This window comes from Cupressus sempervirens, chromosome 5 (genome assembly GCF_028749045.1).
Source record: "Cupressus sempervirens isolate cs-2001-9-10 chromosome 5, ASM2874904v1, whole genome shotgun sequence".
Lineage (NCBI taxonomy): Eukaryota > Viridiplantae > Streptophyta > Pinopsida > Cupressales > Cupressaceae > Cupressus > Cupressus sempervirens.
In genome coordinates this window covers 69,140,232-69,209,107 of record NC_143122.1, presented here as the reverse complement: position 1 = coordinate 69,209,107, position 68,876 = coordinate 69,140,232, and the positions used below count along the sequence as shown (strand labels likewise).

General features: G+C 31.5%; 1 pseudogene; it reads left to right on the top strand.

Moving 5' to 3' along the window:
- Positions 1–10,502: 10,502 nt before the first annotated feature.
- On the top strand, positions 10,503–35,071 carry LOC149554588 (cyclin-dependent kinase F-1-like; annotated as a pseudogene).
- The last annotated feature ends 33,805 nt before the right edge of the window (positions 35,072–68,876 follow it).

Genomic DNA, 68,876 nt, shown 5'->3' with positions numbered 1-68,876 from the left:
AGCTCCATGGAATTCTTGATTTAAAATTCTAATTTCTCCTACAATTTAGATACACTCCTCTGTAATGCACTTAGATGAAACATGAATCTTAAGCGATAGACATCTATTACAACACTTCAATGTCTAATACAAATTTCCAAGAAAATTAAATGGTCTCTATCAGAGAGAGCGATGAATGAGGAAATGAAACCTTTGCCCAAGAAATGCAATGAAATTTGTTGCAGAGCTAAATAATACTCTTCACTCATCATTTTTAGAGGCACTGGTTATTAATAAAATTTAATCTATTGTTCCATCTGCTCTCCTTTTGATGTTTTAATGTTTGTCATTACATTTTGACTGCATGCATTATTATCAATTACATTTACAATGAACATATTTAAAAATAATTATAAAATATATGACTCTTAAATGAATGTCAATTTTTTTAAAAGTGGCAAAAATTAACATTGATGAATGCTTCCACTGTAGGAAGCCTCTCCGTTTGATGAATAAACACATACATAATCATATAAGAAAATGCATAAGTACAACTAACAATATGAAAGCGCATCTAATGAATAAAATCCACTACACATGTCACAATGTATGTAGAAATAGATACAAGTATATCAATATAAAATACAATATCCTGATATACATAGATACATAAAATGAATAGAAGTCTTCAACATAAGAGGAAGAATGATAATTGTACCACTATATCAAGGAGCATCCAACATCTATCAATCTGAGGGGGACCCAAATGTTAAGAATACGCTACTTCCTGACTGTATGGTCACCTGATTAGGCTCCCACTTCCACTATGCAAGAGAGATAATGTATAATCCACACATAGATAATCAAATCATAAAATAATCTTAGGCAAGGAATCTTAAAAAATAAAACTACCTTGAGGGTAACACAAACTACTCAAGAAGTAGAGATAATCAAAATTGAAAGGACACTCATTCCAATACTAACATCTCATACCAAGTCAACATACAAATACCAAGACCAAAAATATACAACAAACCCAAAATCAATGTCAAGTGTCACAAGCACAATGACCAACAAATAAAAATTATCATCAATAAAAGCAAACTACCAATCACTAACTCTAACAATAAAAACACCACTTATATGAATAACTGATCATTCATAAATAAAAGTCAACTGTCACCAATAAATGACATCTAACCAATGAGTAGCAACTCACAATAAATGCACCATCAAAAGTAATATCCAACAAGTACACCACTAGAGGAAAATATTAAAAAAATCATGAAGGAGACTTGGGCTACATAATATGAAGTGTCATCACATGAGCCAACTCTAAGGTTACCTTGATAGTCTCTCAAGACCTTGATCCCCTAGTACCTCTATGCAGAACAAGGATACCCTCTTGTGAAGATGAGGAAACTAGTCATACCTTTCAAGGTATCATCTCCATCTCATCCTTATTCTATACAAGCACTCAAGGCATGATCGAAGAAAAATCTCTAACTTATCTTTTTAATGTTTCTCAAGGAAAAGGCTAGGCAATATATTTTATCACTTGTTACACAACTTATAATGAGTTACCCTAGTAGCCAATTTGAGCCTTGACCCCCATTGCAAGTCACTTCTATAGACATGCACCTAGACTACCTTCCCAAAAATCACAAACCAAAATAATGTCTCATACCACAAGAATAATATTGATCAAATTTGGTTCTTTAAGAGGCAACCCAAAAAAATAGCATTGGTTCTCAAAACCCAACTTCTCATAAATTTTCAATAGTATAAAGGTCATAAAACATAAATCTCCATTCAAATCATAAAATTTATCATGAAATCTAGTCAAATAATCATGAAAGAAATCTTAAAAATGCCTATAGTGCACAACCTACCTTGACCAACTAAACAACCCACAAAGGAAAACTATCAAGAAAATAAACATCACAAGACTATAAATAGAATATTAGAAAACACATAGTTTTTAGCCACATGATTTAATTCCACCAATTTCTCTTGTTTAGTTTGGGTGATAATGATGTGTTTAGAAATAATTTAAGAATATATATGTTAATATAAATTGTTACACTAATATACTTATTTAAAACAATAAGTATTTAAATATTCAGTCTTTCATGCATATAAAATATCATGCAATATTATCATGTCATTAATTTAAATAATCTTAAATCATAAATGATTTAATTAGTAATATCAATATATATTATTATATTTAAATATTGATATTAATTTCAATTTCTAAAATATTAATATGACTTCTATTTAAGTCTAATATTAATATTTACTTTTCCTTTAATTCATAATGCAACTAGAGATAAAATTATAAATTTAATTTAATTATTTATAATTTCTCTCATAAAGTTAAATAGTTATTAACTAAATGATTACAAAGTGAACTCTCCCACAACTCTTAAACTATAATAAAATAATAAATATCTATTTATTAAGTTTTTTATTGCATTAATAAATATTAAATTATTTATATGCAACTAAGAGTTTAATTAGACATAAATAATCACTAATACTAACATCCACTTTAACTAAATGAGTAGTATAAATTTAATTAATAATATTTTTTTTTAAAAAATATTTTTAAAATAAAAATAAACATGCAATTAATATTTTTGTATGTCTTTGATCTCTCAAGTCATGCAACCATACTAGTTTTTTTTTCTATTTTTAGCATGTCTATTTTCACATGCATGCATAGGTTTAGCTACAACATGTTTTCCTCTCAGTTAATATTTTTCCTTTTTCCAATAAATTTTACAATTAAATTATTTTAGATATAAGAATAATAATTATTTATATTTAAAAAACTCATGAATAATCTCATGGTTCTAATGACAAATTTAAAGTTGAAATCCTAACTGTTCAATTTATTATTTTCTTTCAATTTCCAATAATCAAAATTTTTGTTATATTAGAAAGGGGTTTATAAGAATACAGTCACAATAATTTTTCACAATTTTTCTATAATTTTCTTTAGTTAAGTTTTCTTGATTAACAAATTTTCATTTTTCAAAATCTATAAAATAATTCTTTATTCAACAATCAATAGAGTAAATTAATAAGCAGTATGCAAACACTTAGGAAGACACAAAGTAGACAAATTTTTCAATAAAATCATAAAATGAATTTTCAAACCCCACCTCAAAACCACAACTAAAATCTGAGATTATTTGTGAATGCATACAAATAACAACTCCTTTGATGCAATTTTAATTTTTTCTTCCCAAAACTAGTGTAATTGTAAAATGAGCTCTAGATCTTTGATAAAGAGTTCTCTCCTAAAATGGGGCTCTGATTATGTAATCACAAGAGGGTACTCATTGATCAATTATTGTTTATTACTTTATTACCTTTTACCTTTTCATGCACAACTCTTTTAAATATTTAATTAAAAAATATCTTGATTTAAATAATAAGCTTTCTCTCTATAATTAATTTTTGAAGTGTTTTTAAAAATATATTTATTAATTTAATTCATAACAATATTTAGATTTTATTATTAAAATAAAACTCTTAAATAATTATCATTAAATTAAATAAATATAACTACGCCACAATTAGAACTATAACTTTATTTTTAAATTTTATTTTTTTATATTTTATTTTCCTCTAGTTTATTGATTAGTGTAAGGACTAATTAAAGCGTAGTTTTTTATTTAAATTAATAATAATAATCAAAGCTCATTGTTTAGATGCAACGCTAATTTAATTATTATTAAATAAATAATAATAAAGCAATATGTAATATGTAATATTTTAATTATCTCTTTTTGTCCAACTTCTCAAATTAAATCTTTTAAATTGAAGTACATATTTAATTAATTAACATCATCATATTCTAATTTCTCTTTAACCAATTTTCTAACATTAGACTTCTAAATTTAGATTAATACTTTTAAACTAAAACACATATTTAATTAGGTTTTTAATCAATTAAATATTCTCAAACTTTAATATTTTATTTTTAATCAAAATAATATTTATTAATTCTCAATATTATATGATTAACCAAAATATTATAATTAAATCATTTACCAAATAAATCACACAGCGAAATCCACATAAAAGCAACATTACCAACATAGACCAAAACTCAAAATTGAACAACACAGAAAAAGGTAAACTCATAGGTTTTAAAAAGAGTAGAAAGTTAGTTATGAGTCCTCCTTGCAAGAAAAGTATTTAGGCTATGGCTGGGATTGGATCTAAACATTATCTCCTATTCTTACCATTGAGTTATTATGATAAGGCATGCTCATTTTCGCAATTCATAGAAATTGATGCCCAATACCTACAATCCTACATAAACTCTGAGCATATATATATATATAAGCTAAACAGACAATGGAAGGGAGTGGTACATCATGTAAATTCTAACTAGTAGGTGACTATGACTCTCCTTTAACCACATCAAACACAATAAACAAAAAGATAAAATAGACACACACACCATACACATGCAAGTATGGGGTAAGCACCATAATAATTATAAGTCAAACATCAAATGATCAGATCAAATAATGCATCATTATGAATATGAAGTAATCATCATTAAAGCATCATTAATGCACTAGTAACCGTAATAATTAAACAAAACATGAAATATAGTCAACTAAGTAATTATTGTTGATATATCTCTAGTCCAAGTTATGAAATAATATCTTTGAAACTAACACATCCATGAAATAGGCATAAAAGAGTTTAATAAATATATCAAAAAAATAAACTATGGGTGGGCACTACATCCACCCTCCATAGAATTAGGCTTACTCTTAGAAGCCTACTATAATGACTAGGGTAACTAAAAGTAAAAGAATAGTATCTACCATATCAAATAGAATGACCATTTAAGAAACTAATATAGATAAGTTAACTATGTGTACACTTTCAGTCTCTTATAGCAATACGATTCTAGTTTAATAATAAACTGAAAACCATATTGATCTAACATTAATCTTTTTAATAAATACTGAAATAGATCTCCTAAAACACTCCAAACAATAGATCAACATCTCTCTGTCTATCAGAAAACATAAAATTTATAATGCATACAAATAAATCAAAAGTCAAGAAAAAAAATAATGTTACTAGCTTCCAAGTTTCATTTTCAAAAGTTTTACTCCTAATTTTTTTTGTTCAAACTGTTTAGGTTCAAGTTTTATGTTGATAAATAATTATTGTTTAAATCATGTTTCAAGTTTAACTACTTGCTAACTAATGGCATAGAATATGCCCAGTGTTTCCAAAATCTCGGGCTCTAATACGAGATGTAATGCCCTACTTGAGAACTCAAAAAAAATAAACGTAATATGTTACAAAGTTTATTAAACTATTTTTTTTTAAAGTTTAAACAACATCAAAGTAACAATAATGGTGAAGAAATATACACATACACATAAAATAAACATAAAAAATTACAAATACAATTTCAATTTCTCAATGGTTCCTTCACGTTGAGTCACATTTAAGAAAATTTTATTAATAAGTTTAAGTCTCAATCACAATGTCTATAATCATAAAATGAACAAACACATACATAATCATAAAAGAAAATGCATAAGTACAACTAACAATATGAAAGCACATCTAATGAATACCATCTATTGCACATGTCACAAGGTATGTAAAAATAGATACAAACACATTAATATACCCTACAATATCTCATAGGATCTCAAAACACATGATACATGGATATATAAAATGAATAGAAATCTTCAAGATAAGAGGGAAAATGATAATGGTACCACTATATCAAGGAAAATTCAACATCTATTAATTTGAGGGGGACTCAAATGGTAAGAATACACTACCTCTCAATTGCATGGTCACCTAATGAGGCTCCCAATCCCACCATGCAGGAGAGATAATGTATATTCCACACATAGATAATCAAATCATAAAATAAGCCTAGAAAAAGAATCTTGAAAGCCAAAACTACCTCAAGGGTAACACAAACTACTCAAGAAGAAGAGATAAAAAAAAAAGACACTCATTCTAATACTAATATCTCATACCAAGCCAACATACAAATACCAAGACCAAAAATATACAACCATCTCAAAATAAACGTCAAGTGTCATAAGCATAATGACCAACAAATAATAACTGTCATCAATAAAAGTAAACTACCAATCACTAACTCCAATAATAAAAACACCACTAATGAATAAATGATCATTCATTAATAAAATTCAACTATCAACAATAAACGACATCCAATCAATGAATAACAACTCATAATAAATGCACCATCAAAAGTAATATCCAAAAACTACACCACTAGAGAGAAATATTTAAAAAATCATGAAGGAGACTTAGACTACATACTATGGAGTGTCATCACATGAGTCAACTCTAAGGTTATTCTGGTAGTCTCTCAAGACCACAGCCGCCTAGTGACTCTATGTGGAACTAGGATACCCTCTCGTGAAAATGAGGAAACTAGTTATACCTCTCAAGGTATCATCTCCATCTCATCCTTAGTCAATAAAAACACTCAAGACAGGGACAAGGAAAAATTTCTAACCTATCTTTTCAATATATCTCAAGGAAAGGGCTAGGAAAGATATTTTAATTACTATGTTATCACTTGTTACACAATTTACAATGAGTTACCCTAGTAGCGACTTTGGGCCCCAGCTCCCATTTCAAGCCACTCCCATAAACATGCACCTAGACCACCTTCCCAATAATCACAAACCACAATAGTGTCCCATACCGTAAGAATAATATTGATCGAATTTGGTTCCTTTACAGGCAATCCAAAAGAATAGCATTAGCTCTCGAAATCCAAGTTCTCATAAATGCTCAATAGTATAAAGCTCATAAAATATAAATCTCAATACAAATCATAAAGTTCATCATGATATCAAGTTAAATAATCATGAAAGAAATCTCAAAAATGCCTCTAGTGCACATCCTAACTTGGGCAACAAAACAACCCACAAAGAAAAACTATCAAGAAAATAAACATCACAAGACTATAAATAGAATATTAGAAACTACATAGTTTTTAGTCACATGATTTAATTCAACCAATTTTTCTTATTTAGTTTGGGTCATAAGGATGTGTTTAGAAATAATTTATGAATATATATGTTAATATAAATTGTTATGCTTATAGACTTATTTAAAACAGTAAGTATTTAAATATACAATCTTTTTGAGTATATAAAATATCATGCAATATTATCATGTTATTAATTTAAATAATCTTAAATCATAACTGATTTAATTAATAGCCTAAATATATATATTATTATATTTAAATATTGATATTAGTTTTACTTTCTAAAATATTAACATGACTTCTATCTAAGTCTAAAATTTAATATTCATTTTTCTTCTAATTTATAATGCAACTAGAGGGGTAAAAGTACAAAGTTGTGTCACCTTTCAAGATGGCTTATTAGAATGATTAAATTTGAGTATTTCTATCTAAAAGTCAATTTTGTTAAAACATATGATCTAGATAAATTTATTCCAACTAAGTTATATATGGTTTCACACTTTTTCAATTAGAAATGTCTATTAAATGCATGCTTTATACTAGTTTGTATCCAATTACTAAAGCAATAAAATTATTTCAAAAAAATGACATTTCAATAACTCTTATTATTTTTTATGATATTTTTTCAATAACATATAAACACCATTTTATATAGCTCAGAGTCAAGAATATTCTCATATAGAGTTTATAGTGCTTTAGTTAGATGTAGTATATTATTATTAAAAAATTCTACAAGCACATATTTTAACACTCAAAAAGATATCAGTTTTGGGAAAGAAAAAAATATTAAATCATATTAAAAAAATAAAAATTATATGACATTCTAGAGGAAAGAGTCATCTTCTAGAATGTATAATTCTTTTCCTGATTAGAATAGATTTGTTTTTAAAAATGTGGTGGGAGATGAAAACTATTGATTTTAGGTGAGTTAAAATTTGAATCATTATAAAAGAGAAAATATAGGTCTAAAGCTGATTTTTGGTTTTTGATTGTTTTAGCAATATATGTTAACTATAACATAGTTTGAGATCAAAAGGAAATAATTTTATTTCCATATAGTTTTGTGGTGGGAACTAGACCCCTAATTTTTAGCATTTATTAGCAGCTAAAAAATTGTTTATAAGAATTAAGAAACTATATCAATTCTTATTCAAAATAATTTTTAAAACTTATAATAAAAAATTCATCCATTTCTACGAATTTCATTAGTTTATTTCATTTTCAAATTTAAAATAATAATGCCAATTTTATGTCATTGAAGATGGACAATTATACTTTTGTTAGCCTTTTGCTTTACAAAAGGGTGACATAGATTTGTGCTTTTACCCAGTCTAGATAAAATTATAAATTTAATTTAATTATTTATAATTTGTCTCATAAAGTCAAATAGTTATTAACTAAATGATTACAAAGTGAACTCTACTGCAACTCTTAAACTATAATAAAAAATAAAATTTATTTATTAACTTCCCTCTTGCATTAATAAATATTAAATTATTTGCATGCAACTAAGAGTTTAATTAGACTTAAATAATCACTAATACTAACATCCACTTTAACTAAATGAGTAGTATTAATTTAATTAACAATAATTATTTTTTAAATTTACTTTTAAATAAATAAATCTGAAAATTAAATTATTTTTTAATAAAATAAAAATTAACATGCAATTAGTATTTTCACATATCTTTGATCTCTCAAATCATGCAACCATACTATACTTAGTTTTTTTATTTCTATTTTTAGCATATTTGTTTTCACATGTATGCATAATTTTAGTTACAATATGTTTTCCTTTTAGTTAATCTTTCTCTTTTTTTCCAATAAATTTTACAATTAAATTATTTTAGATATAAGAATAATATTTATCTATATTTAGAAAGCTCAGGATAATCTCATGGTTCTAATGACAAATTTAAAGTTGAAACCGTAACTGTTTAATTTATTATTTTCTTCTAATTTTCAATAATCAAAATTTTTGTTATATTAGAAAGGGGTTTATGAGAATACAGTCACAATAATTTTCTACAACTTTTCTTTAATTTTTCTCAGTCAAGTTTTCTTGATTAATAAGTTTTTAGTTTTCAAAATCTACAAAATAATTCTTTATTCAACAATCAATACAATAAATTAATAAGCAATATGCAAACACTTAGGAAGACACAAAGTAGACAGATCTTTCAATAAAATTCTACATTGGGTTTTCAAACCCTACCTCAAAACTATTGTTAAAATCTGAGACAATCTATGAATGCATGCAAATCCAAAACCTCTGAAACTTTTAAAATCTCTTTTGATCCAATTCAGAATTTTGCTCCCCAAAACCTCTGTAATTGCAAAATGAGCTTTATATCTCTGATAAAGAGTTCTCCCCTAAGTTGGGGCTTTGATTGTGCAATCACGAGGGGAACTCATTGATTAATTATTATTTATTACTTTATTACCTTTTACCTTTTCATGCATAACTCTTTTAGATATTTAATTACAAAATATCTTAATTTAAATAATTAGCTCTCTCTTTAATTAATTTTTGAAGAGTTTTAATAATATATTTATTAATTTAAATAATAACATTATTTAGAATTTATTATTAAAATAAAACTCCTAAATAATTATCATTAAATTTAATAAATAAAACTACACCACAATTAGAACTATAACTTTATCTTTAAATTTCATTCTTTTATATTTTATTTTCCTCTAATTTATTAATTAGTGCAAGCACTAATTAAAGCGTACTTTGTTATTTAAATTAATAATAATAATCAAAGCTCATTGTTTAAATGTAACTCTAAGTTAATTAATATTAAATAAATAATTATAATAAAGAAATATTAAATCTATAATATTTTAATATTTTAATTATCTCTTTTTGTGTAACTTCTCAAATTAGACTTTTTAATTAAATCTTAACTAAATTACATATTTAATTTATTAATAATTAATTAAACATCATTATATTCTAATTTCTCTTTATCCAATTTTTTTTTAATTTAGACTTCTAAATTTAGAGTAATACTTTTAAATTAAACCACGCATTTAATTAGTTTTTTAATCAATTAAATATTAGATCATACTTTAATATTTTCTTTTTAATCAAATAATATTTAATAATTCACAATATTATATGATTAACTAAAATATTATTATTAAATCATTTACCAAATAAATCACATAGTGCAATCTACATAAAAGCAACATTACCGAAATAGACCAAAACTCAAAATCAAACAACACAAACAAAGATAAACTCATCAGTTTTAAAAAGGGTGGAAAGTTAGTTACGAGTCCTCCTTGTGAGAAAAATATTTAGGTTATGGTTGGGATTGGATCTAAACATTATCTCCTCATTCTTACCATTGAGTTATTGTGATAGGCATGCTCATCCTAGCAATTAAAGAAAGTTGATGTCTAGTACCTGCAATCCTGCATAAAATTTGAGCATGTACATGTGCATATATATATCTAAGCTAAACAGACAATGGCGGAGAGTGGTACATCACGTAGATTCCGACTAGCAGGTGACTATGACTCCCTCCTTAACCACATCAAATATAACAAATAGAAAGATAAAATAGACACATGCATCATACACATGCAAGTATGGGGTAAGCACCATAATAATTATAAGTCAAACATCAAATGCTCAGATAAAATAATGCATCATTACGAATATGAAGTAATCATCATTAAAGCATCATCTGACATTGCTATGAAAGAAATCACATTTATTAACTACAAATCATTAAAGTGTTATTAATGCATTAGAAACCATAATCATTAAATAACACATGAAATATAGTCAACTAAGTAATCATTTTTGATATATCCCTAGTCCAAGTTATGAAATAATATTCTTGAAACTAACACATCCATGAAATAGGCATAAAAGAGTTTAATAAATCTAACAAAAAAATAAATAATGGGTGGACATATAGTCTATATGCAAGAGTCAAAGTCTTCAATATTTTCTTGATAACCTCATCATCAGATTTAGATCCCCCACAAGTTTTAACACGTGCAACAGTTTCTTCTATTCTACCAAAATAACTGCTTACATATTCATCTTCCATAATTTTAGCATCTTAATATAGGCATATGCAATTTTGTAATGTATCCTTCTGAGCATGATCACCTCCTTAAAATGTAACTTGCAAAGAAATCCAAATTTCATGAGCTAATCTTAATGTTTTTACTAGAGTGAATTCAATTTTGCAAAGAGGCAATAATACCACTTCTAGAGATCATATTGAACTTGAATACATTGTTCTAATTTCCATCACAACCTTCAAGCTTGTCTTCTTAAATCAAATCCTTTTAATTCTTAGTAATCAATAAATAACCTAGACCCATGAATAGAAAATGTTTCTTCATCTTTTCCTTCTAACTGTCATAGTTAACTCCATCAAACTTCACACTTTCTTTCCTGAACTATGCCATATATATCCTTAAGATGTTAAGCTTTTCCTTCAAGGACCTAATGCTTTGATACTAATTATTAGAAATTAATTTTCATCAAGATAGCTAAGAGGAGGAGCATGGCATGAGGGGAGTGAATTAGTTATGCAATTAAAATAACTCTCAATATCCTTATTAATTGAAAAACATGTAAATAGTAGATGCAAAAACTATAGAAAAATCACCATAAATAATAACACCATATCTATTAACTAGGGAAAGCCTTGATCAGAAGGAAAACCCTCGTGGGGATAGTACCCACAAAATGATGTACTAATATATAAGTTCCTTGTTAGAGGATGGACCTCATTAGGAGTCAATAAAATACATCGAGTACATATCTATCCCTGGTAGGAGACTTTGAATCCCTATTAAGAGATTCCAACTATGTTAGGCGTTGTGCCAATCCTATTAGGAGTTGATTAGGAAGATCGTTGAACCTACTCTCTAAATAGCTTTTGTACCATCCTCGTTGAATAATACATTTGTACATCTACACTATCCAGCAACAAATTCTTTGCCAGATATAGTTCTTGGTCCTCTCATCGTGCGTCACTACACCAAATTTTTTTATGAGAAAAAGATATATTTTATCAGGTTCATTGGATCTCACATGTAGTTCAAGTTCAAATGTACTTGCATTAAAGAATATCTACTTTGGATCATTACAAGCAAAGAAAGCATCCTTCGATTATACTAAGTCCTAAAAAATATTATTTATTTGGCCTTGAGGCTTTCTCATTTTACAATAATAATAGGACCATCTTAAGATATTACAATTACATGCTACATGCCATCTTTACACTTTTTACAATTATAAACAAATTGTCAACTCATAGTCTTCATAACTCTTCATGCAATGCTCATCTAGATGTACACATTTGATGACAAGATGTTCATCATGCTTCTATCTTTGCCCAAGTTTTCATGACTAGATTCCATCTTTGTTAGGAAATACAATCCAAATAATAGTAAATGGTACATAGAAACTTTTTTTTCATATTATTTCATATGCATTCCTTGAACCTTACAAAACTAAACTCTATATGCTTATCTTCTAGTCTTCATAGAACAACCAGTATGTTGACATCAATGATCATCTCTATCATGAATACAACGCACAACCTATGAATCATGTCTCTAAAAATTCAAGGATACTTCCCCATAGGAATACCACCAATAGTCATGCTTATCAATTTACATTTTGTATAGTTGGTTGAAATATGGAGTTCTTTCTTAAAACTCTAGTATTGCTGATAAATAGAATAAACATGTCTCTTACTAGGTGAAATTGTAAGTGTTTTGGAAAGCTTTGCCTATCTTTAATTCTTATTATGAGTTTCTAAACTTTGTATAGGGTATCTTTGTTAAGATGTTATTTATTCATTATAATTGTTGAATTTAACCCATTTGATTTTTTTCTTATTATTGAAAAAACACTCTTAGTTGGATCTGAGTTGTTTAAGTCATTCAGATATAATATCAATCTCTTAGGACCATTTAATGAATAATAGGAGATATGACCATCATGCAAATGGAGTAAATTAATGATTAAATTTTTAGTCCTTATGTTGACTTGAAATGTTTTGTTGGGAAGAAATTGTACCATGTATTTCATGTGTTTATTTCATTTCATTTTGTGAGAATAATCATGAAAGGGTTCTTGTATTCATGATTAGTCACTTCTTTTTTTTCCTACTACATCCGTGATTATGTTCTACATTAGGCATATGTACTTGTAGTTGGTTTCATGGATGCACCACATCCATCCGATCCACTAGTTCTAAGACACTAGGTTTGACATGTAGGTCGACATTTTCTATGATGCCCATTGATGTATGACACTTTGGAATTATGTACGATGTATCTCTTTGTTGTAATGAAGTTTGACATACATGTTGACTTTCTAAATGCATTCTTTAATGGCATAGTCATGTGATGACATGATGGGTACATTAGCTTTGGTTGATACTTGTCTTATAAAATGTAGTTTTTAGTGTATCTTTTTAATTCACATATAGTTAAAAATTATTGGTGTAAGGTTATACAATTATTGGAATAATAGATTGAATATGTAGTTGATAATTGACTTTGACTTTCTGCAATTGATGGAAGTTTTCCTATGTGGCATTTGTACAAAGAGGAAAGTCTTTACATTTTTCCATGGCTCTGAATTCCTTCTCTATCTAAATGGTCATTATCCATAGATTTCTCAAATCTAACATTCATATTTCTTTGTCAATCATGCATATGTACTTTTATGGATGTAAATTCATCAATCTCTTAAATACCTTTTTCTTTCATTTTGATTTCTAAATGCTTCCATGATGTTTTAATTGGGATTTCAAGAAGCTCAAGATTTTGGTTTTCAAAATCTCTTCCAGTTTTGCCCACTCATATTTTGAGCAATCACAACCTTTCAAATCTATGTTGTTCATTTTTAATAGTTAACTACTCCATTTAATTATGTATGCTAATTTTTTCAGCATTCATAAAATTTAAGTGGATCATGATTTTGAATTTTCAGAGTTGAAAGGTATTTTTCTCAGTATTTACACTTTCCAAGTTATGGGTATTCATTTTAATAGTACTCATAATTAATTTGGCTATGTGCACTATATTTTAAGCACTCCAAATCTATTTGGTTATGAGTGTTCAAATAGTGAACATTTTTGTATATTTAAATCATGAATGCCTTTTTTTAACATTAAGAACCTATTGAATTGGGAATTTTAACATTTGAATCAACAAGACATAACTTAGAGAATTATTTATTTCTATTCATGAAAATAGTCTCATTTCGAAGATATAAACAAGGAGGTCAATTAAATTACTTAACATAATTTTAATTATTTATTAAATATTTAAAATTGAGCAAAATATTTTTATGAAGAAAAGGGAGCTCAAATTTTATAAACTTTGACCATACAAGGAACAAGTAAATAACACACATGCACACAAGTAATATATATCTCGTAGGTTTTGATTAATAATATCTTATTTCTCTAAATATTCAAATGATCCGTCACATCTAGTTGGTGCTCATGTAATGCCTCGCCAAGGGATCCAAAGAATTAACCTAGAATTTCACTAAGTTTGGTAGCATTTTTTTTTTTAACATGAAAGTAAATACCACATATAACTCATGCACCATAACGGAAGCAATAGAAATGTCCATCTAAAAGTAACCATAACATACACAACTAGTTACATTCTTTAAGATCCCTTAACGTTGAATTACATCCAAGTCAACTAACATTAATGAATCCATCCAGTACAACATCCACATGAAATAATAATGATAAGTCCAATGTTTATACATTACATTTCAAATGCTCAATCATCCACTGTACATGTCATAGGGTATGAAAAAGCTAAAAACAATATACATATGTAGAATAAGGTACATCATCCTATTCTAATCCATGATACATCAAAGTAAAGATAATCACATGACATACATGATACATCATCATAGAAGATATACATCCATCATAAAGATCAAACATAATAAACTAAGTGCAGGGTTCCTCTTGACCGTTAATAGCATCATTAGACCATCGTGGGCCCTAGCCATCCCTCCGTGCATAACATTCCAAACCACCAAAGAGATCATCAATATTAACATAGTAGGAATGTCACTCCTAACATATACTATATCATATGCAGGAAGTAAACTAACATGCAAATATAAGCATAAGATAACATCATCTAACATATGCTAATCATCAATGAAAGGATACATATCCACCATCATGAAGGACGCATCAGCCAGGATGTCTCAATGAATCTCAAATGATAAGAGTGGAAAAACACTACCACCCAACCACGTGGTACCTAAGTGGTCCGCTCCCACCGTGCTGAGGAGATAATCTCAAGTCCCAAACAGGCTATCCAAAACACATAACATAAATCTCTGCAAGTCCAAGAATCCTAAAAGTATACTAACTCAAAGGTTCCAAGCACAAAAATCAACATCTAATCCCATAGGTACACAAAGACATGTAGGAACCTACTATGCAAGCGGGAAAGTGTCATCGCATTTATCATGTACAAGTTACCCTAGTAGTTAGCTAAACTCCACGGGTCCATACTAATCTCACGAGGCCACTAGTATCCTCTCATACTGATGAGGCATACTATGGAATGCAAGGTCGCAACCATGCATTCTCACTACTCCCATCCTAGCCTGTACAAGCACTCAAGGCATGGGCGAGAACCAAAAAACTTATCTTTTTAGGTTTATTCAATTAGTATTAGGTGTGAATGTTATCACTTATTAATCCAACTTACAATGAGTTACCCTGGTAGCCTCTTAGGGCCCCGGCCCCCATTGCAAGCCACTTCTCAACACTACATACAGATATCCTACCCTAAGCTCATGGAATCATAAATCTCAAAATCACAAAAGATAATCCATAATAAAATCATCAAATATGCATAAAAGAATCAAATCTCCATGAGCAAATATCCATATAAAATCATGAACACAACAGCTCTCTATTGGCAACTGAAGTTTCACTGATAATCAAAAGTATCCAATGGTTCTCAATAACCAAAATATATCTCAATCGTACTGATCGAAGACTCCAAAATGGTTGAGTCAAAACATGTCACAACATGACATCATCAAGAATAAATCCATATTTCAGTCCCATCATGGCCACTAGAAAATAACTAAGGATAACTGATCGATGACCAAAAATGGTTAAGTCAAGTGTCTCATACATAAGAATCTTAACTATAACAATCAATAATTACAACCAATACATAGAGCATTCCATCACATAACCATGGTTGGGTTTATACAGATCGAGATTAAAACATCATCATGACATCACAATCACATAACCCCCAAGCCTCTGGTAAATGTCCTATACTCATCAACACTAGTCAACCCAAAACTCAAAACAATAGCATAAAGAATACCCAATGCAAACACATGTTTTGGTTTTGCTAAATTTACAACTTGAATTAAGTGTAGAGGTCTCAGTTTATGTTTCCAAGTTTGGAGAATGAATGGAGGAACATTTTATACATGTATTATTTTAGATGAATAAAAATTTCCCTTAAAATCCATCTTTCAATTATAATCTTTGTTTGAAAACGCCCCCCACCAAATTATTAATTAAATTGCATATTCTTTCTTTAATAATTAATATAATAACTCATCGTTATAAAAGATGAACCATTAATATATATATATATATATATATCTTTATCAAATAATAATAATTTAAATTTATAAATTAACATATTTAAATACTTACATACATACACATATATATATATTTATATTTAAATTTAAATATATATATACATATATATATATAAATATATATAATTGATGCATTTTATATAAAAAAATGAAATATAAAATCGAATTACAAAATTTTGGTTGATGTCATATTAAAACTTTAATCACATACTACTGTTTAATAACAGTCACCGTCGGCTATAAAAGCCGTGCGGCCACCATGCTTGTCGTCGCAGGCTTGTGACAGTAGTCGCAGTACCTGCGACCACACGTATGTTGTCGCTGCCCGACGTATAGGGTACAGGTCATATACTCGCCCAAAGACATGTTTAATATTGTTTTTCAATAGCATTTTAAAAATTATTTTCTCAGAGATGAATTGCGATGCGATTTTTAAAATATTTGCTCGCTATGAAATATATGTCATTCAACTTTTAATTAAATATATATGTATATATACATATGTATGTATATATATATAAGTATATATATGTGTGTGTATATATATATATATACACACACACACACAGATATATATATATATACATACAGAGTTTAATCAAATATCATAGCATATAGACACACACACACACACACATATATATATATATAATTGTATATATATATATACATATATATATATATGTATATATATATATATACTTATATATATGTGTATATATATATATATATGTATATATATATATGTATATATATATATGTATATATATATATGTATATATATACATATATCTCTGCAGATTTTTTAAAAAAAAAACATTTATATACACAAAATATAAATTCCAATTCTCAAAATTTTCCTATAATCCTTGATCTCAAACTTTCTCCATTAATTAATCTAATGGGTTTGACTATGAATCTAAACCCTAGCCCCGTGTTCTTTTCAAATCTATGAATATAAAATTCTCAAATAAATTTAACTACCCATATTGAGAATGCATACAATTAAAATAGGAAAATCCTCAAAAGACATATGGAAGACACAAAGAAGATATGGAATGCAAGATTTGGAAATAGCATAAGTAAAATCACAAGAATCTACCCGGATTCTGATGCTAATTTTCTCTTCCTCAGAAAACCCGCAAAGCAAGCTCCTCCCTTCTTCAGAGTTCTCAAGTCCTCCAATGCTCCAAATGCTCTCCACGCTATGTCTAAGCTTCTAGGAATGCCTGAATATAAAGAGCTCTCAGGAAACATCTAGAATGCTTCTAGAAACAGCTAGAAGGTGTCACCAACTAAGCATGGGTCTTTTCCAACCTTCTAGATGAGTCATAGGGTTGTAGACACCATGTGCTTAATTGATGCACTAATCCCCGTGTTGTTGACATATGAGAAATGAAAAGGTGCATTAATTCCCATACAAGCTTATAACTCCAATTTACTTTTTATATAATTTCTATTTAAATATTTATAACTTTCATTTTTTTTTTTTTTATAACTTTTATTATTATTATTTATTTATTACTTTATTATTATTATTATTTTTTATTATTATTAATTTCTAATTTTCTTTTATTTAATTCCTTTTTTCTCAATTAATTCTCATTTAATTAATTATAATCAAAATATCAAAGATCATGATATTTTATATTAATTTTCTCAAATAATTAATTTATTAATTAAATCTATTTATTAAGGCTTAATTAATAGAAAACTCACCATAGACCTCCAAGATAAAATATTAAAACTCATCATAGAACAATTCACACAAAATCAGTCTAAAGGGTTAAAAATCACGAATTATGTCATCTGACACATTCGGTGGGCAAAAGATCCAGATACTTGTCCTACCTTACTAGGACAATTGGTTTAAGGGTTTGGGATTTGGATTTGAGAATTTATCTCCCTTCTCTTATCATTGAGATAGTATAATAGGGTATGCTCATCCTGGCAAATTCAGGGAAGTCGATACCCAGTACCTGCAACCTGCAGAAAAACCATGCATGTACATACAATATATATAATGCTAAGCTAAACAGAAAATGGCAGGAAGTGGTGCATCGTGTAGATCCCAACTAAGTAGGTGACTACGACTCCCTTCCTTAACCATATTAGAAATGCCATACAATAAGAAAATACGCACACCATACACATGTAAGTATGGGGTAAGTATCCATAATAAAGCACATGAAATAATAAACCATCTAACTAATCATCAACAATAACTGAAAGCAATGTAATGGTTATCATGAATACATGAAATGTAAAGTCTAAATGATCTCATCATATATCCACTGAATCCATAACATAATGTCTGATAGTGTCAAAACAATACCACTAATCCTTCAACATAAAACTAGTCTATCATAGTCTAATAATAACAACAACAATGTCCAGAAAAGATGTGAACGAGGGTAGGCACTACATCCACCCCCCCTTGGATTAGGCTTACTCCTAGAAGCCTACAAACAAGTAGGGATATAACTCCCATAATCTAGCTGCATCCTCCCAAGTAGCTAAAGAATTTGACTCCTCAAATCCACACTAAGAGTCATGGATGATACCACATGTCTCCTGCGACTCAAAGCATCCACCATCACATTCTCCTTCCCCTGAATGTACTTAACCTCAAAATCATACTCGCATAGAAATTCCATCCATCACCTCTAGCGAGCATTCAAATTAGGCGGACTGAAAATGTACTGAAGACTACGATGATCACTATGTAGCTCAAATCTGTGCCCCAACAAGAAATATCTCCACCTTGTCAAAGCATGAACTACTGCTACTAACTCAAGATCATGCATAGGATAATTTAACTCATGATCCTTGAGCTTACATGATTCATATGCAATCACTCATCCATTCTGCATCAACACTGCCCCAATCCCTTCAAGAGAAGCATCTGTACACACCATGAAATCACCTTCTGGATTAGGTACGGCTAAAATTGGTGCACTGGTCAAAAGCTCCTTGAGCTTCTGGAAAGCTTCCTCACATTTCTCTATCCATACAAACTTCTTCCCTTTCCTTTGAAGAGAAGTGATAGAATGTGCTATCCTAGAGAAGTTCTGGACAAATCTATGATAATAACTAGCTAAACCCATGAAACTATGAATCTCTGACACATTAGTCGGTGTCAGCCAATCTATTATCACCTAAATCTTTGTAGGATCCACTAAAATACCATCGCCTAAAATAACATGTCCTAAATACTAAATCTCTGACTTGAAGAATTCACACTTAGTTGCATTGGCATAAAGCTAATTGTCTCTCAAACACTACAATACCAACCGTAGGTGTTCCTCATGCTCCTTCTGAGTCTTAGAATATATCAATATGTCATCAAGAAACACAAGTACAAACCTGTCCAGATAAGATCGGAACACACCATTCATCAAACTCATGAAAACTGATGGAGCATTAGTCAAGCCAAAAGGTACCACTGTGAACTCATAATGCCCATAGCGAGTTCAAAAAGCGGTCTTGTGAATATTTGCTTCCTTGATGCGAAGCTGGTGGTGTCCTGACTTAAGGTAAATCTTGGAGAATACTGTAGCTCCCTTGATCTGATCAAATAAGTCATCAATCCTGGGCAAAGGATACCTGTTCTTAATCGTCACCTTATTCAACTGTCTGTAGTCGATACAAAGGCGTAAAGAACTATCTTTCTTCTTCACAAAGAGCACTGGAGCTCCACATGGTGATACGCTAGGTTGAATGCTCCCTTTGGCCAGAAGTTCCTCAAGCTAAAGACGTAGCTCACCCAATTCCTATGTAGTCATGCGATAAGGAGCTTTAGAGATAGGCTCCGCTCTAGGAATCAGATCAATGCTAAAATCAATGTCCCTCTTTGGAGGCATGCCTGGAACCTCCCTTGGAAAGACATCTGTGTACTCCTGTAAAATCGGGTGATCTAAAGTCTTCCTCACAGGATCTTCCTCATCAAGATCATTTACCATAACAGAAAATATCTGACATCCCTTATGAAAACTTCGCTTCAATTGCATAGCAAAAATCATCTGCAGAGATATAGGCCTTGGTATCCCAACTATCTTCACTTCATTCCCTTGGTCATCTTGGCACATAATAGTCTTCTTCCTACAATCTATACTGGCTCTATGAGATCCAAGCCAGTCCATGCCTAAAACCACATCATAGGAACCAAGGGGTATGATTTGAAGATCCACTACAGTATCAAAGCTTCCTAAGCTAAGCTTGCACTTATGAACTACAGAATCTATGGAGACCTTAATGCCTGAGGCTAGTTCCACTTGCCAACCACGATCTTGCTTCACCGCATCCAGCTTACACTTAGAAACTATAGATGGTGAAATAAATGAATCTGTAGTGACGGAATCAAAAGATACTGAAAGAGATATACCTCTAATAGCACCTGTGGTTTCAACCACTGTTCCCTGATGATCTGCCTGACAGTGATCAACTGCTGCAAAAACTCTATGGGCTCTACCTGCATCACCAACTGTAGGCTCTGAAACTGTAGGTCTAGGTCCTGAAAACTGAGGTGCTCATTCTGGACACTGAGCTGCATAATGTCCAATCTGACCACATGAAAAAAATTCTATATTTTTGCCAGATCCTCTACCCATAGGTGGTACATTTGATTGCTGATGACTATTCCTGCTAACAAAAGACTGGCTACTCTGAGCTGGCTGATTGGGCTGATTTTGTTTATTGCATTGAGCATTGCAGTTGTTCTTGGAATTAGAACCTTTTCCACCACCTTGAGCCTAAGAATTTGATCCCTTCTATTGCTGTGTCTGTTGAGACCGTTGTTGATACTGTTTCCCCTTAGAAAACTTCTTGTTACCACCTGAATTGTAGTTGCCTTTAGATCTTGATGCTGTTGGCGCTCCTACAAAACCTCCTTGACCAAGGTTGACACTTTGCTCAACAAGGATTGCTCAATGTACCACATCCTTGAGGGTTTTTGGCTCAAACACCTTGACACCCCCAATTATACTGTTATTCAAACCCCTAATAAAAGGTTGTGTTAACTGAGTTGAATTTTCACTGAACCTTGAAAAAGACATGAGTTCATAAAACTTATGCTCATACTCAGTCACTGACATAGTGTACTGTCTGAGGTTATGAAATTCATCTGCCCTTTGCTGATTCCATTCCTCTGGTAGGAATCATTCACGAAAACTTTCCAAGAATAGTTCCCACATAACACTGCTCATATCGATTCCCAGCTTCTTCTCCTCAATTGTCCACCAAGTGGCCCAAAAATTCTCTAAATTAGTGATCACAAATCTTGCCTTAACATTGCTATCAAAATCTTGCATGGCAAAAATCCTGTCAAGGGAAATAAGCCATTGCTCGGCCACATAACCAGAACCTTGCCCATTGAAAGGCCTGACCTTGGATCTTGAAAGATCCTTCATCTGAGTGGACACAATAGACCTCTGATGATCCTTTCGAGGACTCCTAGACCTGGGTCTATGCTCTTGTTCTATTTGATGCACTTTGGGCTATTCTTGAACATGAGGTAGATGTTCTAGAATAGTCTGCATCATCTATCTCAAACCAACCTCTTCAAACTCAGCTTGGTCCTCTCTACAGCTCTCTTCCTGCTGCCTACTAGTGTGCTCTTCCCTGCTCTCTACATGAGCCAATCCCTCATGGGCATACTCATGGACACTGATAGCTTTGCCATGACCACGGCCTCTACCATGGCCTCTAACAGAAGACCTAGTCTCGAATACCATCCTATAGTAGTACAAAGTTCTATTAAAATCAAAGGCACATGTTTGCAATAGACTAAGTTCAATTCTATGTTTAGGTTTAAGTAAAATTTTCAGTTTTGAAACTAAGTGTTGAAGTATGAAAAATATACAAGTAACAGTTCAAGTTTTGTTTCAGTTCACCTAGTTTCAAGTTTGAAAAGATACACTTAATAGTTCAAGTTCCAGTTTGTTCCAAAATACCCAGAGCTCCCAATGTAGAAACTCGTGCTCTGATACCAAATATAATGCCCCACCAAGGGATCCAAAGAATTAACCTAATATTTCACTAAGTTTGGTAGCATTTTTTTTTTTAAACATGAAATTAAATACCACATATAACTCATGCACCATAACGGAAGCAATAGCAATGTCCATCTAAAAGTAAACATAACATACACAACTGGTTACATTCTTTAAGATCCCTTAATGTTGAATTACATCCAAGTCAACTAACATTAATGAATCCATCTAGTACAACATCCACATGAAATAATAATGATAAGTCCAATGTTTATACATTACATTTCAAATGCTCAATCATCCACTGTACATGTCACAGGGTATGAAAAAGCTAAAATGAATATACATATGTAGAATAAGGTACATCATCCTATTCTAATCCATGATACATCAAAGTAAAGATAATCACATGTTATACATGATACATCATCATAGAAGATATACATCCATCATAAAGATCAAACATAATAAACTAAGTGCACGGTTCCTCCCAACTGTTAATAGTATCATTAGACCATTGTGGGCCCTAGCCATCCCTCCATGCATAACATTCCAAATCACCGAAGAGATCATCGATATTAACATAGTAGGAATGTCACTCCTAACATATACTATATCATATGCAGGAAGTAAACTAACATGCAAATATAAGCATAAGATAACATTATCTAACATATGCTAATCATCAATGAAAGGATACATATCCACCATCATGAAGGACGCATCAGCCATGATGTCTCAATGAATCTCAAATGATAAGAGTGAAAAAACACTACCACCCAACCACGTGGTACCTAAGTGGTCCACACCTACCGTGCTGAGGAGATAATCTCAAGCCCTAAATAGGCTATCCAAAACACATAACATAAATCTCTGCAAGTCTAGGAATCCTAAAAGTATACTAACTCAAAGGTTCCAAGCACAAAAACCAACATCTAATCCCAGAGGCACACAAAGACATGTAGAAACCTATTATGCAAGTGGGAAAGTGTCATCGCATTTATCACGTACAAGTTACCCTAGCAGTTAGCTAAACTCCACGGGTCCATACTGATCTCATGCGGCCACTAGTATCCTCTCATACTGACGAGGCATACTATGGAATGCAAGGTCGTAACCATGTGTTCTCACTACTCTCATCCTAGCCTATACAAGCACTCAAGGCATGGGCGAGAACCAAAACACTTATCTTTTTAGGTTTATTCAGTTAGTATTAGGTGTGAATGTTATCACTTATTAATCCAACTTACAATGAGTTACCCTAGCAGCCTCTTAGGGCCCCCGCCCTCATTGCAAGCCACTTCCCGACACTACATACATATATCCTACCCTAAGCTCATGGAATCATAAATCTCAAAATCACAAAAGATAATCCATAATAAAATCATCAAATATGCATAAAAGCATCAAATCTCCATGAGCAAATATCCATAGAAAATCATGAACACAACAGCTCTCTATTGGCAACTAAAGTTTCACTAATAATGAAAAGTATCCAATGGTTCTCAATAACCAAAATATATCTCAATCATACTGATTGAAGACTCCAAAATGGTTGAGTCAAAACATGTCATAACATGACATCATCAAGAATAAATCCATATATCAGTCCCATCATGGCGACTAGACAATAACCAAGGATAACTGATCGATGACCAAAAATGGTTAAGCCAAGTGTCTCATACATAAGAATCTTAACTATAACAATCAGTAATTACAACCAATACATAGAGCATTCCATCACATAACCATGGTTGGGTTTATAAAGATCGAGATTAAAATATCATCATGACATCACAATCACATAAACCCCAAGCCTCTGGTAGACATCCTATATTGGTCAACACTAGTGAGCCCAAAACCCAAAACAATAGCATAAAGAATACCCAATGCAAACACATGTTTTGGTTTTGCTGAATTTACAACTTGAATTAAGTGTAGAGGTCTCAGTTTATGTTTCCAAGTTTGGAGAATGAATGGACGAACATTTTATACATGTATTATTTTAGATGAATAAAAGTTTCCCTTAAAATCCATCTTTCAATTATAGTCTTTGTTTGAAAACGGCCCCCACCAAATTATTAATTAAATTGCATATTCTTTCTTTAATAATTAATATAATAACTCATCGTTATAAAAGATGAACCTTTAATATATATATCTTTATCAAATAATAATAATTTAAATTTATTAATTAACATATTTACATACTTACATATATATATATATATATATATATATATATATATATATATATATATATATATATATACATATATATATATATAAATATATATAATTGATGCATTTTATATATAAAAATGAAATATAAAATTGAATTACAAAATTTCGGTTGATGTCATATTAAAACTTTAATCACATACTACTGTTTAATAATAGTCACTGTCGGCTATAAAAGCTGTGCGGCCACCATGCCTGCCATCGTAGGCCTGCGATCGCAGGTATGTTGTCGCTGCTCGACGTACAGGGTACGGGTCATATACCCACCCAAAGACATGTTTAATATTATTTTTCAATAGCATTTTTAAAACACTTTTCTCAAAGATGAATCGTGATGCAATTTTTAAAACATTCGCTCACTGCGAAATATATGTCATTCGACTTTTAATTAAATATATATGTATATATACATATGTATGTATGTATATATATGTATATGTGTGTGTGTGTGTGTGTGTGTGTGTGTGTGTGTGTGTGTGTGTGTGTAGAGTTTAATCAAATGTCACAGCTTATAGACACACACACACACATATATATGTCTACAGATTTTTAAAAAAAATAAACATTTATATACACAAAATATAAATTCCAATTCTCAAAATTTTCCTATAATCCTTGATCTCAAACTTTTTCCATTAATTAATCTAATGGGTTTGACTATGAATCTAAACCCTAGCCCCGTGTTCTTTTCAGATCTATGCATATAAAATTCTCAAATAAATTTAACTACCCATATTGAGAATGCATACAATTAAAATAGGAAAATCCTCAGAAGACATATGGAAGACACGAAGAAGATAGGGAATGCAAGATGTAGAAATAGCATAAGTAAAATCACAAGAATCTACCCGGATTCTGATGCTAATTCACTCTTCTTTAGAAAACTCGCAGAGCAAGCTCCTCCCTTCTTCAGAGTTCTCGAGTCCTCCAATGCTCCAAATGCTCTCCACGCTATGTCTAAGCTTCTAGGAATGCCTGAATATAAAGAGCTCTCAGGAAACATCTAGAATGCTTCTAGGAACAGCTAGAAGGTGTCACCAACTAAGCATGGGTCTTTTCCAACCTTCTAGATGAGTCATAGGGTTATAGACACCATGTGCTTAATTGATGCACTAACCCTCGTGTTGTTGACATATGAGAAATGAAAAGGTGCGTTAATTCCCATGCAAGCTTATAACTCCAATTTACTTTTTATATAATTTCTATTTAAATATTTTTAACTTTCATTTTAATTTTTTTATAGCTTTTTTTATTATTATTTATTTATTACTTTATTATTATTATTAATTTTAATTTCTAATTTTCTTTAATTTAATTCCTTTTTCCTCAATTAATTCTCATTTAATTAATTATAATCAAAATATCAAAGATCATGATATTTTATATTAATTTTCTCGAATAATTAATTTATTAATTAAATCTATTTATTAAGACTTAATTAATAGAAAATTCACCATAGACCTCCAAGATAAAATATGAAAACTCATCATAGAGCATTTCACACAAAATCAGTCTAAAGGGTTAAAAATCATGAATTATGTCATCTAACACATTCAGTGGGTAAAATATCCAGATACTTGTCCTACCTTACTAGGACAATTGGTTTAAGGGTTTGGGATTTGGACTTGAGAATTTATCTCCCTTCTCTTATCATTGAGATAGTATAATAGGGTACGCTCATCCTGGCAAATTCAGGGAAGTTAATACTCGGTACCTGCAACCTGTAGAAAAACCATGCATGTACGTACAATATATAATGCTAAGCTAAACAGACAATGGTAGGAAGTGGTGCATCGTGTAGATCCCAACTAAGCAGGTGACTACGACTCCCTTCCTTAACCATATCAGAAATGCCATACAATAAGAAAACACACACATGATACACATGCAAGTATGGGGTAAGTATCCATAATAAAGCACATGAAATAATAAACCATCTGACTAATCATCAACAATAACTGAAAGCAATGTAATGGTCATTTTGCATACATGAAATGTAAAGTCTAAATGATCTCATCATATATCCACTAAATCCATAACATAATGTCTGATAGTCTCAAAACAATACCACTAATCCTTCAACATAAAACTAGTCTATCATAGTCTAATAATAACAACAACAATGTCCAGAAAAGATGTGAACGAGGGTAGGCACTATAGCTCAAAAGATGAAACATTAAGACTCCAAAAGAAAATATCCATCTCAACAATATTCTAAATTCATTGTTTAGTCCTTGATAAAATATCACCTGATTTGATACACAATGAAGACCACAACCATTTTATAACAAGTGCCACATAGTGGCTTAGTACTTGCCTTACATAGTATTAGTTTTAATTTTGTATGCAAATTTAGTTATAATTTTATTATATATTTATTATATGTGTGAAATATATTAATGTTTGCTTTTATAATTTTTAATAAATATATTGAATGTTTTACAAACATGTTCTATATATAGTTTATTTTATACAATGATGTAGTAATGATGTACTTATGGAAATATGGTTCATGTGTAACCAAAATATTAACTCACATAACATTTACACATATAATCATTATAATATTAAATATAACAATTAAGACAACAATGTTTGTTATTCAATTTAGTTTTATAATATTTTATGTTAAAAAAATTACAATATAATATTAAAATTTTCGATTAAGGAAATAGAAAGAGCCATTTTAATAAATAAATTTTATATTCGTATTGGATGAATGAAAATAATATATTTATCAATTCTAATATTTAACAAATAAGTACTTTTGGTATTCAAATTCAAATTTTAATAAATAAAAATAAAATTATTCTAATTCATTCAAACACAATTTTAATCACTAATAAATAAAAATTGAGTGGAATAACACTCTTGTTATAAAGAATTAATGTCAAATTATTGATTTTTTTTATTAAAATATATAGTTTTCTATTGTAGAGATTTATATAGAATAATTCAAGTGTTAAAACAAAAGTTTAATCACTTTAAACAAATATATAATAAATGTACTCAAAATTAGGATAAGTGAAACCAATTTAAATATTTTATAACGAATCATATCTCACAAACTCACAATTCCTCATATAAGAGTCTAAATCATTCATCAATTAAAATTTAGAATATATATATATATATATATCATGACATGTATTTATTGAGAAACATAATATTTATATGAAAAATCAAATGCAATGAATTTTAATTGGTATAATAGAGCTTATTTAATAACTAGTTAATGTCTGTAATTCAAAATATGAAAGAATAGTACTTAGCCTACCTGCAAGTACTAATAAATTAGTTAAATATTCAAATATTTTGTCTTTTAGTCAATTCTTGACCCATATTTCATTAGAAGTGGTCCACATGAACTTATATGTGATCAACATACAATAGTCCACCAAACACTTGTTGCATCAAACAAATAACTACAATTAAAAAAAAATTAATCATAGAGATTGGCCTAAATTTAAACAAGATTGGCCTAAATTTAAGCAAGATTGTCCTAAATTTAAGCCCACCTACTCAACTAATACACCATATGCATCATTCATTATACAATCAAACAATCAACTATTGTTTTATTACAAAAATCTTTTTTTTTCCTTTGTTTCAATTAAAAATAATAATAATTATATTATAAATCAACAAAATTACAATTTCAAAAAAAATTTGAAATCCAAATACTTTGTGCTATTTGTACACAAATTTTATGAAACTAATATCCATCAAATGTTAGAAATCATCACAAAAATCACTACAACATGAAGGGGGGTTTTAAGACAATATTTGTGAAGTCAATTATCTTAACTAGAGACAAAACTAAAGTTGTATATTGTCATAAGTATTGTCTTTAAGTGAGTGTCTTAAACTATTGTCTTAAATTATTGTCTCATAAAGGCAATAAACAATAATAGCATTATCGTCTCTTCGAGACAATTATAGGTTTGTCTTTATAAAAATAAAAATGTCTTTAATCTCACTAACATGTCTACAATGTCACTCTTTGTCTTTTCTAAGATGATTAGAAAGATGATTTTATAAAATAATATTATTAAATATAAACAACAATATTATTAATTAATTCATATTAAGGCATGATGGACTTGAACCACCCACCACCCCCTGCTTGTAATGCAGTGCTCTGCCATTGAGCTAGCACCTTTTTAAATAAGGAAAACTTATACTCTAAGGTTTTACAAATATGAGCTACAAGAAGGGGGCAAGACATATTAAGTCAGTAATTAGGAAAATTGGTGTTGAGTTGAGACTTATATGGATAAATACTGCTAGGTTTTGGCATGTTCAAATCCCACACTCAAGGTTACTAGCTCATCATATAGATGTTTGGAAAATATAGATGGAGCTTAAGCTTGTTTTAATTACAGACTAAGAAACATGATTTTAAACATTGATAAAACTCAATGTAAAAAAATAAAAAGTCACAAATCTAAATTCAACCCAATTCATTTTTTAAAAAAAGACTAAAGACACTCAAAAAGAACTAAAAAATTATATTTATTTTAAACTTCAGTATGACTAGAAGAAAGAATTTATGTTTCATTTACCTAAACCTTTCACATGCTAGCAAGAGTTCACATACTATCAAGAGATGCATCAAATCATATTTCTTGCCACTGGTGATTGGTGTAGTATTCTTTGAATGAAGATGAAGTAAGAAAATATAAATTAGCCAAAGAGTATGCCATAAAACTTGTAATTTTCCTTGCATTTTAAAAATTTTACATTTGAAGGCTGGGCAAAGGTAGCAGCTTAGGGGTAAACACAAAGCAAGATCCAGATCGAGATCCATCTTAATATTCTATTGCCTATAGAATAATGGGGCAGTTGCTGATGTCGATTCTATTCTTGGTTAAGTCGATTATGATCTTTAATAAGCACTTAAGGAAAAGGAAGCTAAGGTGGCACTAAATTTTATTTGCCTAGTCGATCCAGTTGAACCAAATGTTTTGTTTAGTTGTGTGTGAATTTTTTACACAATGAAGACTAAGAATAGATCATGGAATACAATCTGAAATGTTAATGATATATATAACATATTCATTTACCATGAAATTTAGAAAGATACAAGAAATTCAGAAATTTCAAAATCATGAGTGAAGGGGCTGGCATCTTATGTGCCACATCCATAACTGATAGAATATGAAAGGGGACAAGACTGAAAATACATGTGATAAGTGGCATGTTTGTTGTTGTTTGAGCACTTTATTTGACGAACAACTTCCATGTTGTCCAAAGCACAACCAATTGGAAAACTAATGAGAGTAAGCCAATAATGCATGCATATGAAAGTGTGTGTGTGTGTGTGTGTATCAAGTAAAATGTAATTCTTCATAGGACATAAGCAAAAGAATGAACATTTGCAACAGCAAAAGAATTGGAAATCTCACCTAGAATCCATGAAAGTAATGTATGGTGAGAGTGTCTAACTATTTTGTTTAAGTTGAGATGCTGTCCTAACTTGAGTTTCCTTTGGAGGCCCATAAGAAAAGGAAGAAGAAATTAGTTTGAACTCTGAATGCTATGTATTGTATGACATTTCTTCAAATGTAAATATATAAAAAATCAAACAAAATGTGTTCTTGTTTGAGCATTGTACTTTGTTGCATTTGACACACACTAGAAGAGATGTGAAAGACAACTTTGGAAAAGATGGGCTTATTCTTGAGTGGCAAATCTAGATTTGATAAAAAATGAGAGGGAACAGGATTGACAGTACATGTGATAAGTAACATACTTGTTGCTATTAGAGCACTTTAATCAACTCATGACTTCCATGTTGTTTGAGTTGTTGTTAGTTTCAAAAATGATAAGAGAAAGCCAATAATGCAATAAATTAGAGTATATGTCAATATAGTAGAAAAATGACAATTTCGAGCAACAAAAGAATTGGAAATTTCACTTGTGATTCATGAGAATCAATGTATGGTGAGAGTATTTGACTATTTTTTTAAAGTTATGATTTTGTCCTAACCTGAGTTTCCTTTGAAGACCTATCAAGAAAGGGAGAAGAAATTAGTTTGATCTCCAATTGCTATGGGCTATATAGTATTTTATGAAATGTAAATATATAAGCTCCAAAGAAATATGTACTTGTGGAGAGCATTGTACTTGTTGCATGTATCGTGCACTAGAAGAGCCCAAGTTAAGTTAACTGGAAGTTAAAATGAGTAATATACACTAATATACATAAGGGAACTTGCCAAGTAGAAGCTACTGTGACTTTTGCAGATTTATGTAAGAAGAAGTTTACTATGAATGATGTTATTATCTCCTATAGAAGAAAACAAATAATATTTCTATACTATTTCTGAAAGCTAATCAATTTTTAGTTTATGCAATTCATGAAACAATTCTAGAGTATTATGTTTTGGAGCAGGAAAGAAGAACATAATGGAAGGAAATGTGTCGTTCAAAGAATACCTTGTTTTCCAATCTGTACTAATTTCTTTTGCATGATGCATATGAAGGAAATCAAAATGCTATATGGTGATGCACTCGAAGCAATCAAGATCTACTGATAGTTCTAATGTTATTGTACAAAAACAACAGTTTCTAGATGGGACATTATGGAAAGATTTACCTACTATAACCCAAATGTAGATATCTTTATCTTTCAGAAAAGGAAGAGTCCAAAGATTTCAAGGGTAACCAAAGGCATAATAAAGTGAACCCAAAAATAGAGAAACAAAAAGCCTTGGAAAGAAAAAAAATGTCCTAACTTTCTTTTGCAAAAATGGAGTTAAAATTAATTTGAAAACATTGCAAATTGAGAGCCTTCCATAACCATGTAAATTTTAATGAACAATATTTGTGTCTTAATGTAAAGGTGATAAAATTTCAATAGTTTTGGATCAATGATCTTACCAAATGAAAATATGGCATAGGCACTATTTCTTTGAGTAGCTAACAAATAATGAAATATGTCGTAACCTACTAGACATATCCTGCAAAAAAGATGAGAATATTGATTAAATGTAGTAGTACACACCATTTCTTATTCTAATTAGCAAAATCGGCATTAGGGTATTGAGGAAAATTCATGTAGACAAGGGCATAAAGCAGAGGAAAACCAACACTATGATAATGAATATTTTCAATCCATAAAAAAAAATTGTGCAAGTATTGATGGAATCAAATGCTATCATAAACACTTGTACATCTTTCCATGTATACACTACAATGCTAGATATTTGTTTATTAATTTATTTGTAATAATCAAAGTTTAAAAATTAATTCTCCTCATTACTGTTGGTCTCCTCAAGATTCAACCAATAAGAAGAGATATGATTAATTTTTTTTATGTTTGGTCTAGGAGCACTTAGCACTTGGATCAACATTGAGGGTGTGGAGAAACTTTGTGGGTACCCAAGCTAGTTTCTTGATGCACTGTGATGTTTTAACACGTAGGTCATTTGTCAATAAGAGAAAAGATGTTGGGTATTATTGGATCAGGCTTGTTATCTATATTTTTCTAACAGCTTGTACAAGAACCATATACTTGATTGCTGGTACATCCTATAATTCCATACTGGCTAGAGGATCTCACATTTCCTTCATTTTTAGCTTTGTTACTTTCATGTCTATTGGAGGCCTCCCGTCTTTAGTTGTCAATGAGAAATGGTGGAAGAGCATTATGGGGTTGTGGATTTACGGGTGGTAAATACTCTATCAGGGATGCCTTATTTTCTTATGATCTCATTCATATCAGTCATAATTTGTTATTACATGGTTGACTACATCTTGGGTTTAGTCACTATATCACATATAATATATGAATATTCATTAGAGACAATATGAATACTTGATTCCAATGAAGAAATTTCAATATTAAAGATCGTATTTTAACAATAGTAGCAAACATACATACAACTAGCATTAAGACCTCTTGAAAAGGGAGTAAAAGAACACAAGTTTGATATAAGGCTTTGAGTCTAGTCACATGAAAGATGCATAAAATGTGAGAAATATCAATTAAAATTAAAATTTCAACTCACAACCCTAATCCTAAAAAGTTTGCTCGACACTTGAAGAAAAGTGCTTGGCACAAGAAGGTGCCGAGAGCCAGAAATTACTCGGAACTTGCTCGGTACTTGAAGGTGCCGAGTGATAGGAAACAGGTGTCGAGTGAACTCGGCACAAAGAGGAGCTCAACAGAAAATGTTGAGTATGCCCAGCTCACAAAGGAAATGCTCGGCAACAATAGATGCCGAGTGAGCTCGGCTCCAACAAAGAAATTATAACTTAAGAGATTTCAACGTGAATGCTTTCACCATTAAAACCAGAGAGCCAAAGCTTTAAGCTTTCAAACAAATTTCTCAAATGCAACATACAAGGGAAGATCAATAGATTCAAGTATGCTTCATTTCTTTCTATTCAATCTTTCACTAAACTATTACAAAATCTGGGAGCATTTGGCTTCAACCATAAAAACCCTAAAATAACCCTAAACTGATAATACTTCAAACTTAAATGAAATTTTAAACTTGCCACTCTAATGGCTGCATAAAAAGGTGCTTGGAGCAATCACTATTTCAACAAGAAAAAACCAAAGAACAAAAAACTTACAGAATGAATAGAGGAGACACATGCAACTGCAGGCACAAACTTTCTTCCTCTTCTTTCTTTGCTCAGCTCTACGAATTCTCTTCTGATCTGCTTGATCTGCACTTTTTCTAATGAATGAATGAATGAAGAAACATTCCTTTTGTCTTCAGCAAAATGTTTTCCCCCTCTTTTCAGAATTTGAAAAAACCTCACCTACTCGTATTAACTTTTCTGTCTATTCTGGACGTCAGGGTGGTAGGTGAGCGTTTGGCTCAAGGGGCAAATGTCAATGCTGCAATAAGTTTTCCAACATAAAAATAACCCCTTACCCATGTCAAAGTGAGCATTCTAATGCAGAAATTAAGCCGAGGAATCCACCAGTGACACATGAACTCTTCAAAATGAGTCAAAATAGGTTGATTAGCCCTATCCACAATTAGTTTCAAACTTCTTCATTCTACCCTCCTCTTCTCATAAACTTTAGTAAATTCAATCTAAATATCTTCACACAAGGTTTGGAGAGAGCGTGAAGATGAAGTTTTAGTATTGAGGTTTTTTCAATTTGATCTTTATTATATTATAAAATCCACAAAGGAGAATGGGAAGGGAATTCTTGACAAAGAGGTTAAGATGTGGATGATTTAGGCCTTGCAAAGAGTGACTAGATACCATGCTAATTTTGTTGTCTATTGTAACCCAAAGCCTTCAAATCTATTAATTTTGGTTGATGGAATTCTCAAGGTTACTGATTTTGGGCAGTAAAGGATATTAGGGGAGCCTGTTACAATTTTGATAATCGAGTATGAACCTCCATATGGTATGCTCGTGAATGCCTTGAGAGAAGGGAGATTGGATAATGGTGTTAATGCTAAAAATTTACCAAATGAAGGGGGATGTAAGTTAAACCTTTGCAATTGAATTAACTTCTAAAGGTTTTGTAGAGCCTACATGCTCAAATTTAGGGTGGAAAATGAAGGTATTGTTGATTCTAAACTCACTTGTAGTGTGGGAAATAGATCATACCAAGCCCCAGAATTATTGTATGGAGCAACGATCTATGGTAAAGAAGTTGATTTATGGTCCTTAGGTTGTATCTTTGGAGAGCTGTTGATTTTGGAACCTCTATTTCCTGGCACTTCAAATGTTGATCAACTTAGCAGACTGGTTAGAGTTCTTGGGAGTCCAACTGAGGAAAATTGGAAAGAATTTTCTAATCTTCCTGATTTTGAGAAGATTTATTTTCCTAGTAACAGTTCTCATTTAGGTTTGAAAAATCATGTTCCAAATTGTTTTGAGAGTGCCTTTTCTATCTTGAAAAGACTTGCTTTCTATGATCCTATAGCTCGGCTTAATACAGTAGAGGTTCTTGAAAATATATACTTCATTGAGAAGCCCATTCCTTCCAATGCACATGAATTGAAAGTTCCCCCACCTCCGAAAGCTGATGAAATTTTCTCAGAAGATGAATGGGACAAAAGGAAAAATGATGAATTAGATTCAGATCTTGAAGGCATGGATGGTTTTAATGTTGTTCACTCAAGTACTAGTTTTTCCATCAATTTTGAAATTTTATCATAAGGGGTTCTATTTTTCTTTAATAAGAAAACTAATGCTCATGCCAAGTCATATTTAAAGGCATTTAGATTGGAGTTATCTAGTTTACACAAGAGGAGATTGACTACTTCAATTGTATTAAGTAGAGATGTGCTTCATAGAGAGATATTAAAAATTAATCCTTAATTTCCCTAATGAAAACACAAAATGTGGTTTGCAGTCTTTGAACAATGAAGAAAACACAATCTTGATTTTGGTTGTGATATCTCCTTTACAGTTAAATGAATCTCTACCCTTACCCAAAAATAAAATACCACTAAAATCAGAGCCTAAATAAGAGATGGTGTAACAATATCTTCTACATTTCAGACAATAGTGTGTAATAGGCACACAAATCATGCAATGGAATACCCAAAAAATTGCATGAAATAAGCCTAAGTTAACATGATCATCCATATGTAAACTGATGTCAAAGACGACGAAGAACAAAAGAAAACTTTCAGATGGGAATTAAGTACAAGTGGACTATGCATTCCACATTGCGTGCTTAAGAGATGCCTATTTTTAGAGTAATATCCGATTTATTCAATGTGGATTTGTGAACAAACTTAAAGATAGAGAAATTCTAAAGGGTGCACAAATCATTCTCCTTGGCAGAGTAGAATCAATTAATTCTTCGATAAAGTATCCTAGAAAAACACTCCATTCCATGAACCTCAAATTATGAGTCAACATGTTCATGCTTCCCTTAATAGTGAAAAAGAATGCAGAAATGAAGCATAGAGAAGATTATTCCAAACTTGAGTGCTGAAAACACCAGGCTCATGCATTCTATTTATAATAGCAATTGTAATAAATGTACAAAAATATCTAGACTATTATTTTGTGTATTATTAATGAGAGTAGTTTAAAAATATGACTGCAGGTGACTATGGACAGTTCTGGATATTATCTTGAAACTTCTTATTTGGATGACATGCTAAATGCTTGTTTTTGGAAACATCTCTGTTGACCATACTAATGGAAAAGTAATTAATTTAGTTTAACATCCCCCCTAAATTAATTACAATAGCTATACTAAATATCTACTATCTAAATATCCCCCCATAATCTACATATGATGTGTCCCAGCCTAAAGCCATGTTAGGTACCCATTTACAATCAGTTATCTCCTAAATACAATGGTTGGAATTCACAAGAATGCCCACTGAATGACAACCATGAGATAATTATGTCACTACTCTTAAGCCCAAAAGATGTCAAATAGATACAAACTTGGCTTCACTTAAGGCCTTGGTGAATAAATCAGTAATCTGGTCCTCTGTCTTGCAATATTGAAGATGAATCGCCTATTGTAGGATGAGATGCCTAATATAATGATGATAGACCTTGATATGTTTGGTACAAGCATGAAACACTAGATTCTTAGACAATGAGATGGCACTTTGATTGTCAGAATGAAGTAGAGAAGGCCCTACATGACATTGCTTGAGGACTGATAGGATAGTTCATAGCCAAGTGATTTATTTTGCTGCTTCATTTTCCATAGTATATTCAGCTTCTAACTTTTTACTGCACCAAGAAATGGGACCTGCACCAAGTTAGACAACATAACCTATAGTGGACTTATGATCATCTACGCATCCTACCCAATTAGAATGTGAATAGCCAATAAGGGAAATATCTCCATGAGATGAATAATAGATGCCCATTGTTAAAGTCCCTTTCACATATCTTAGTATTCTTTTAGCTACTATCCAATGTGGGACTTTAGGTGAACTCAAAAATATGGAAACCACACTAACTACAACAGAAATATTAGGACGAGTGTGTGTCAAATATACAAGACTACCAACCAATTGCCTATATAAGGTAGGATCAAAATCTTCACCTTCAATGTCCTTGCTTAACTTTAATCCTAGAGCAATTGGAGTAGACACTTTTACAATCTGTCATTCGAAACCTCTTCAATAAGTCTAGGGCATACTTAGTTTGAGAAAGATAAAAACAATCATCTTGTTGCCATACTTAAATACCAAGAAAATAGTGTAGAAAACCAAGATCTATCATCTCAAATGTATCTTGCAAGCTTAACTTTATGTTATTGATTTAATCCATGCTATGTCATGTGATAATAAGATCATCGACATAGAGCACAATGATTATGATATCACCACCATCAAATTCCTTCACATACAAATTTGAATCATGAGGACTATTATGGAAGCCTTGAATTTGAAAATATTCATCAATTTTAGCATAACAAGCCCTTGGAGCCTATTTGAGACCATATAAAGACATCCTTAATTTGCAAACCAAATGTTCTTTTCCTTGAATTTTAAATCCTTGTGGCTGAGTCATAGAAATCTCTTCATCAATTTCACCATTCAAAAATGCATTTTTAACATCCATTTGGTGTAGAGGCCACTTAAAATGAACTGGTAATGCTATAATAGCTTTGACAGTACTAGTTTTTGCTACTAGGGAAAAAGTTTTTTTGTAATCAATCCCTTCTTTTTGTGAATACCCTTTGGCCACTAGTCTTGCTTTATGTTTTTCAATACTCCCATCCGACTTGAACTTGGTCTTATAAACCCACTTATTGTTAACTACATTCTTAGCTTTTGGCAACTCTACAAATTCCCAAGTGTTTTTCTTTATCAAGGAATCATACTCATTTTTCATAGGTTCTTCCCAAGTGTTTTTCTTTATCAAGGAATCATACTCATTTTTCATAGCTTCTTCCCATTCATGTTTTCCTTTGGCCTCTTCATATGTTTGAGGATCATTAGTCTTCATTATGGTGGTCATTAAAGCATAATTTATTTGATAAGTCCTTTGATAAATTTCTTGAATACTCTTGGTCTTTGGAGGAGGACTAGATTCTTCATCCATGTCAAAGGGTTCCTTAGAACTTTCACTAGTTTCAAAATCATTAGGATCTTCATGATTCTCAATGGCCACATGTGGAATAGGAGTGGATATTGGCATATCATCAATCCCCTCATTAAACTTGACATCCCTACTTGTAAACACATCTTCCACACTAGAATCATACAACCTATATCCTTTCCTTTGGTCATCATACCCCACAAAGATGCACTTAATGCTTTTCTTATCAAATTTCTTTTCTCTAATCTCATCTGGTACATGGGCATAGGCTTCACATCCAAACACTTCAAAATACTTAACATTAGGTTTTCTTCCACTCCAAGCTTCTTCAGGAGTAATGTTTTGCAAAACATTTGTGGGAGATCTATTCAAAACATGAGATGTGGTATTAATAGCTTCAGCCCATAAAAACAAAGGAAGATTCTTAGATTGTAGCATACAACATGCCATTTCCACTAAAGTTGTATTCTTCCTTTTAGAAATACAATTTTGTTGAGGAGTATATCTAATAGTCATCTCTCTTTTGATCCCATGAAGATGAAAATATCTAGAAGGAGCTGTATAGATATTTCAAGACTCTTCTAGACATGACGTTAAATGTTCAACTACTGAGCACCTTGGACAGACATTATTCTAAGACCCTCCCTTAATTTATACCACTAATGGATCTATATGTAGGAGAAATTAAAACTTCAAATAGGATGGGTCCCGGCATTCAGCCTTCTTAGGTTCTCATTTACAACATAAATTCTTTGTTCCACTTATCACTATCACTTTGTTTCTCTTGTCATTATACTTTTGGTTTTTAACAAGTTCACCCATAACCATTTGGAATTTTCCAAATAATACAATTTCCTTTTTCTTTAAGTTTTTCACCCAAGCAAGTGGTTTTGGATTACCACAAACCCTTCAAAGACTTGGTGCAAATATCAGCTCAATGATGGGGAAATTATCTCTAAGTTTGTCTCTTTTATGAAATCTCACATTTTGTGGATGTTATTGGAAAATGATTCTAATTTTCTCATACCATTTCTACTCTTTCTTAAGAATTCACACTTTGATGGATTCACACTTGAACATTTGTACTTAAATAAACCTTTGATCATACCTGCAATCTTTTGCCAACTTGGCCCATAGCTCCATCCAAAGTCTATTTTAAAACATTTGTCCATACAAATATTTTTACACTTTCTATTCCAACACGTATTTTCACTACGACTCTTTAAACCACAAATATTACATGGATGTAGATCCCAACACTTGTCTTTCATGTGCCCTTTCTTGTTACAATTTGAACATTGCATATATTTGTTACTTTCAACAAATATTCTTGAACCAATAACATCATTTCTTTCATCTGTTGTATATCCTAGCCATTCATACTTTGGTCTTATTGTTGATAGAATAGGTTCTATGATTCCTTGTTCATGTTTTCCCAATCTTTTACCTTTGTAACTCATTTTCTTCATGATATTCCAACGAACATTCTTATTAACAGAACTAGTATTATTTGTGAACACATTGTCCTTTTCTTTTTTACATTTATTATCATCTTTAAAATCATATCTATCAAGTGATGATTCCAAATCTTATGTACTACACTAAATATCACATGCTAATTTTGTCTCCAAGCATACATTCCTCAAAGTAAGTAATTGATTTAATTCATCTTTTAACAAGCAATTCTCTTCTTTTAGTCTCTTCATTTTGTCCTCTAATTCATCATTTATTTTCTTGATATCATCAAACATCATTAATTTTTGCTCTAATTCTCCATTTGCTTCTATATAAACATTAATCTGATCTAGAAAGTTACATCTTTCTGCACTTAGTTAATTTCTTAGCTTTGTCAATTCTCTTTGCAAAATATCATTTTCACATATTACTCTTGCATTTTCTTTCTTTACCTTCATTAATTCTTCTTCTAAATTATTGGTTTTCTCTTTTTTAACTCTTCCAGCTTTTCCCATTGAGATTAATCTCTCTCTCTCTCTCTCCCTCCCCCCCTCCCTCCCTCCCTCCAATTTCCTTACAGTATCTCAAATCTTAAAAAACACATTTACCAAACACTTATTGTTTTATGTAATCGTAACCTTTCAATCCAAACTAACCCTTAAACTACACACTTCTATTTGTGATTTTGATGATTGTGAAATATGCAGTTCTTAACACCCTTTGTCAACATCAATAGTTCCCATCATTTATCACTCTTTCCAGCTAAAAATATTTAACATTTGTCAAAATCTGTCACTTCATTTTCATTTTAAACTCTTTGTAAGTATGATATTGCAAATTTAGAATTAAACTTACCTTTTCTTTAGCTTTGATTAACTGTCTACCTTCTCCTTGAGGTAATCTAGAAGCTTCTGCACTTTTACACACAAATTGTTTTGTACTCCTTCCAACTGATCAGATGCTTAAATATAGTCCTTAGTGACAGCAAACTCCAAATTCAGTTTTCTTAGCAGAATTGGCTTGATCTTTTCTAGAGGAGATGCCTCTTCATACTCAAAGCAGCAATAATTGTTTTCTGTAGACCTTGCAATGATTTTTAACCATGGCTGAATCTTTTACAGCTTCTCTTTGTAAACAAAAGTGCCCAATTCCCATATGTAGATGTCTTCACAGCTAGTGAGCAGCACTTTAAACTCTTCTTCATACCATGATAAAAACACAGAAGAACAGAAAGAAGAATAGCTTTAAATCAACTGAGAAATCAGAGTTTCTTACACACAAAAAACGAAGAATCTGTTTTTGCTTTGATACAATGAAAAAGAACACAGAAATGAAACATAGAGAAGATTACTCCAAACTTGAGCACTGAAAACACCAGGCTCATGCATTCTATTTATAATAGCAATTGTAATAAATGTACAGAAATATCTAGACTATTGTTTGGTGTATTATTAATGAGAGTAGTTAAAAAATATGACTGCAGATGGTTATGGACGGTTCTGAACATTATCTTGAAACTTCTTATTTGGATGACATGTTAAATGCTTGTTTCTGAAAACATCTCTGCCGACTATATAATGGAAAAGTAATTAATTTACTTTAACAAATAGTAACCCAATTTTTATCTGATGAAGTAGCAACCATTAAATATGTTCCATTCAATGACTTGACTCTACCAAAATGATTGTACGGAACAAAGAACAATGTTATCTTTCTTTATTGTAATCTGGTGAATTGAGAAAACAAGGAAGGATACACAAGACACTAAAAATTGATGGCCATAATAGCATGCAATTATTTTGGGGTAATGATGGTAGTGGCTGTAATGAATATGTTGGGGTGCTCCACATAACAACATATAGTGGGAGATGACAGAGGATGAGATCTATCAAATTTTTTATTGTATGCTTCTCACAAGATCTTCCATGTACGAGACAACCTCTGTAATATCGGCCTTCCCTTTTTATAAATTTGTTCATAAAATTTAAGAAGTTGGTCTGATTGGGGTTTATAGGATATATATGTGTGCATGGTATTTCATCTTTCATATATCTATATGAAACCAATCAGTAGGTATTAGATTGGAATTATAGATGAAGGAAATCCAGTAAATATTAGACCCACCAGTGACTTTGAATCTTGAAAAATTTAACATAAGTTTGAAAAAGTATACAAATCTGCAGAAACTATTCGTCTATCTTTCAGTCATTAAAAATGCTATGAAGGTGTTTATTTTCTTGCATCGCTCAGATAACAAAATAAATCAGTAATGGTGACCTAACCAATGGATGGTTGGGAGGGTGAGGGGATGCCCTAGTTACTTTTCCCATAGTCTAGTTTTATCCCTTCCACACCCTTGCCCAGCTGTCGATTCCCAAGCAAGAGGTGAAGGATGGAGATGTTAATTTTAGGAGAATCAACTATATTCAATTGGGTGCTAGGGTTATCCCTTAAAATGGAATAGATTGGGCTCCCCTGTAGGATACTAATATAGTGATAAAATTAGAACTAGAATTCCCCAAATATAGAATTGAAAGGCTACCCTTTTGGGGCATCGAGCTTAGAAAGAACCAAACCCTTGCATACTCCCTATCCCTGGCCATTCCATGGGAAAGTGGAAGAGATATTTGATGGAAGAGTTCTACAGTATGCTCAACTCGAGCTTCTCAAACAATCCTACGAATAACAACTAAAAAGCTAGACAACATTAATTGTATGATATACAAATAATAAAATGAGTGAGATCTACAAGGTATTTGAGTTCTCAGATCTGAATTTTGAACATGTTTACAACATAGATAAGAATCACTTTAAGGGTTCTTGAACAGTTTCAACCGGCTAATGCATAGATCAAAGCGTAAAATGAAAGAATACTGCATATCTGTATAGTCAAGTATAGAACATCATGAATTGACTTTCCTTCATATTCATGATAAACTCTCCCACGTAATCCGTTGAGAAGTGTGGATGATGCAGTTGAGAACTGGAGCGGCAGTAGTTGCAGTTAAAGAAGCCGTAAACAGTCAAGCACCATAACATAGGGAAACACATGCAGTTATATTTTATGTAAAGTGACTTTTGATATTGTCTTTATTAGAATTAATTGAAAAAAAGTTTAAATATAAAAATGTGTTATACACAAAATTGACATTTTGTCAAATTAGTGTCTTAAATACCACTATTGCATAGTAGTGAATTTTTTTCTGCATTGAAATGGCTAATTGTAAGGATTGTATTTTATTTTAGATAGCACATTTGACTAAACCCTGTTTTAGAATAGCATTTCTAAGTTTCATTTAATAAATAAAACAAGAATATTTACAGTTGAAAAATGTATAGTATTTAAAATATTGATAGACTGTAATTATACTTCATATATTCACCTTCTTTATAAGACATCTTAAAGTTAGAAAAAATAAACTATGGATAACATTAAGCGTTGGTTCTATATTTCAGAGTCATGTCCAATATAATCAAACATTCGTCAAACTCACTACAGAACAAATAAATTGTGCCTGAAAATAGTACTTGTACTCGTAATTGTTAAGTATATATTTTTTTTTTGCATTTTCTAATTTTCTTCTGTAATCATTATTTTTGTTATTTGACTATTTAATGTAACAACTATCTGTCCCATGGGTATGGCCTGCTTCACTCCAGCTACCAATCTTAACTAATTTTATTTCTATATTTCTGGAAATAAGAAAAGTAGAGCTAGTGCTAACAGCTAGAGTACTGAAACACGCAGCACTCATGGGGCAGTATTGTTGCTACTCTAAACACCCAAATAACACAAATAATTAACTAAATAGGAAAATTAGAAGGACTAAAAATACACTTACAGCTACAAATACAAAGATTGTTCAAGACTGTTTATTTGTTGTGTAGCGAGCTTGGAGATTGTGTGATTGTATTAGGCACTGTGGAATGCAACAGCAACAAGGTGAATATTGTGAGGTTATTATAATACAAATCTACCAATGCTCCAAACATCCAAATCTAATATTCTTCGACTGCAAACATCCTTGCTTTTCCACATACTAGCATGAAAACATAGGAATGCTATTTTAGAACAGAGCTTATTCAAATGCATTACCCAAAACAAAATAAAAGACTTATCAATGAACGTTGAGAGGAAGCTCTGTAAGTATCCATTCTCTTATAATGAAATTTAGGGCGAGAATACCATGTGCTGCATTGAAAAACCTTGTGTATTTACCGCTGCTGGTATTTAAGTTACAATGGATAAATCTCTTTATAACATTTAAAAATAGCAATAGATTTGAATTGTATACGTAGTTTTATATCAAACATGCGGCCACTAGTTGAAAAAAAATGTAGTTGTTAAATACAATAATTGGTATCGCGTGCTTCCCATTGGATTGAAATATAATAATTGGTATCGCGTGCTCCCCATTGGATTGAAATATAATAATAATATGTGTAATGATTATTATAGTATTGTAGAGTGTGTGGCAATAAAGGGAGGATCAAATTTTTTTAATTTGAAGGAATGGAAAATGCATAGAACATATTCTTAATTTCTTTTGATCTTTTAGAGGTTGAAATATCTTTAAATCATATTAAAATTAATTGTAATTGTACATAGAACTCAAGAACTAAAGATAATGGAGAAACAAAGACAATTACATTTTGCATTAATGTTTGTAGTTGAATGCAACTACATAATCAAAATTTTATAAAAGGACTTGTTAACTAAAACTAAAAATTGGACATTGTTTATCATTTCCCAATAAGAGTAATAATATTCTCCCCAAACCCAAATTGTCCAAAAAAATTAATCATAAATTCTCTTCTCACCTTATCATTAACCTTTGAAATATCAAGTTTCATTGTCATACCTGGGTTCCCACTCCTCTCCATAGAGTGAAGGACCGAATCATTAGGGGAAATCACAACATTTAGGATTTGCCAACCAAGGACAAATCCATTATGAGTAGTACTAATTTTCTTATCCAAAATAGGTGTCATTGTGTTCACAACCACCTTGGAGATGATCTTGTAGATGGTATTACAAAGACTTATCGATCTAAAATCCTCCAATTGACTTAGGTCTTTGATTTTTAGAAGAAAAATGAAGAAATTTTGGTTTATCTCTTTAAGAATTCTACTAGCTTTGACAAAGTCACTTGTTGCATGAACAAGATCATACTTAATGACCTTCCAGAACTCCTAAAAAAAACTTGGGGGAAATCCATCAAAGCCTAAGGCCTTGAAGGCTCCCATAGAGAAGACTGCCTTTCTAACTTTGTCTTTAGTCACATTGTTTCTCACAAGCTCTTGGTTAGTTTGTTTATCCACCACAAAGTGTATAATCTCCAATAAGTCACTCTATACTGATGGGTCAACCTTAGGTGGAGGGGGGTTGGAAATATCGAGTGGTCCATCTCCCAATTTCCTCGTCATCAATAAGCTCAACATTTTCATTATTAGCGAGCTTTCTAATCATGTTTTCTTTCTTTCTTTGAGGCCAACCTATAGAAGAAGGCTATATTTGTATCTGCCTCCAAGAGCCACTAAATCCTGGATCTTTTTTTCCATGATACTTCCTCTCTTTTAATCACGTGATTCAATTTCTATCTCTAGCTTTGTTCCTCTTCATGAATAGTAATTGAAAGGTCTCCTCCTGCCAACCTCGCTTGAAATTCCTCAAGCTAACTTTCAATTTCCTTTTTCTTCTCAAAGATATTTCCAAAGAAGGTTTTATTTCAATAAATCACCTCTCTTATAATAATGTCAAGCTTCCTCGCGCATTTGTTCTTGGCGAGATGAAGGCTCTCATAGGTTTTAATAAAAGAGAAGAGGGGAAAATCAAAGTAACCTTATAGGGATTACCACTGTTGCAGGTGGTCATTATTGCTGGCTTGTTTTTGCACGAGGGAGTAGACTACCCATGTTTTGGGGCTTCCCTCTTGGAAATTAACATTGAGTGCCTACAGGTTGTCCTCAAGCCCCACACCCATCTACCCTGTTAGTTTGTTTCCAGCAGGCATCCATGGAAGACAGGCATTTTTTTTGGTAGGTATTTTTGAAATTTGAACGTTGAGAGGAAAAATGGAATATGACAAAAGGGATCTACATTCATTCATTGAATCAGTTCAGAGTTAAGCAGAGCAGAGCAAAGCAGAGAAGGAAGAAGAAGAAAGTGATCAGTAGATCCAATCTCTCCAGTTGCACGTGTTTCCCCTATTCACTCTGTAAGTTAATTATTGTTGGATTTGTCCTATTGAAGCAGTGATTGCTCCATGCACCATTGTATGCAGCCATTAAAGCTGCAAGTTTGAAGTATTGAAGTTGTTTAAAGTTTTAGGGTTATTTTAAGCTTTTCTGGTTGAAGTCAAATGCTCCTAGATTTTGTAATATTTTTAATTTCGGTTGAATAGAAAGAAAGCAAGCATACTTGAATCCATTGATTCTTCTTCTATTCATTACATTTGACAAGTTTGTTTGAAAACTTCATACTTTGCCTCTCTGGTTAAAATGGCAAAAATATTAAGTATATGAAATAGAACACTCGGCATCCTCTTCTATCATGTATCACTTTCTAGTGATTTTCGAGTATTGCCTTTGAATGCCAAGGTTACTTGGCTTCCTCTTGTATCGAGCTAACTAGGCACCTACTGCATGTCACTCGGCACCTTCAAGTGCTGAGAAAACTAGCACTCGTCACCTTCATGTGCCGAGCAAGTTGTTTTAGGTTTTAGAGTTGTGAGTTTTAATTGAATTTTTTATTTATTTCTCATATGGTATCAGAGCTTTGAGGCCCCACATCCACAATGAGTTAGGGCATTTTATTTTCTTGGGATATTTGACATGGCAGTAGATACAGTAGATACAGGAAAGATATGGTAGCAGCCACCATCCTTTAATGGGTAAAATTATGATATATGGGCAAAGAAGATGAAGACCATAATGGTTGCAAATGATTTGTGGGAGTTTGTTATAAATGGGTTCAATGATGCGATAAACCCAGCTTAATATGTTGCCCTCACAAATGCACAAAAGACTCATTTGAAAGAGTCAAGGAGAAAGGATGCAAAGGCATTAAGTCTTATTGAAGTAGCAATGACAGAGATGGTATTCCCAAAGATTGTAGCAGTAAATTATGCAAAGGAAGCATGGAATATCCTTGAGATGAACTTCAAGGGGACTTATAAATTTTGTACAGTAAAGCTATAGAATATAAGGAGGGAGTTTGAGAACCTTCAGATGAAGGAAAATAAATCAGTTGTAGATTTTAATTCAAGGGCCTCCAATGTGATTAATCAACTAAAATCAAATGGAGAAGACTATCAAGAGCAGAGGATAGTAGAAAAGATATTGAGAAGTTTACCACATAAATATGACAATTTGGTCATGACCATAAAAGAGGTAAAAGACCTCACTGTTTTGACGATGGATGAGTTGATGGGTACTCTTCAAACTCATGAGCATAGGATCAATAGATCTGCATCTTCTTCTTCCCAAGAGCAAGCATTCAAAGCTTAGTCAAATCCAAGAGAAAGGGGGAGAGGAAGAAATGGCTCAGGCAAAAACTCTAGAGGCAGAAGCTGAGGAAATGGAGGACAAAGAAATACTCCAGTAGAAAGCTCAAGAAGAGCATATGGAGCAAGTAGCTCACAAAATACTTCAAGAGAAGGTAAGAAAAACTAAAACTCAAATAGGAGTAATGTAGAATGCTACTACTATCATAAATATGAGCATTATCCAAGTGAATGCTAGAAGAAGAAAAATGATCAGTCGGGACAAGCAAATGTGGCTGATGTGAACATGGGAAGTAGAAACAATACCACTACCTTCATCATATGTAATGTTGGTGAAGAAGGAATCCTTGATGTTTGGTACCTCGACAGTGGATGTAGCAACCACATGAGTGGTAATGAAACCTTGCTTTCATTCATTGACAAGAGTTTCAAATCTGAGATTAAAATGGGTAACAATGGAACCCTACCAGTAGTGGGTAAAGGATCTATTATGGTCTGCACCAAGAAAGGTGAGAAGAAAGAAATACAAAATGTATATTTTGGCCTTGGTATGAAGCACAATTTGATGAGCATTGGTCAGCTCATTCAAAATGGATACAAAGTGCTGATGGCGAATGACACGTGTGTCATTCATGAAAAGGATGGGAGCAAGAATTTACTTGTAGCAGTTCAAATGACAAAGAATATAATGTTTCCCTTGAGGATAGAGACATGTTTCTCATCTCAAGTTGGTGCTGCACCTCACACAAAATCAGCTCTAAGGAGTGTGATTGAAGACCCCTCACGACTATGACACCTCAGGTATGGTCATCTAGGCTATGCTGGTTTAAATTTGTTGTCAAATAAAAGAATGGTAGAAGGTTTGCCACATATAGAAAATTCATGTGACAAGTGTGAGGCTTGTATTTTAGGTAAGCAACATAGGCTTCCCTTTAATTCTAGAAATTCTAGGAGGGCTAGATATCCATTAGAGTTAGTGCATACTGACTTAGTCGGTCCTATGTAAGTTACTTCCATTGGGGGGAGTACTTATTTCATGACATTTATTAATGATTTTAGTCGCAGGACATAGGTTTATTTTTTGAAATCTAAATTTGAAGCATTTGATAAGTTTCTCGAGTTCAAAGCCCAGGCTAAAAGAGAATGTTGACACTATATCAAGGTCCTAAGATCAGATAGAGGAGGGGAGTATACCTCCAATTCTTTTGTAAATTTTTGCAAGAAACATGGTATAAAGAAAGTGCTCACAACCAGCTATAAACCACAATAGAATGGAGTGATTGAAAGAAAGAACGAGACCATTAATGAAATGGCAAGGAGCATGATGAAAGAGAAAAGTGTCCCAACTAAATTTTGGGGAGAGGTTGTGGCAACAATAGTTTACCTAATTAATAGGTGTCCTACAAAGGTAGTTCGTGATAGAATTTTAATGGAAGCATGGCCACGAGGAAGATGGACAGTTGAACACCTAAGGGTGTTTGGATGTGTTGCATATGCACATGTGCCTAAAGAGAAAAGGCAAAAATTGGATGACAAAGGTGTGAAGTGCATCTTCATAGGGTACAACTCAGAATCAAAGGCATACAGATTGTATGACCCACTGAACAACAAGATGATTCACTCAAGAGATGTGAAATTTCTTGAAAATCAGTCTTGGTATGGTTCAATTGATGAGTCACTGAGCACATCAAGTAAAGTGTCAATTATGAGTCAAGAAGATGCTGATAAATAGCAAGAAGAAGGAGCAAATAGAAGAAAAGGCAAGCAAACTCAGTCATTGCCGAGCTCCTCTAGGCATGACCGAGTGTCAGTGTCGAGTACCAGTGAAGACCAAATTAGTCGACAAAGAAAAAGCAGTGAAGATTCTAATCTCACACTCTCCTCCCTATTACCAAGAAAGACCAAGAGTCTTAGGGAGATATACCAAGATGAAATGTATGAAAATTATGATGAGAGTGTTAATTTTGCATTGTTTTCTCATAGTGATCCAATATATTTTGAAGAAGCTATTAAGGAGAAGAAATGGTGTAAGGCCATGGATAAGGAAATAGATGCTATAAAAAGGAATGAGACATGGGAGCTAACTGAATTGCCTCTCAAGAAGCAAGTGATTGGAGTGAAATGGGTCTACAAGACCAAATGCAATGCTAAAGGCAAGATTGATAGGCATAAGGCAAAGCTGGTAGTCAAGGGCTACAAACAACAGTATGACAAAGATTATGATGAGACATATGCCTCGGTTTCAAGAATGGAAACCATGTGTGCTATCATAGCAATTACAGCTTAGCACAAATGGAAGGTATTTCAAATGGATGTGAAGTCCCCATTCCTAAATGGTATATTGAAAGAAGAAGTCTATGTGGAGCAGCCACTTGGTTATGAAGTTGTAGGTGAAGAGAACAAAGTATATAGATTGAAGAGAGCTCTTTAGGCTCAAGCAAGCTCCAAGGGCATGGTATAGTAGGATTGACTTGTAACACCCCGCCAAGGGATCCAAAAGAATTAACATAAAGTTTCACTAAGTTTGGTAAACATTTTTTTTTTTAAAGTAAGAAGGTATAACATACACATCAAACACATAGTAGCGGAAGCAATAACATGTAATCATCGACAACATACATTGTAAGTTACATTTCTTAAAGATCCCAAGACGTTGAGTCATGTTTAAAATTTAATTAAACTCTAAGTCTAACAACTATCACATACATATGAAAGAATAATTAGAAGTCCCATGTCCATATTATACATTTGTTCCGAATGCCTCTTGGCAAATTAATTCGGAATGCTCAATCATCCACTGTACAAGTCACAGGGTATGAAAGGCTTAAAAGAATATACATATGTAAGATAAAGATACAACATCCTCAAATCCATGATACAAAGTACAGTAAAAATATATGAAACTATTCACCATACATGATACATCCATACATCCATAATGATAAAACATCCATGTACAGAATGAAGGTAAATGCCAACCAAGAAAACTCCAGCCACGGCGACCACGGATGGATCTCAATGGTAAGAGTAAAAGCACTACCACCCGACCGCATGGAACCTAAATGGTCTACTCCCACCGCGCTGAGGAGATAGTCTCAAGTCCCAAACAAGGTATCAAAACACAAAACACAAGACCCTACCTCAATCTGATGCTATTATGCAATCTCCAAAAACTATAAGAGAATTCGCTCCTCTTCAATAACCTTCTTTTGAAAATCTTCTTTAGAATTCGCCTTCTGAAATTTGCTTCCAAAAGTTGTCTCCCAAAATTCCTTGTCCAAATTCATATCCCAAAAATGAACCCCCAATATTGTGATAAGCAATTTTTCTCCTCAAACCGGGGCACTAATTGTGCATTCACCCGAGAAGACTCTTTGCACAACTGAGTTAACTCAAATTAACCTTTATTATCTTTTATTTTATTTTGCATTCAACTTTCATGCACATTAAGTTGAATTATTAAATAACTTTATTTAATATTCCACTTGACTTCTATTTTAAATTAATTTATTACTTTAATCTCATGTGCACTTCATGAAATTAAAATAACATTATTAATTTCTATTATTTAATCTTTTAATTTAATTCTCATATTTAAACTCATGCTTAGATCATGCGATCTAGAATTCTTAATAATTTTATATCTTTCAACTTTTAATTTTTTTTAGAAACTTAATTGATAACATATTTAATTAATTTAAATAACAATAATATTTAGCATTTATTTAAAAATGAACTCCAAATATATTATTATTAAATAAAATTAATATTATCCTGTTCTAAATTTATCTTTGAACTTTAATCTCCAAATTTAATTCTTTTATTTAATTAATTAATTAATTAAATATAAAGATATCATAATAATTCTCTATTAAATTAAATCATTAATTAATCTTTTTAATTAGACTTAATTAATAGAAAATACAACAAGGACTCATAAAGCAACATACGAAAACCCATCATAGAAAAATAGATACCAAATCAAACAAAAGGGTTATAATCATGAAATTACATCATTTGATGCATTCGGAGGGTACTTAACTCAGATACTTGTCCTAATTATCAATTAGGACAATTGGCTAAAGGGTTTAGGATTTGGACTTAAGAGTTTATCTCCCCTCTCTTACCATTGAGACAATGCGATAGGGTACGCTCATCCTGACAATTTAGGGAAGTCGATACCCGGTACCTGCAACCTGCATAAAATCCACACATGTACAAACACAATATTCTAATCTAAACAGACAATGGCAGGAAGTGGTGCATCGTGTAGATCCCGACTAGCAGGTGACTACGACTCCCTTCCTTAACCACATCAAAAACACCATACATAAATAAAACAAACACGCACACTATACACATGCAGTATGGGGTAAGTATCCATAAGAAGGCACATGTGATAATAAACCATCTAACTAATCGTCATCGATAACTGAAAACATTGAATAATCATCATACATGCATGAAATATAGAGTACCAAGTAATCTCATCATATAATAAACTGAGTGTAAAACAACATCTGATAATCTCTAAAATAATAATACTAATCATCAAACAGAAATTGGCCTAAAAGAGTTTGGCAATGATAACAGAAATGCGACTTAGGGGCAGGCACTACATGACTCATATTTGATAAGCAATGGCTTTAGCAAAAATAATGGTGAGTCTACTCTCTACATCAAGGTAGCAAATGGAAATGTGTTGATTGTTGTCTTGTATGTAGATGATTTAATTTTTTCTGGTAATGACAAGGCTCTAATTGGTGAGTTCAAAGAGACTATAAAAAAGAGTTTCAAATGACAGACCTAGGTCTCTTGAAGTACTTTCTAGGCATAGAAGTAAAAAAAATGCATAATGGCATCTTCATCTCTCAAGAAAAATATATAGAGCACATCTTGGAGAGATTTAAAATGCAAAACAGTAAGTAAGCCCCCACACCAACAGAAATAGGTCTGAAGTTGAGCAAGGAAGACTCTAGCAAGAGAGTGGATCCAACACTATACAAGAGTATGGTTGGAAGTTTAATGTATTTGACTGCAACTCGGCCAGACTTGATGCATACAGTAAGTCTGATTTTTAGATTTATGAAAACACCAAAGAATTCCCATTGGCAAGCAGGAAAAAGAATTCTAAGGTATGTGAAAGGTACCAAGGGATTTGAGATTTTGTATACTACAGCAAATGAATTTAAGTTGATAGGTTATACTAATAGTGATTGGGCTGCAAGTATAGATGATAGGAAGAGCACTTCCGGATATGTATTTCATATGGGATCGAGTGCAATCTCATGGGCATCCAAGAAGCAACCTATTGTTACTCAATCTTCAGCAGAGGCTGAATAGATAGCAAAAAATGCAACAACATGTCAAGCAATTTGACTAAGGAGGATCTTGACAGATTTGAATGAAAGGCAAGAGGATGGAACCATAATTTATTGTGACAACATTTCATCAATTGCATTGTCCAAGAATCCAGTCTTCCATGGGAGAAGCAAACATATTGAGATTAGATATCACTTCATTAGAAAGTTGGTGGAGAATGGGGATATCAAGATGGAATTTTGTAAGTCTGAGTAGCAGCTAGCAGACATTCTCACAAAGCCATTAGGCATTGGACCTTTTATACACCTAAGAGAGTGTCTTGGTGTAATTGATTTGGATTAGCAATGATCCTTGTTTGTGGGTCTCAGAAAAAAGGGGAAGTCTTGGAAATTAACATTGAGTGCCTGTAGGTTGTCCTCGAGCCCCACACCCATCTACCCTGTCAGTTTGTTTCCAACAGGCATCCATGGACGACAGGCATTTATTTTGGTAGGTGATTTTTGAAATTTGAATGTTGAGAGAGAAAATGGAATATGACAAAAGAGAATGTTTCTACATTCATTCATTGAATCAGTTCAAATTTCAATAGAGCAGAGAAGGAAGAAGAAGAAAGTGATCAACAGATCCAATCTCTCTAGTTGCACATGTTTCCCCTATTCACTCTGTAAGTTCGTTATTGTTGGATTTGTTCTGTTGAAGCAGTGATTGCTCTAGGCACCATTGTATGTAGCTATTAGAGCTGCAAGTTTGAAGTATTGAAGTTGTTTAAAGTTTTAGGGTTATTTTAGATTTTTCTGGTTGAAATCGAATGCTCTCAGATTTTGTAATGTTTTTAATCTCAGTTGAATAGAAAGCAAACAGGCATATTTGAATCCATTGATTCTTCTTCTATTCATTGCATTTGACAAGTTTGTTTGAAAATTTCATACTTTGCCTCTCTAGTTAAAATGACAAAAATATTAAGTATATGAAACAAAACACTCGGCATCCTCTTCTGTCGTGTATCACTTTCTAGTGATTGCCAAGTATTGCCTTTGAGTGCCGAGCTTACTTGGCTTCCTCTTGTGCCGAGCTAACTCGGCACCTACTGCCTGTCACTCGACACCTTCAAGTGCCGAGCAAACTGTTTTAGGTTTTAAAATTGTGAGTTTTAATTGAATTTTTTTATATTTCTCACATTCCCATCTCTACACATGGCATGGCAGCATGATCTTTTGGCATGGATGTTAGCCATGTGCAATGTTTTTTTTTCCTTCATACATTTTGATTTCAAAGACAATGCATAACAAAAGTGATAAAAAATCATTTGTTCAGACCTTGTTTTTATTATCGTTTGGGAGATCACAAAAGTTAGTGGTTAAATGAAATAATAGTAAGAATATAAAACTTATTTTTGCAAACATCCTTATTCTCGTGGTGCGGGAGGATATGGAGATCTTTCCCTTAAAAAGCCAGGGCACTCTGTGCACATCACTAATATCTATGTACGAAATTTTCCACATCCCTTGAAGATTTTCTTTCTGCTATTTCTTGTATGCTTCTTTTTATTGCTTTCTTTGTATTCGAGGTTTATCTTAATCTCAATATATTAATTGGATAGCTATTTGATATAAATGTGAATAATCCCTCATGGTGTGAGAGTAATATATGATTCCAATAAATTCTACAATGAATGCTACTTCTACGTATTTGATATTTCACACAATAATTTTGGCGTTTACATTCCCACTACAATGAATGCTACTTATTTACTTTTGTCAAGCAACAATTTGACCGGGGAAATTCCATCTACATTCTCCACAAATACAAAGTCCGACTGAATTTGGGGAGATCTATGAACTTGAAGAAATTAAATTTAGCTGAGAAGGGATGCTAGAGAAACTGGGAATCTGACTAATCTTCATACACTAAATGTCTATGGCAATAGTTTGGAAGGCATCACTCCGTCATCCATTGTAAATTGTATTTGATGTAGGAAGCAACCAAATTCAAGAGAGATCAGCATTTTGAACTTGCCTTCAAATAAATTTGAAGGCACTATTCCTGCCTCCCTGCCTGAGTCGTTCCTAAAAATGAAGGCACTATTCCGACTTCAGTGCCCATTCAGCTCTGCAATTATTCCATTTATAGCTGTTTCTATATGATTGGTATGTAGTTAGATTATTCAAGTCAATAGTCTTAAATCCCTCGTTTCCCAAAGAAGTGACAAGGATGATCAAATCACAGCGAATATTTTGTTGATAGTTCTGTCGGACAAGTAAAAGGGGGACTCAGCGGTGTTAAGCTCATTTCCACATCATTGTATATCTTTGAAAATTGATAATAAGAAGACAAGTAACTGTGTAGGCAGATATGATTTCTTTACAATGGTTATCTTTTCAATGTGGGGAATTCTTTTAGGGTTTTTTTAAAATAACTGTCATTTGTGGTGAGTGTATGAAAAATGGGTAATTTTTTGGAGTTATTTGTGGCCTTAAGAAATACACGATGACAAAAAAAAAATCTATCTTTATATATGAGCTTATATGATAGTGGTGTGTCTAGAATATTTGATCTATGTATGCATTTAAGACCAATGGACGAAAGGTGGGGAGAGTAGTTGCATGTGCACTGAGGTGGGCGTAAATATGATTATAGATGCTATTATGGTTGATGATCCACAATTTGCTTCATCTAACGTAACCAGTTTTCTCTTTGATCAAAGGAATTTTTTTCGTTTGGAGCAAGTATATCTGAGTTAGTATTTTATTATTAGTTCCTGCCTTATATAAGGTAGGGAACTAATGTTTTTGTTTTATCTTTTGTTTTTTTTTTTTCAAGAATCACCTAAAGTTTTAGTCTGTATATTTAAAAAATAAAATAACAGTATTTTCTGGAATGAAAAAAGGCGTAAAAAAAGAAGGGATAAAGATGAAATAAATGTTTGTCAGCCAAGGAAAATGCCTACAACAGACATGTCCGATCAAGATGGCTGAATCTATTTAGCTGTGCTGCTCATGTGTTGACTCATATCATTTACACAATGATCAACACGATTATTGCCAGCCTTTACATACGAAACCGAAAAACCCAAAAAACCAGCCGCGTATTTAAAGCTAGGATTCCTCCAATCCACAGACCCTAAAGGAAGATCCAAATGTTCATGAAACTGTGCTTGATGCCCTAGAAAATGTATAGAGGGAGCGGTAAAAACAGAACCCTAATGTCATTTAAACCCTTCAAATTCCATTTGATAAGCGTTGCCATAGAAGTGAAGTCTCGGAACTGCTAAACAAATGTAAAACACACAAAATTGAAAAATATAAAATTAAAAAGGGTTTGAAAGGACTGGCAACCTAACAAAATCTTTATGCTCCGTCTTCTTCCTCTGCTTCAGAAAGCGCACAATTATGATAACCCTAGAATGAAGTCGATTTATAGCGTCAAACACTGCTCTTGGCAGGTTTCAACGAAGCGCAGACCTAAAATAATTTTAGGGCAGACTTTCTTTTTATGGGGTTACAGTCTAGATTTGTGAGGTAAAGTAAAGTTAATTTACTAAACTAACTCGCTAGACATTACTATCATATATTTATGTTTATCTTAAATTTTGAAAATAAATAGTTTCGAGTTATTAATAAAAATGTTTGAATTATCAAGGAAGAGCCTTTGTAGTTAATGATTCATATTTTAGTAAGAAATATTTACTTATTATCTATTGGGCACAAGCAATTAAGATTTCTTGATTATCTATTGGGCACAATGTTCAATATTAAATTAATTTTAATTTATAATCACTCTCTAATTTTTTATAATAAATTAACTAACAAATATAATTTAATTAGTTTTTTATAATAAATTAGTTAACAAATATACTTTCTCCAATCTACACCAAAGTAAAAAAAAAATTAATTTATACAAATCTATGACTCAAGACTAAAAATACACATATATCTAAAGAATCTACGTCTTAATAGTGAGTTCACTATATTATAACTTTATTTTCATAGAAATTTTCTATATTTCTGCAATCAAAAGTTCCATTAGTGAATAGATCACATATAGAATAATTAAATGATTTAGACTTCATTTTACATAAAAATTATCAACAGTCCAAAGGCAGGACTCAAGCACTTCCAAGAGCTTTTGTTATTAAAAGTGTGGTGTGACATATCTTTTATAATAATTAAATTAATTGTACAATTAATACAAAAAGTTAGAATTTTAAATTTTTCTTAATTTTTGATTTAAAAAAATTAATTTTCTCCATCATTATTTAGTAAGATTCGATAGGATTTTAATTAAATATTATTCTTATTTTTCAAAAAACAAAATAAAAATGTTCAAAATTTATAAAGAATTTCAAATATCAAATTCTTGAAAAAGTGTAGTATCACATCATCATTTATGATATTTTCAATAATATTAATTGCACAATTAATGCTAAAAGTTGGACCTTTAATTTTTTCTTGATTTTTCAGTTTCAAAAATTAATTTGCTACCTTACTATTTTTAGTGTTAGCCAATAACATTTCAATTAAATAGCTTTTTTCCATTTCAAAAAATAATGAAGATGTTCAAACTTTATTAAAGACTTAGAAACTAAAATAAATCTTGAATTTTATTGGTTGAACTAACATATTTTATAGTTTTTTATTGCATCTAATTGATGCATTAGTATTCCTGCCAATGACAGGAACTAATAATAAGTGACGTGATATTTTCCCACAGGCGACCATTCCTGACAAAAGTAAACTAAAGGCTTTGTAGCCCTATGTATCACATGCTTTCCATTGGATTGAAATATAATAATAATAATAATAATAAGTGACATAATATTTTCCCATTGAAAAGGGCTGACAAAATTAAAAATATAAATTAATAAAGGGTGAAATAGAACATGTGCCTATTAATATTTGTAAAGAATTTTACTTTACAAATTGTTATTATTTATTAAATTTACTCATTTAACATATACTCCAAGATCTCAACCAAGTACAAAAATCTTAGGCACCTTTGTAGTCCATCCTTGAGGTCCCATGCAAACCGCTATCACAATAAGAGGTGACATTACTAAAATTTGAACAAAAACAGTAGTTTAGTTCTCCTATAAGAGTTCTCTTGTTCTCCTCAGAGCTTGTTCGAAGGGGTGAGCTGCTTGTGGGCTCATTTTAGTAATGTAGAAAAAGGAGATTTATTTTTTCAACATCACAACAACACCATCATTTAGGACGTCCATAAACTTTCTTTCCTCAATGTTCATTACCAAGGTTACCTACATTGAGATGTTATGAGATAGGAGTCTTCAAAGAGACCCATTAAGATTCCTAGCAATTCTAGTTCAAATATGTTATCATTTCTTTTTTTTTTTCCAAATAAACCATAGAACTTCAGCTAATAGAACATACCAAAATAAATTACAACTATATTTGCCACTCAATAATTTTGGAGAAATAACATTACTAAGGTTAAAGTTATGTTTAAAATGGAAGTCAAAAAGTCCTCAAACTTCCTTGGCAAACATACATTCAAAGAAGCTATGAGAGGTGGTTTTGGGCTTCCTCTAGCATGAGCACAAATTTATATCTCCATCAAAATTAATGATAGCTGTCTTGTATAGAAGTAGTTTCTAGAAGGAGTAGAGCTTTTTAGGCTTAGTGAGCCTATACCATAGGTAAACAAGGATGGTCTTCCAATCTCCAGGGCTTAGGGAAAAGAAGCAGAATGCATTGAGATGATCAAATATAGCATTTGTAGAGGTAAGAAGGTTGAAGATGAATCTATCTTTGGTGGAGGGAAGAGTTGTCCCATTAGACCAAGATAGGTTCAAAGCACTGCATTGAGATACATAAACAGTTTGGGGGAGAAACATAGGCTCACAGGCTTTCTCAATCATAATGTAGGCTCTCTTTAGAGTCAAGGGGAGATCAAATTTCTCAGACAAGTAGTCCCAACTGATCACCTTACCATTCTCAAGAATATCCTCAAATTTATTAATGCCCATTTCTTTGTAGGGTAGCCTTGGAAGAGTGTAAGGTCTTTTCACCATGTCTTAGATTCCACCCAATAGATTCTCCACCTTGTGCCCCATATTTTGTTATTCCTATTCATGGGTTCATTGTTAGCCACATGGGATCTTACCATTTTCCAACATTTAAAAATAGCTTTAGAAATATTGGATCCATTGACCTTCACAAAAAATCTACCTGATAATCACCCATATGCATACCCTTTTGAAAAGAAACTTTTATTGGGAAACCCTCGCAATGTTGTTCCTTACAATTATTTTCCAAGATTTATTTCCCTCTATAAATCTAGAAATCCATTTTACTGCAGGAGAGATGCTTTCATCTCCAATCCACCCATTGATTTATCCAAAGTACACCACTAACATTTGATAACATGTGCTTTCTTGTTACCCTTTCCATCATACCATAGATGATCTCTTATTAGTTTTTTTGGAAGTAATTAATTTCACTCTAGTTAAACATCCAAGTTGAAGCATAATAAATGGTATAAGAGGAGGGCATTTTCGTATTTTGACAAACTCACACTCTCCAAGCTAGGAATAAATACATATTATTCCATTTGGTGAACTTGTCAATTTTTCTTTACCCATTTCCACATCTCCCCCAAATTTGGACAGACTAAGTAGGGTGTCTATAGGCATCCGATAATATGATGGGGCCCACACCCATGCAAGACCAAACTAGACACACCAATCTAGGGGGGATTCTTGTTAGCCAAACATCATAGACTTCAGTAGGGATACCTTACTACTAGAAGCCTTATAGAATATTTTCAACTTAACCATCAATTTTTTAATGTTCTCTTCACCCATCATGCAGACTAATAAAATTTAGCTCATTTTTCAATGCTAATTCATCAATTTTTTGATTAGAAATGGTCGAATGCATGGCAATTATTATCTGAACAACCAAGTTGGTCATCACAATTACAAAGAATTTGTCATCAGAAAAGAAGGCAAATATTGTCAAAATATGTTGTGACAATCCACAATTGTTTGTCACAATTACGATGAACATGTCGTCGAATTTTTTTTGAAAAGGTCAAGATCTTTCATCAGAATTTGTATTTATGATGTTAAACAAAATCTTTTTTCAATGAGGATGCTATTTAAGAAATGTAGTTCTCATCATTGTTGTTTGGGATTTTTGTCAGAATTGTGATGAAAACTAGTAGTTAGCAAAACTAAGTTTCAACAAGTTTTCTTTATGAATGGGGTCAATGTCTAAACATTCAAGTAGATGTCAAAATTATGATAGAAATTTGCTTTAAAAAAATATATAAATTCTATTTTCACTGATATTGTTTTGTAGGGTTGGTTTGTTTAGGTGTTTGGAATATATATTGTATGTTTGTATTTTTCTTTCATAATTTATTAAAATTTCAAGCTTGCCAAACGCAAAATTATGATTTCCCAAGCTTAGTCTAGGTTTTAATTGGTGGAAAAATTATTGTCATGTATAGTGTCTTGTCTAATTTATAATTTGACATAGATCACTAACAGCTTTAGAGAATACCAAAACTTTCCAATTTTTTTTTATAGTAGTTGTAACATCACAACATGAAGCGTAGAGTTTAGTCTAGGAACTACAAAGATATATGTGCCCTTTAATGGACCTAGTTTTTCATATGCATCTTGCTCATTTCTACCTAATGGAGATGGATTATACTACATGGTGGTTTACTGTGGTGCCCAACTTTTTAAGTACCATGCACCACTAGGCAAGAAAGCAATTCTATTTATGGGTATGGTCTAAACCAACCTCTAGCTTGGTATTAGTTATTCCTAATACACCAAAGTCAAGCCCAAAAGCCAATCCATAAAGCATATAGGTAAGCAACACAATGGTGATGTTGATGTGTTAGATAAATCTGAGGCCAAGTAAAGCTCTACAGAGGGGTGAGAAATAGGTATTGGGGCTCACCTCTAGTGAAATATTGTATTGGGAAAATTGAATTCTAAGTCTATATAGATGCATCACATCCTAACAAGAGCATAAAAAAAATTCCAACATTGAGATAATCCTGGGTTGGTTTGGCATTGTTAACTACCAAGTGCAACTCAAATTCTTCAATAGTTTGATTAAATTTTAGGTCATTTACTTCTCTATACATATTGGGATGAAGATCCAAATATTTTTTTTTTCTATATAATTTGATTACCTATATTTTTTTGTAGGTTTATAATATTTTACATTTTTTGAGCTAAAACAAATGCAATGAGATAGAAATTGGAACACAATACATATAATTGTTTATCTTGATTCTTGTCTCTCTAAATTTTAGGTTTTCCAAGTTTTCTATAGCTATGTTGAGTACATGCTTAATTGCACAACTTCTTTCAAATGAACAAAATATTGGGAAATAGTGACAATTTTTGTATATCTTGGAAGACTTTAGCAATGCATGTACTAGACAAAGTAATTGGCATTACCTAATAGAGAAGCACTTTGCTTCTTCTATTACCTGGCTAGAGATCCCACCATTTGATACAACTCCCTCGTTAGTATAGCACTTTTGAATGATATCCTACAGTGTAGAATCAGAATTATTATTGAAGAATCCAAGTTTTCTCTACAAAGAAAGCAAGCTAACATGTTTATTTTATACAAGTAGACACATGTCCAAGCCACAAACATACAAAGCCTTGGCTTTATTGCGTGATTTCTACTACAATTTTAGTAATTTCATAGAAGTAATGCCTTTCTAGAAAAATCTATTAAGAATAAATTGAAACTAATATTTCAACAAAATTTCAAAAAATAATGTCATCAATAATCAATTATATTTATGAGTATCAACCCACCTTAATATTCCTTCAAACAAAAATGGAGCTTTTGAGATAATAGTCAGCCAAGAATGGAGTTCTTTGATATAAAAACCTTTGCAATGTTCACATTATTAATGAATTTTTTTTGTTAGAGACTAAAGTGAGGAAAAATAAGGCATTGAGGATACTAAACTTTTTGGCATGCATTCTTCTAGCTATTCCAACTTGATATAAATGAAAATAATCAAAAGTATCTACTAAAATATGACTAAGCATATCTACACTCCCTAGAATTCCCCTTTCATCTCAAAACTTGGTTATTGAATTCAATGGTACAATAAAATATAAAATATAAAAAATTGAAAAAACCTACTCCCCTATGCATATACTAAATGAGAGTGCTTACAAAGCTGGTGGTAAAAATGACATATATCTCAAGGTAACCTTGTTGAATTCAATATGTCCTTCATTTGGCCAAGTTTGATCAACAAATAAGTTCCCCTCTATTTCTTCAAGACAAAATTCTATGTACTAAGATAAGGAATGATCTTAAATAACACACTAAAATGTGAAGTAAGTTGCATAGTTTTGGAACAGTGGAAAACATAATGTTTCCAAATCTTTACCTATTGTGTCCTCTTGACTAAAATAATTTCCTTTTTAGTTTTTGTAAAACTTATAAGGAGACCATTCAACAATGAAATAATTGGAATCACATATGATAGAGCCAACCCTACCTATACTTTTAGTCTAGTCCACAATGATTAACCAATAATACATAATGCACAAACCACTTGGAAAGTATGAAGTACTATTGTGATTGATAAGATCATGAATTGTAGAAAAAGAATCATTGTCAATAGAAACATAATACATGATAAGACACGAAATATACCAAGCCTGTTGTGCCAGAATTAAAAGGTGATTTTTTATAGTGAGCAATAGAAACCATGATGCTAATGAAATAGATGGAAAATGGTACCAATAACTAAAGTTACATACATTGATCCAGTTATTCAATATAAATTAGTCTAGTTATTCATTCACTTGTATGAAAACATTAATTCTTGAGGAGCTCTTTTGTTAAACAATTACATTCAATAAATTTTGTTTGACTCTTCAATGTAAGTTACTCAAACACAATATTTTTGTTATATTCAACCTATTTTACTAAGCCATCTGATAAACATTTTCAAGTTTAGAAGATAAGTACACTAGTCACTAAAAATGTAATTATATTAGGCCTAGAGATGCATAGAAAGCCAAACACTAATTGCAAGTTCTGAGTAAGAAGCTTGTTGATTCAATGTGATGTGCTTATGATTTGTAGAGGAAAAAATTTCCTGCACAAAAAAATAAATTTTTCATGTTGAAGCTTGGCATATCTATACTTGGACATAAAAAAAAATCTACTACATGAACTAGGGTGTATTCACAAAGGTGGTGTTTGGAAAGGGGGATATAAGTGGATACCTTATTTTTGAAATCAAGTAAACCTAATCTTGAAAGACCCATTTGAGGGTTGTGCACTCAAAATAAGAAAATGTGTAGAACACAAAAATTGTAGTACTTTGAATCTAGTTTCTAAACTACTAAGTTTTTTTAAAAATGGATACAATTAAGAGGGTCAAACTGCACCACACAAAAAATATTCATTTTTCTTTTTGAAAAATATAACATATTTGTTTATGTGTGCTCAACAAAACATATAGTTATATTTTAATATTTTTAAAAACCCTTTCATAGGATGATAGGTAAGATTGAGATCTAGAACTTGTGTATTTTTTCTTAACTGTTTGATGAGCAATTTTTAAATTTATTTTTTGAAGTGACTCCATGCTTAAATTGTGGTACCTCTTCAAGCATTGGGCAAAACTTGCATCAAAATAATCTAAAACTAACACTTTTTCTAAAAAACTATATAGAATAAAGTGTAGCAAAATAATATGTAATTTATTTTCCATTTGGTTGAGTAGATCAAAAGTTATTAAAAAAATAGTAGACATATTTCTGAGAGGACTATCATGACACTGATATAGAAAAATCCATTTCACAATGTTAATCTTGTCCAAAAATTAAATCATTTATATTTTTAGAAAGGTAATAAAATGTGTGAGATTATAGTGGTAATTTTAGAGATACCCACTTCACCATTTGCAAACCCAATGAAGTCAAAGATGATAATTGAGCTTAGAAGATGAAAAAATGTCTAAACCAACAAGAAATGGAGGAAAAACATCAACCCAAGCCTTTGGGCACTAGTACATTTGCACTTGTTTTTCTACCAAATATTTTGACCAAAAGCCACATTAGTCTATGATTTCATCTTTTTTCGTTTTCATCACCACGTTGGTTGAAATTTTGACAAAATAAGGGTGTTATGCCCAAGTTGGTCAAAATTTCAACCAACTCAGGTTATCATAACAAAAAAAGAAACAAAGAGTATGTCATATTTTTGCTTGCCTTGTCAATATAATAAAATAATGCTTTGGAGTGGCAGCTTTATTAGCGGCAGCACAAACCATGGTTTCATTCTGGTTTAACATAGAGATCCTCGCTTGTGAGTAATATTGAAGCTTTTCCCATCTTTCTGCTTTGCACAAATTAGCCATCATAGATCATTGCTTCATGCTAGCATATCGAAGTGCACTTAGTGGAACTCCCTGGACATGGGCCTGGAGCTGGAGGAAGGTGCTCATTCAACTTTGAATTCCATTGATTCATGTTCTTCTTTTCCATTGAAAACTTTTATGCATATATGTCTACCTTGGAAAGGAATACAAAAATGAAATGGTGCAAGTTATTCTAGAATATTTTTTCTTTGTTTCTCTTAAGTATCTTGGATAGAGTAATTGTGTACTTTGTCCTCTTCCCTAGCCGATTAGACAAAACAAAGTTTAGGAAAGATAAGGAATTATGCCTACATTGAATAGAAAAAAAACTAAAACCCTCTATTTTTGGTATGGAGTTAACTTTTTCTTGCAATTAGCTGAATTGGGCAACATATTATTTTATGTATTTCTTGGAATGGAGCTTTCTCTCTTGATTTTCTATCAATAAAATATTTGGGTGATGGCTAATTTTTTCTCTCTCTAGGGTTTCAATGAGGTGTTGTATTTGTTGAAGAGCTATGATTTTGTTGAGATATAAAGAGTCATCTATATCAATCATGACTTCAAAACCCCTTATTAAGACATGATAGAGGTACTTGGGCTAATTCTAGTATTGAATGATGATTTTGTACAACTTCTATAGATCAATACATAATTGAATTTGGAATTCTTTCCCTCATGTGGGTGAGAGGTTTGGCTTTTATATTTTGTGCATTGATTTGGATGACTTTTATTATAGAAAGTAAGATCTATGTTAAAAAAATCCAACCATAATATTATTTCTTGTACAGGATACAAAAGGCATACAAGATACAAATATACCTATATCAATAATGTGATTGCTGATTTTGGAAGGTATGTGCTTCTTTTCCATTATTACAATATTGATTGCTATTTTTTCTTTTCCATTATTACGATATTCACTACTTATAATTTCTTTCTATTGCCGCAGAATCCCTCTTTGGTCTTTAGGGCCTATTTGTCCTGGTTTGTGCTGTGATGGATCTTTGTTGGTTGGTGTTGCATTGGATCTCTGCTAGGTAAGTACAATTTTTTGATAATCCTTTATCCTTTATTTTATTATTTAGGTTATGCAAGATAACAGACCCCTTTATTACTTTTGAATCATATTTTTCATGCTATCCTATGCATTTTCTTTTAAGCATTGCATTATTTTCCCCTTTCTTCTTTACACTATAAGCTTAGAAATTTCTATAGATTTGTTGCAACATATTTAAAATAATCTATTCATAATATTCATCCTCTTCGTGCATGAATTTATTCAGTTTATATTCTTGTTCTTCTTTGCCTATCTATTCTTTTGGAAGTTCACAGGTTGTATCTTCCAACACTATCACCCATACATAGTGCAAACCAATAATGTGGAAATAACTTAAGTAGAAGTCACTTAAGTATATGTCAAAAATTATGGAAATTATATCAAAATAGATAGTATCTTTTTTCTCTTCTAAGATTATAAATGTTAAAAACAATATGTTTGCAAATTTCTACATAGCACAAAATTCCCTAAATTGGTGGAGAAACTTTCAATACCCCAAGACCAACTTGAAGCTTGTATCTATATATGAGGATATCTCATTGAATAGATATAGATCTATTTTACTTCAGTAAGTTGTACTTTCTATTTCTGTAGTACCATTCTTATGGTGAAAGAAAGGGTGCAAGCCTCTTTTATGGAGCCTACTATGAAAAATTCAATTAGTTGAGCTTAACCTTCTCAAACTTTCTCTATAAATAGAATTCTAGCTTGTAGTTTTGAAAGAGTCTAACCATCCCTACCAAATGGTAGTGATTTACTTCTGTGATATCAATTCAAATTTCTATTTAGTCTTAGGACTACATACATATATCAAAATCCAATGCATACTTGAACTATTGTGATTTGTTTATTTATATCAATTTTTGTACTCATATCTATAGTACATTGCAATAAGAAAGAATGAAGATATAATAATGTTGTGGGGAGTTATGAAGAAGATAGCATCAAAAGTTTCAAATTCTGTAGAAAAGCCCTTATATTTTGATCAAGAACTTCTTGACAATAGTTTGTATGTATTTGTCACAAGGGGCTTTTCAAGAAGATCACTTGAATTAATTACTAATATAGAGTATGAGATTATATTTATATAAAAATTTAAGTATAAATAGGTTTATTCAAAGTTTAAAGTATCATAGAAACCTTGCTATGAATAATAAACTCACAAAGTACAAATTGAAGTAATATCTTCTTATATTAGTTGTGGAGTGTGAAGAGAAATGCTTCCATGCTAAGATTCCACATGCATTACACATCAGTAGTAGACCAATTGTTTAGATTAACCAAGGTTCTCAGATACTATTACCTCATGAATCAATGTGCTGATATAGGGGTGGTCATTGGAAAGAGTAAATGCATCCAACCCTTTGCGCAATCACTTTGTCATTACAACACTTTCAAGGGTGACGTTGAATCCATAAAATTATGTTGTTCCAATTCCAATTGTTAGATTGCAAGTTTTCTAATCTTACATAGTATAGTATACTCTATGTGAATTTTTTCCCTACACTCTAGCACAAAAATTTCCTTGTAATCTAGGCATTTTACAAGTTGAAGTTTGGGTAGTGCGGAGTTCCAATTCTTGACGTCACTGTTACATGCTACACTTACATTTGGCATGAGATTTATTTCCTCCTAGGCATGAATTTTGTAGCTCATTAGAGGTGGTTGGGTAATATCTTTGGATCAGCATATACTTCTGATCAAGTTGTATATGGTGCTAGGTGTGATGTATGTAGTTCAGGTGCAAACTAGACATCTTCAGATGTAAAGAGTGGCTGTTATCAACCAAACAGTCCCAAATATAGACTGAGAAAGGTTCACACATAAGTGATCTAGTGTAAGAAAATACATTACTAGGTTCCCTATATTTAGTCATACAATTTCTTGAGCATTTAGTAGTTGAATCATAGCATATGATTAGAATCTTATAACGATTGTCAGATTGTAATGTATTGCATATAATTACAATCAATGAATTCATCCTATCTTAGTAAATAACTCTGTCATGGTATAAGGTATTTTCTTACATTGCATCCATATATTTGATTTTTTCATTACAAGAAGTAGGGAAGCTACAATTTTTAAGCATCCAAGATACACGCTTTCTTAGTTTGTCAATGTGAGCTAGTTGGTACCAGTGTAGGAGCTCCTAGGTAGGCTAGTATGAAACCTAGGGCTTCCTTTTTTTTTGGCTTGTATTGATGATTAGCTACATCAATAGTCTAGTAAGAGGTCCTATTTGGTCCTTAGGTGAGTTTAGGAGAGTTGGTAAGACCCAAAATGGCCAAGTTGCTAGAAAGTGAGAAATGTTGTCAACTAGGTGACTTAGGTTCTAGAAAGTGTAAAATGGTCTAATAAGGTTCCCATGGCCTTGGATATGTTATTTCACATCCTTTAATGCATATTATATGCCCACTTGGTCTTTGGAACAAGTTTGGAGGTCTAACTCTAATTTGGGAAAACATTGCTAAAATGTTATCATGTAGCCATGACAACATTTTCTCGCCGAGAGCAACTTTTTTGGAAGATTTTGAAAATTCATGTTTGCAATGCTCTAACTATTTGGAATAATTATGAAACCAATGGGTTAACCTTTAAAATCATGAGGAAAACCTTTTCAATAGGTTGGAAAATTTTGAGAAAGTATTGTATGAACTATTCATAGCGTTTTGGTTGCCAGTCTTGAAAATAGCTTAATTAAAATAAATTCTATGTAATTCATTTCCTAAAAGTTAAAAATATTAATTTCACTATCCTATTCTATATTTCATCATAGGTCATGAAAACTTTAGATATCGGCCACATCCAGGATGACTTGAAATGAGTTTGAATAAAAGAACATAAAGCCCCTTGTAATCATTAGCAAATCACATCAACCACCCAACTATCCATATTCAAGACCTAACATTGAGTGAAATTCTAGAAATCTTAGCATATACGATACTTTTTCAAGAGAGGATAATATATTTTTGTATTTTGTTCTACTATTTGGTGGGTCATAAACATTCAACTTACTACAATTTAGACTTGCAACTATCTATGTGATGGAGGAAAATTGCATTTCCAACATTATCATAGAAGAAGAACTGAGTACTTTGCCATAATTACTACTAAAGAAATTGTAGACAGATCTTGATGATGGCTTGGAATGCTGGTATTTATTGATGATGATGGTTTTTAAGAAATTGCAATATAAAGTCCTCAATGGGTAAGTCATACTATTCATTTGATCAAGTGAAATATAGTTTTAACAAAATGAAACTAGATCATTAATTGTGTACAAAACAGAGTGTCCACCTAAATAATTTTTTGGAATTCTATCGATCTTAAGAAAATAAGATAAAATTATACAAACAATTTTTTTGAGGAACTTTTGTAAGGGAAAATTCTTTACTTAGAGTCATTTGAGACTTATATATAATAATCTTACACATGAATTACATTGATATAATATTACAGGTTTCCAAAATATTAAGACTTACAATAGTTTTTTCACTCAAGGGATATTAGAACATTTCATTATATTATTATTATTTCTCTTTAATCCAAAATATTTAAAAAATAAATTTGAAAGAAACAACGTGTTACAAATATATATATATATATATATATATATATATATCTATAACTTCCTCATCTTTTCCATCCTCACTAAAATACTTTACTTAATCTTTTCTAAAATTTCATAAAACATTCATTTTTTTCACATTATTCTTAATTTAAGAATTAAAAAAATACGTTACACATGTTACAATGCATTGAAAAACTTCTATGACAAATCAAATAAAAACAAGAGCTCTGGGAGAGCTTGAGTCCTTGCCTTGTGCAAGGGTTAGAAGGTATGAAATGCATGTGATATTAGTTAATTTAACAACACATTCTACTATAGAATATTAAATTTTATAAGATTATAGGATTATTAGTATGAATAAATTCTCTTGATTTATATCATGAAACTAAATCTATATTAAGTGAAAAATATGAAATTAAAAATATACAAATTATAAATATCATGAAAAAAGTTAGTATAAATATTGAGAATATATTTTTTTAAAAAATTACTAACAATAAATATTTTACAAAGTAACTAAAATGACAATTATTTAAAATCAAAATCTATATTTAATCGTATTAATCATATGATTTTTTAAATTATATTTTTACAATATTTTAAATTTTGAATCTTTTTATAATAATAAATTCTATA